This window comes from Lepisma saccharinum, chromosome 24 (genome assembly GCF_977018435.1).
Source record: "Lepisma saccharinum chromosome 24, izLepSacc3.1, whole genome shotgun sequence".
Lineage (NCBI taxonomy): Eukaryota > Metazoa > Arthropoda > Insecta > Zygentoma > Lepismatidae > Lepisma > Lepisma saccharinum.
In genome coordinates, this window is record NC_139252.1 from 33134408 (window position 1) to 33206496 (window position 72089).

At 36.6% G+C, this 72089-nt stretch overlaps 1 protein-coding gene across 1 annotated transcript; it reads left to right on the top strand.

Annotated features, from left to right (window-relative positions):
* Positions 1–20049: 20049 nt before the first annotated feature.
* LOC145978348 (homeobox protein Hox-B4a-like) lies at positions 20050–49933 on the top strand. Its single transcript, XM_083110942.1, has 2 exons — positions 20050–20150; positions 49310–49933. Exons 1-2 carry the CDS (start codon positions 20123–20125, stop codon positions 49894–49896), a joined length of 615 nt encoding a protein of 204 aa, XP_082967068.1. The 5' UTR covers positions 20050–20122; the 3' UTR covers positions 49897–49933.
* The last annotated feature ends 22156 nt before the right edge of the window (positions 49934–72089 follow it).

The following is a 72089-nucleotide window of genomic DNA, read 5'->3' on the forward strand; positions in this document are numbered from 1 at the left end:
TTCTGTCTCTATTTTTTCCTACCATCCTTGTTTCCTCTTGTATTTCTTCTGTCTCTATTTTTTCCTACCATCCTTGTTTACTCTTGTCTTTCTTCTGTCTCTATTTTTTCCTACCATCCTTGTTTCCTCTTGTATTTCTTCTGTCTCTATTTCTTTCCTACCATCCTTGTTTCCTCTTTTCTTTCTTCTGTCTCTATTTCTTTCCTTCCATCCTCGTTTCCTCTTTTATTTCTTCTGTCTCTATTTCTTTCCTACCATCCTTGTTTCCTCTTTTCTTTCTTGTCTCTATTTCTTTCCTTCCATCCTCGTTTCCTCTTTTCTTTCTTCCGTCTCTATTTCTTTCCTACCATCCTTGTTTCCTCTTTTCTTTCTTGTGTCTCTATTTCGTTCCTACCAGTAGTTTGTTTCCTCTTTTCTTTCTTCTGTCTCTATTTCTTTCCTTCCATCCTTGTTTCCTCTTTTCTTTCTTGCGTCTCTATTTCTTTCTCACTCTGCTTCTCTCCTTCTGCATATCTCTTCATCTTCTTAATGTCTATCTATCTCTCCTTCTCTTCATGTCTCTTGTTTTTCATTTTCCATCTCTTTACTTCTCTGTTTTCTATTTCTCTCCTTCCATCCATATTTTCTCAATTCATTTGTTCTTAGTCTCTTTATTTCTACCTCTGTGTATCTAACACTTTCTTATATTCTATATATTTTTCTCTCTTTTTCAATCCCTTTCTTCATTTTTCTCTCTCTTTCAATTTTTATTTTTCTTCTTTTTTTCTTAGATTTCCATTTTCTTGCTATCTCTCTATTTATCTTCATTTCTCCCTCTGTTTCTATCTTCTCTTTATCCATTTACTTCTCTCTCCCCTTATCAAGTTCTGTTTATTTCCATTTTATTCACTTATTCTCCTCTCTCTCTTTTTTATCCCTCTGAATCTTGATCTAGTATAAATTTCCCATGAAAGCTATTTGAGTGGATTTAGGACTATCTCACGCCTATGGACTAAATATGGGAAGATACAAAATATAATGAGGTTCATTGGAAAGGTATGCAAAGTCACTGTTGAAAGGTTAAACAAAGGATTGGAATTAATATATTACCTTGTCAGTCCAACTCCCAAAGATTTTGGTTGAAGGTGTGAGCAGGAGAAGGAGCCAAGGACAATAATGCACCTGTGCACACACTAGCAGCAAACGCCAAGAGTAATTATTCTGTAATTGCGCATTCTTTAATTAGACGGTGTCGTGCTCAGGTGTTTTCTAAGGGACTAGACAACGTACTCTGAAAGCTCAATGCTTTCACCATCTTTCCAGAATAATTCTGTGGAAGGAACATAGATGGCGCCAGTATCTCAACTCACGAAGTGCTGGTGTGGTAAATAACTTACTAAGAGAGGTGCTATGATTTATATTGTTGAAAATACAACATTTGTACGTTTATTCAGGGTTATAAACACTTTCATAACTTTTTCTTATTTCTTACATGCAGTATGTTTGTACCTATGCTTGTGATACTAATTTTGTGTCTCTTACAATAATATGGACCGATTAAACTTCGTTTAAACTGAACGGCCGTGTAAACGGGCACAATTGTGTTCTCTGGGACCCCCAAAAGTCTTCTATGATAATTTCATATCAGTTTTCACTAGCCCAGAGAACACAATTGTGCAGGTTTACATGGCCGTTCAGCTTAAACGAAGCTTCATCGGTCCATAAGATGGTTTGCAGTAAGTTTGGACCTGTTCAAATAACTCCAAACGACTGTCCACATCATGTGAGGTTTCAAAAACAGTGCTCGGATCCACGAAGAGGGCGACAGGGGCTCGCAACTGTTAGATTTTTAGATATACGTATTATTATGCTTAATATTTTTTTCAATATTCAACTGTTCTGTCTTTTATCACCAAGTTTAAAAGGGTCGAGTATTTTTTCTTTTCTTTTTTCAAGTTTGATTTAAGCCCACTTTTTGTTCATGAAAGGCTAATCGGAACTGGACCTACAGTTTAAATGTGGATCCGAGCCACTCTGTAAGCTGCTTCAAAAGGGGATTGAACCCAGGAGCGTATATTCTGGGCTAGCTAGGCTATCTGCGAAGCCTGAAGTCTAGAGAATAAAATACAGGAGAAAAATCGATCATAAATTGTAAATAATATTATTCATATCAGTGAGATGATGCTGATTCTGGAGTTAACAACCTGATTTCTTATGAGTTGGCAACCTGATTTCTTATGAGTTGGCAACATGATTTCCTACGAGTTGGCAACCTAATTTCTTATGAGTTGGTAACCTGATTTCTTACGAGTTGGCAACCTGATTTCTTATGAGTTGGCAACCTGATTTCCTATGAGTTGGCAACCTGATTTCTTATGAGTTGGCAACCTGATTTCCTATGAGTTGGCAACCTGATTTCCTACGAGTTGGCAACTTGATTTCTTATAAGTTGGCAACCTGATTTCTTATGAGTTGGCAACATGATTTCCTATGAGTTGGCAACCTGATTTCTTATGAGTTGGCAACCTGATTTCTTATGAGTTGGCAACCTGATTTCCTACGAGTTGGCAACCTGATTTCCTACGAGTTGGCAACTTGATTTCTTATGAGTTGGCAACCTGATTTCTTATGAGTTGGCAACCTGGTTTCCTACGAGTTGGCAACCTGATTTCTTATGAGTTGGCAACCTGATTTCTTACGAGTTGGCAACCTGATTTCTTATGAGTTGGCAACCTGATTTCTTATGAGTTGGCAACCTGATTTCCTATGAGTTGGCAACCTGATTTCTTTTGAGTTGGCAACCTGATGTCTTACGAGTTGGCAACCTGATTTCCTACGAGTTGGCAACCTGATTTCTTAGGAGTTGGTAAATTTATTTCTATTCATAGCCTAGGACCACGTGACATAATGAGATAGCCCAGATATTGGACTCAATATACGCCACTGATCGAACCCAAAACACCCCTATAGAGAATGGGGATTTCTTTGTTTTTCTTTCGTCGTTCATTTTACTTCTCATATCTAATCGTTGAGTTCACCGTGACAACGGGGGGAATTATGATAAACGACATGCAATAATAACAACTTATTTCCCAGTCATGGTCTCTATTTTTGGTAAAAATAAATAAATAAAATACATTTAAAAAATCTCTAGAATGTAGTTCGTTGGTTCTTACTAAAGCCGCGTTTACACCGGGATTGCTAACACATCTTACCATCAAATGTTGGTAACATTTCGTAGAACGCTTGTGAATTTGGTATCAACATCTCATGTCAGCAACAGATTTCCCATGTTGGCAACATAAATTCTGTTATCCACAAGAAGTCGGCAAAGAACGAATGTTAGCAACATTTGTTTTCAACACATGTTAACAGAGCCTCTTCGATGTTAGCTACATTTCCCCCGCTTCCCCTCCCGCCACCATCACGCCAGTGACAGCCAGCCAGCGAGTGCGAAAGCATCGTTTCGTCTGAGGTGTATTTTGTTTTGTAATTTATTTATCATGGAAAATGTTTAGATGGGGTGGTCAAAGGATCAAGTGCTGAACTAAGGCCGTATCCGAAAGGTGCAAGACCGTACTTGAAGCGAGCATCCTCCGAGTATCGTCTTGGAGTGCGGTCTTCAAGTCGTGGACTGGAAGTGAAAGTCTTTCGAATTGCACTTCGACTGCAGCGCCAAATACGATCAGTAGATAGAACTCAGGACACGTTGTTTTTCTCGCGTTTTAAACACTTGTTTTGAACCATAGAATTCACATAGCATTTTCAAATGTTCATACACATACATTTCCACACATTAGAAGAACTTTACCCAACAACTTGCTGACCCATAACGCATATTTAACCCGTGTTGCTAGCTTTCTATCTCCGCGATTTAAAACAAATGAACAACGAGTGTGGATATCACGTGACCTAGCCACCAAGCATCTGCGCTGAGAGCTGCGTGCTTCTGTTCTTGGCGCTTTCGAACTGCACTAGGTGACGTCACTTCCGTCAAAACCATACTTCAAGTATGTACTTTGCACCTTTTGGACAGAGCCTGAGTCGCATTGTTCCGCGAGAAGCCTGTGTCATTTGGGACCAAACTTATCCACAATTTAAAAGACAAAAACTAACAGGTCACTTCCGTTATAATTAACTCTTGCCCACAGTGAAGGTCTCACCCAGAATGTTCTTGATCTTCCTCTACAGTTGGCAGCCAAAATGTTAACAAAAGTTATTAACAAAAATAAAGTCAAACTAGCATTCTGGTTACCAACATTTGTTGACAACATCTGTTGTTAACCATGTTGGTAACAAAAAGTTGATAACATTTGTTGGTAACATTCGGTGTAAACGCGACTTTAGAGAACCATAAATGTAAAACAGTTCAAGTGTGAGGTATCGTACTGAAATAAGCTCCTCCCAACTATAACTTGTGGATCCGCCACTGGCCATATGATGATTAACTATTTACAACAAACTGTTGGTTTTTCCGGAGCTGATGAGGGGAAATCACATCAAGTGGACTTCAGTAAGCTTGTGCAAAAATGTTCGTGTTTCACAGAATGTAGGTCAAGAGCACAAACGTCCGTCCCTCTTTCCTGAACGTTCTCTTGCCCATAATTCCGCCACCTGGAGCAGCGGCTCCAGACCACGGTCTTATCAGTGCTCGAGAACTAACCAAGGTCAACATGCAGCTTTCCAGCCGGGAGTATCAAACCTTTCGCAGCCAAGCTGACTTCGTGAAGGTTATCATCGAAAAGACGTGGATTTGAATCCGAATATGTTTTTGACAGCTGGCAGTAGAGAACAACAATTATGTAAGTTGGAAACTTATTTTTCTGATGCTATTACTAGAGCCCGGATGTGTATGTAATTACATATTCTATTCCATTCTAGATACATACCTTGAACAGGAAATTTCAACGAATTATGTAACTGGCATGATTTTGCATAAGTTTTATCTGATATACGTATTTTTACTTGCCAGGATATTACATATTTTACATGGTATTTCTTCGTATTTGGCATACTTACTAATTGAAGCCTGCTAATGACGAATCTGAAGTTAAAATTTGTCGGAAACGTCTAGAAATTGCAAAATAATTACGAACCATTAACGCTAGCCCCACGAACCATTGACGTGTGGTTAGGTTAGTTTCGGTTAGGTTAGGCAAACATAGTTAAAATTTGGTGTCGTGATAGTATCAGGAATATATATATATATTTGCTTGTGGATAAAAAAAATCGCGAAAATTCACGGTTTCCATTCCGAAAACTAACGCCTTATTTTCGATTATTTTCCAATTTCTAGACGTTTCCGACAACTTTTAACTTCAGATTCGTCATTAGGAGGCTTCAATTAGTGAGTATGCCAAATATGAAGAAAATCTGAGAGGGGTCCAGTCATCTTCAGTCGTTCCTTTTACATATTTGCTAATTTGCTTTACATGAAACAACATATTCGGTAATCTTGATCCTTTTTCCTAGATTGGCGATCTCTGAAACACGATGAAGAAAGTTTGTAGCTCATGAGATGTCATATTTTCTAATAAATGAGATTCATAGTGCTTACAGTCACCTAAAATTGACTACCAAGCCGAAGGACAGGCTGAAGACCAAAGAAAAAAAAAGAAAAACGGGAACTGTTATTCATCGCAAGATGCTGCAGTCCCCTCTTCCTTCTGGTTACAAATTCTCGTTTCGCTATTAAGTTAAGACAAAGTACCTTGAAACTTGGCATCGGTGGACAAGAAAGCTACTTTCCTGTACGTAGAGAGTTACACAATATATTCCGTTGATGCGTTTTGATGCACCTTCCTGCATCATTTCTGATGATGCACTTAAACGTTTGGTCTGAGCTACATAAAGTCTGCAGCTCAAACCAAACGTTTAAGTGCATCATCGATAAAGATGAATGCATTAAAGTGTATCTCGACTGAAAGAAATCCTAATTTGCATCACATGATGCACTTTGGTGTTTCTTATAAGACATAAAAATGCACCAAAATGCATCAAATGTGAATCTGATTCTTCGCAGAGGCCATAAAACACACTTTAGTGCATCAATGAATGCGTTCTGCTGTATCAATCGATATGATGCATTTAGTTCTCTGTGTGTAGTTCTGCCGAATAGTTTTTGTTGAACTTTGTGTTTTCTCTCGCGGGTTTTGCTACATTATCTCGGGAACCAATGGGGCTGCAATGATTATATTACACAATTTTATAGCTCTCGTTCTGCTCTACAAAATGAGACTATAGGATTTTATGTGGCTGCTCAGGAATAGTGAAAATCATTCATTTTTCTGTCAAATTTTTTAACAACACATGAAAGAAAAGGACGAAAAAAGGTGCTAAAGCATCAAAGAGGCGAAAAAACGGGGATAAATGTGCTGATCTCAGGAAAATGTGCAACAAAAAGTGTTCATTTTACTTGAATTAATGTCCTAAAATACATATCTCAAATGATCGGCGTGAAAACAGCTTTATTTTTGGAAAGGTTCTGCACCTTAAAATCCGTTCTCTAGTGATTACTCTGCGGTAAATAAGAAAATAATACCGGGTGTCCCAGAAGTCTTTCCCTGATTACAAACTTTATTCATATCCGCTATATGCAATGTAGAGATGTGAAAGTGTTGCCAAAATGTTGGAAAACTAACCAAGTTTTTTTGTTCCAGGTTTCAGTAACGTGGCTGTAGTGTGGTAGTGTCAGTGCCGAGAAAAGCGGAAGTGTTGACCAATAACAGTGCAGAGGAACTTTCAAACAACTTATGGAAGGATGCCGCCCCGATGTCGAGAGCATTAAGTCGTGGTATGGCAAGTTCAAGACCACAGAATCTGTTGCTGACTTACCGAGAAGTGGCCGAACCATCAACCTCAGCGATTTCAAACGTAAAACATCAGCCAAAAAGTTATCTTTTTTCGTGCATACAAAGTGCAAATTGTACAGGCTTTGTTGCCTAATGATACCAGGGGACACACTGAGCCTTTTCCTGATTTGTGAACATTTCCGGTTTCCTGGGCACTGACACTGCTACACTACAGCCACGTTACTGAAACCTGGAACAAAAAAACTTGGTTAGTTTTCCAACATTTTGGCAACACTTTCACATCTCTACATTGCATATATCGGATATGAATAAAGTTTGTATTCAGGGAAATACTTCTGGGACACCCGGTACCTATATGATGCACACCCGGTGACCAATATGGAGGAATCTATGGCTCAGTTGAGTCAGAGGTGAGCTTTTTTCTGTTCTTTTGTAACTCCTAATTATCAATCCTGTAGACATGTTGTCATTCCCTTTGGCATTATAGTCCGGCTGTCGTAGCAGCCGGTGTCCATTCACAACGTAGAACGGTTATTTTGACAAAATCCTGTTTCCCTGCTGGCTGCGTTGGGGAGGAGGGATTATAATGTTGACGCTTCTTGCCCAAGCACTAGAGTCCCTCTTATATCCGGCGCGAGAACCGCCTTTATGGCAGTGACCCTCTGTTGCCGCGTTTACCTACGGAGGAACTTTCGGTCAAACAGCCAATTAGACCTACCGCTTGGGCAAGATGCGGCAATATTACAATCTCTTCTCCCCAAAGCAGCCAGCAGGGAAACAGGATTTTGTCAAAATTGCCGTTCTGCGCTGTGACTGGGAAATAGAGCAGCAGGACTTTAGGCCTAATTGGTTGTTCCTTCGTAGGTAAACGCGGCAACAGAGGGTCACTGCCATAACGACGATCACCGCGCGGGATCCTAGCCCGTTCCGGCTATAGTATCGGACCTGGTTACATGTCAGAGTCATGAACCAAGTTATTCATGATTGTAAGGGAAAGTGTTTACATATAATTTGACCACAGTGCTAATGAGAAGGAAAACCTGGAACATTTGCGTTTAGTACTGCAGCGATTGTGAGAATATGGTTTGACAATTTCAACCAATATGATTTGTTTTTTGAAAGAAAGATTTAAATTCCAGGGATTTATGGCAGGGCAAGGAAATTGTGAAATGGATCCAGAAAGGATCGAAGCGATTCAAAATCTTCCTTCCCCAAGAATCTTAAAAGGATTATTAAGATCGTTGGGTACCTTAATTTTTTTTATTCTAAATTTATTCCAGAGTATTCTACCGTAGTAACTCCGCCACAGTTGGCGTTTGCATTGTTTCCATCCCCCAGCCTGAACCAGGCCAATATATATATATTTCAGATATCTTTTACCTCACACAGTTCCTCCTTTCACATTCCAGGTCCTTGTTCACTGTTAATGTTGCATTTTTTCTCCAGAATCTGTAAAAAAATTCTGCCAGAGACTTTTAGATGAATGAGAACTGATAAAGAGTGGCGCAAGAACACAAATTTCCTGGTTCGAGTCCCGGCTTTGGAAAAGGGGTTTGTTTGCAAGTATCCCTTCATCAGTGGCGTACACTGAGTCCAAGATCTGGGCTATCTCACTATGTCACGTAGTCCTAGGCTATGAATAGAAATACATTTACCAACTTCTAAGAAATTAGGTTGCCAACTCATAAGAAATCGGGTTGCCAACTCATACGAAATCAGGTTGCCAACTCATAATAAATCACGTTTCCAACTCATAAGAAATCAGGTTGCCAACCCATAGGAAATCAGGTTGCCAACTCATAGGAAATCAGGTTGCCAACCCATAAGAAATCAGGTTGCCAACTCATAAGAAATCAGGTTGCCAACTCATAAGAAATCAGGTTGCCAACCCATAGGAAATCAGGTTGCCAACTCATAAGAAATCAGGTTGCCAACACATAAGAAATCAGGTTGCCAACCCATAGGAAATCAGGTTGCCAAGTCATAAGAAATCAGGTTGCCAACCCATAGGAAATCAGGTTGCCAACCCATAAGAAATCAGGTTGCCAACTCATAAGAAATCACGTTTCCAACTCATAAGAAATCAGGTTGCCAACCCATAGGAAATCAGGTTGCCAACTCATAAGAAATCAGGTTGCCAACTCATAAGAAATCAGGTTGCCAACCCATAGGAAATCAGGTTGCCAACCCATAAGAAATCAGGTTGCCAACTCATACGAAATCACGTTTCCAACTCATAAGAAATCAGGTTGCCAACTCATAAGAAATCAGGTTGCCAACTCATAGGAAATCAGGTTGCCAACTCATAAGAAATCAGGTTGCCAACCCATAGGAAATCAGGTTGCCAACTCATAAGAAATCAGGTTGCCAACCCATAGGAAATCATGTTGCCAACTCATAAGAAATCAGATTGCCAACTCCAGAATCAGCATCATCATCTCACTGATATGAATAATAATATTTACAATTTCTGGTCAATTTTTCTTCTGAATTTTATTTTCTAGAGTTAAGGTTTCGGAGATAGACTAGCTAACCTAGAATATACGCTCCTGCCCTCCATTGATTCCACGTCTAATTATCAAGGGCTCCCGGGTTCGATACCCGGTGGAGACACATAGTGTGATACTGTAAGGTCCAGTCCCAATTAACCTATCTGTACATAAAAGTACACTTAAAACACCACATCTAATTTTATTTATCATTCATGCTCATCGTCGCGATCAACGAAACGTGGGGGGGGGGGGGGGGGAAGTGACGTAAATCAAGCAAAATTCCAATACAAATAATGACTTCAACTTGAATATTCCCTTCTAATGTTGAAACGTGAAATCCAATCATAGCTATCCATCAACTTAATGTCATTCGTCGCCGATTCTTGCATACTTTCTTTGACTGACGTGCCTAGATCATATATCACTCCGTTACTCATCATTGCATTGCATCCGTCTTCCAAATGCATGAGATGGAGGGAACAGTGTGTCGTTCAGCAACTCAACCGCATGAAAAATTGCTCTTTCGTTCAACACTAGTACATATTTCTACCAGTTGGTATCCACGTACCAGAAATATACGGTAACGATTAACAATATTTCGATACATATACACAATACCGGGTGTTTCATAAGTAATTGAGGGGTTACAAAAATGTATTGCAAGGAAGGTATTGAACTTACTTTAATTAAACCTGTCCAGAACGAACGAGGAACTCAAAAGTTTTTTTTTTTACACCTACAAATGTTCAATGTCTGCACCACGGGTGACACGATAGCCTGTTCTTTCTACACTCGCATCAACATGGCCCTGTCGATAGTGTCTATCTTTTTTTTAGATGTAGATTTATTTTCTTTTTGTGCGAGCCATAGGCCTAGGCTGTACGCACTACATAGTTTTGATTTTCTGCAATATTTTGTTACATTTAGTTTTCTTTTAAGCTGTCTCTTACTTTGTCCCCTATATACACATTCTTCCCCTCCCTCGGCAGTTCTTCTTCCAGTCTTTCTTCCTTCTTCCTCGCCCCACTTCTCTTTTCCCGCACTCTCCCAAGTATTTCCCCACTTGCTGCCCCGCTTCCTTTATCTTTATTCTGTCGTCTACCACTTCTATCACCTCCCTCCCTGTTAAGTTTTTCATCCATTTGTCCCTTAGGTCACGTGTAGAAGAGCAGTTCAGCAGGATATGTCCGTCCGTCTCCTCCCCATCGCACAAAGGACATATCGTTTCCCCTGCTTCGTTTCTCTTTCTTAGTTGTTTCCATCCCCCTAATCTGAACCATGCCAGTGCGCCTCTTTCATTTTTTCCCCACCACCTGGATATATTTCGCTTTTCCCCCATTCTCCTACTCTTAGCTGTTCCCTGATTGAGGTCTTTGTTTGGCAGTCTGTTATTATTTCTTGTCTGTCTATGTCCAGTAACCTGTCTCTGATTTGATTTTCTGTTGAGATCTCTCCCTTAGGGCTGCGATATCACGCGGCATCGGTGAAGCGAATAGGCTTTCCATGTATAGGTTTTAGGTTGACAGTGCTGCTTATTACGCTTTGAAATACGGGAAGTTGTCACACTACGAGTGCGGTACGAACGAGCGTATCACTCTCGAGCGTGGGAGATTCGATTGAGTATTTTCGAGCGAAAGTGGCCCAATGCAGTACTCTAGGTGTTTACGTAATCTAAAAAGGACCGGTTTTCATGCACAATAGGATACGCTGTGAATTTTGGACTTCAATACATCACGTTATTTGCACAAACGCCGTGAACAAACCTGTGTAACTCCCTCGAAAACCTCGAAGCAAGACATGTGATGAGATACGGAAACACACCACCAGATGGGGTAGAAACCACAACGTCATCACTGTAATGATAAATTCAGCAACAAAATAGATATTTTCTCAGGTAAAATAACAAAAATGTGGACTTTAAAAACTAGTAAATTCAATGTAATCATTAATGTTTAAATATAAAATTTGCAATAGCAATTTAGAGTGATTTTAGTTGAAACTCAATGGCAAAATAATAGGGTAAAGACCCCGAATATGAGACCCTTTTGGTAGATTTCGATTTACTTGTTAATTAAAACATAAACGATTTATGTTTTTTTAAAAATATATTTTGTAGGGAGTCTATTTCACGATACAAGGTATTGGAATATATAAAAAAGTAACAATCATAAATTATAAACAAAAAAATGAACACAAGTGCTACTGAGCTATTTTTATAGGGGGTACCGAATAAGAGACCCCGACCTTGTTTGGGTTATATGAATCATTTGAATCTTTGAACTAAATCATTTTTTAAATAAATGAACTAAGTTATTTTCTTACCCAACTATAACTGAAACAATATTATTTTTACACCATGTTTAAAAAGATTAGGCTATTCTAAAAAAGAAACTGATTATTTTTACCATGCTAAGAATACAAAACAAAATGTTCCTTCTATGCTATCCTAGTAGCTGTCCTGTTGTCATCAAAATTGGTTCACTTCAAATGAAACTGTGAAAAGACCTACATTGTGTTACACATGAATTAGGTACCTGATAGAAACGAAGTTCATCGTGCTTTTACTTTTGATTTTTGCACATCGAACACACAAATGTGTCATCTGCACCACAATGAGCATAAGCCCACTTGTATCAACGTGTGCACTTTACCCACTCTTCACCACATCTTTGGAATACGATGAACCACAAAATACACATTCTGTATCATCTTCATCTTCATCTAATTCTAAACTGTCAGACGATTCTGCTAATGAGAAAGATTCTTCCGACTCATCTGTGGATTCTTCACATTTCTTTGATACAACCTTCCTCTTCTTACGTGAAGTAGAACGCGAGTAATCTGATTGCTGCTTTTTGTTTACCTCAGTAGGCTTCCTACTGGAGTACCTGTAACACCCCTACCAAACAGGTTCTTCTTCTCTTCCTTCTTACATTTCTTCGAATTATCTGCAAGTATTTTTTGTATGGTGTTGTTGTTATAACTACTGGTTGATTCACTACACGAGATTTCCCGGAGTTGGTAAGAGATGGCCTGTCTAATGTGGGCAGTGGCTCAGTGTCTTCTGGCATTACAATGGCATCGTCATCAGGGGGTGGTACTGTTGAAGACTGCGTAGCCTGAATAGGACTGCTTTCAGGCTCCTGTTCCTGTTCAAGTTGGCCTAACATGCTGCAGCTTGGTTGGAGATCCACGTAACTTTTGGGTAGTTCAACTGACTGACCTGTCACATTCCTCTTTTCTTTTTAGAGCTGACAGAGTGCATTGCAAAAATCTTCATTACGAAAAATATATCTATTACAAGGGAATAAACCAGTCTTTCGAAATGCATTAACGGATGTTTCCATAGCAGCAGCTCTGTTGTATGCACCTGACAATATTCTGGCAATTTTAGTTATTTTTAGTGGTTTTCCTGGATTCTGATGCAACCTTGTTTCAACTTCTTGCGCGAAAAAATGTTTTGAAGGGAAACATGAAACCTACGTCTAGAGGCTGCATTTTATGCGTCGAGTGTGGCGGTAAACAGATAATAAAAACATTGTGTTCTTTCGCTTTTTCAATCACTGCTATATTTCTTACGTGGGAGTAGTGACCGTCTGAAACCAGAAGCACAGGTTCTTGCTAATATAATTGCAACGTAACTCCCAAATTAGGTAAACCAATGATGAAAATCAACGTAAAATATTAGCTATATTTTGTGACTCCTAATATGAGACCCTTCCTTATTATGGTAGTCCTATTATGAGACCGGTCTCATATATTGAACCTCTTCCAGGTCTCATAATAGGACCTTCGCAAGCTAATCAAATGAAAAACGCTATCTCTCTTACAAGTGGACGAAAACTAGCAACTAATTACATGGTACAACACACACACTCACCACTACGAAACACAGTACAAATGGGATCAGTAAGAAATTACCTTATCCATTTTCAGCAGCTAATTTCCAAACTGCAGCAAAATTTCCACGAGCACGCATTCTTTTTTACATTCGTTGCGAAACCAACTCTACACACAAGGAGCTCACGTGACTTCCAGTGCTATGGCGCGATTCCTCCTTGTGTTTCAGCTTCTTTCCGCTAGGGTGCAGCTCTTTGTTTACGAGATACATGGGGGTCTCATTTTAGGTGCCTATCCTCATATTCGGGGTCTTTACCCTACATAGAATGATCTTGTTACGAACATGAAGCATGTTCTACACTATTCAAATCCATGAATTCAATTCAGATATGAATATCCACCACGTATAAGTGAAATTACGTTCGTTGCAGGATATATTTTACGGTAGTGATTGCTGCTGCAACTGTTTAACGCATTGCCATTGGCTGGTAGCTTTTCGCGGTACTGTGGCGGTGAGGTTAGAAGAAGAAGATGACGAAAAATAGTTGTAGCAAAATATAACCTTTTAAATTGTGGTTTGAGTGTGTAATGAGAAAAGGAACGTTGTAATTGTGATGACAAGTTTTGTGTGTTTGTGATATGCATCGTGTTTGCTGGTACCTGCGCATTGAAGGTAAGTAATGTACGCCAAGCTAATTTCTCTATACTGTATGTAACGTCAGCCGCTCCCCCTTGTCACTGCCGTCAGTCCAATTGACATTAGGTGATTAGGTATAATTTGTTTGCAGTGAAAAGTGAAAATTCAGACAGCAGCTATTACATTCATTCATCTTGTTTATGAGCCGAAGTCTAGGTAGAAGATTCTCTAGTCTTTAGAGAGTTCTTTTTTAAGGGAACTTCTTTATCTGTATCTTTGCTGCCCCTTCCACATCTGCGTCAAAGGGCAACAGCTCCCAATTTTGGGGAACAGAGTGGGATTTTATTGTTTCGGGCAGGGGTGGAATGTACTGTTGGCACTATGATTGAATATTGTGTATTTTTCCTTGTATGATATCAGAGGCGTCTCTTGAACGCATGCGGTGCATACTGCGCATGCGTCAATTGTGGGAAAAAGGACAGCTTGCTCTGCGACGACATTCATGAGCATTTCTACATTCTAATTTCTTCATATAGGAGAAGTACTTATTTTACACGAGAGCGCTGAACTAAGCTTATATTACATTTCTTGGATCTGAAGTGACGCATGCATCAATTGTGGGAAAAGAAGTATTACTTTCTTTCACTTCAGATCCAAGAAATGTAATATAAGCTTAGTTCAGCGCTCTGTGTAAAATTAATACTTCTCCTATATGAAGAAATTAGAATGTAGAAATGCTCATGAATGTCGTCGCAGAGCAAGCTGTCATATTTCCCACAATTGACGCATGCGCAGCATGCGTTCACGAGACTCCTCTGTATGATATAAATACTTGTATCATCAAAAGTAGTATGGAGTGTGTAGTAAGGGATGATGTCAGTAGAAGTCAATTAACACTTCAAGAGATGTTTTAGAAGATATAAAAAAAAACTGTAGTATTTGCATGATATTTCTAAATTTTATGTTTTACATTAACTTGATCGCCACCCCCCCCCCCACACACACACGCACATAATTTAACTTCATTTAATACTGTTAAACTTTCGAAAATTGACTTGGTCTCCTCCCCCTGATAACCCGTGAGCCCCCCCCCTCCCTTTAGTGTTTCATTTGAAGCACTAAAGTTTAGATAGACCTATGCGTCGTACTGTTTATTTATTTATTTATTTGAACACAACAGGAGAATGTTGTATTATACAAAGCTGTTGATTTGTTATTATTATTATTATTATAATACTTTACATGAGCCTCAAATTTCGACGCGGTATTCAAACGTATAGGCCTGGTGGGTGACTCATGTATGGGCTAACAGGCGTTTTGTTTTTAGATCCCTTCAATATTCCTCAATCCGTTTTTATGTGCTCTAAAAGTTCATATATTTTAAATTTAATATATGATAGAGTGTTAGTATATCACGCTCAGTGGCGTGCCCAACGGGGGGATGGAGGGAACATAACACTCCTTTGGTCCAATATTCCTAACAAAAATTAACGGCCAATGTATACGAAAAGTTGGCAAAATGAGGACTAAGAAAATTATAGGTACCCACCCCCCTTTCGAAAATCCTGTGCACGCCACTGTTCCCGCTCAGCGAGTTTCATGTATTGGTAAAGTAGAAATACAGCAAATATGATTGCTAAAAGAATTTGCTTCTGTTGAACAATTATTTGTGTGCACGATTGCTAAAAGAATTCGGTTCTGCTGAACAATATTTTGTGAACACGATTGCTAAAAGAATTCGGTTCTGCTGAACAATAATTTGTGAACACGATTGCTAAAAGAATTCGGTTCTGCTGAACAATAATTTGTGAACACGATTGCTAAAATAATTCGGTTCTGGTGAACAATTATTTGTGAACACGATTGCTAAAATAATTCGGTTCTGGTGAACAATAATTTGTGAACACGCTTGCTAAAAGAATTTGCTTCTGTTGAACAATTATTTGTGTGCACGATTGCTAAAATAATTTGCTTCTGTTGAACAATTATTTGTGTGCACGATTGCTAAAAGAATTTGCTTCTGTTGAACAATTATTTGTGTGCACGATTGCTAAAATATTTGGTTATTCCAGAGGGGGGGGGGAGTGAGAGTGAGAGAAAAGCTGATCGCTTGAAGAAGAATATGAGCACGATTTAGGAACGGTCAACAAAACAAACGCGTCTACAGACTTTTCTCTTCCATTCAATGAGAAATTCTGTTGACGAGATCAATTATAATTTTAAGAAACCATAGTGTAGTGATGGTAGCGAGGCAATTGGTCCTGGTCTCGTGTCGTTCTCGTCTCGAGTTTCTTGACGAGACTGCAACCGAAAAGGCCTTGTAAATATTTACCTCTGTAAAACGGAGACGGTACAGATACGTTAATTTAATGTTTGGAAAATTTACCTAAAAGAATATGTACTTTATTGTGTGGCATCTTCAGACAACACCAGGCAGATATCATCTAGATCATTTATAGACTATTTATTAATTTTAATATTTTACCTTGAAAAAATAAAGTGTAAAGCCGAAAATTAACGAAATAGTTACTTTGGATCTTCCTGAATAAAATACTTCGAAAATAAAGTAAAAATAAATAAAGTCCGCTAGAATTCCATGTTTATGTTAACCAAAAATGGCGCCCAGCAAACTACTTGCACAGACAAAAAAGCAGGTTTGGAATAATCAAAAAATATTTTTTGACAACTAAGTATTTGTTTAAGCAAGCAACAAATATATGATTGCTCAACAGAACCAAATTGTTTTTAGCAATTGTGCGGACAAATGATTGTTAACCAGAATCGAATTCTTTTAGCAATCGTGTTCACAAATTATTGTTCAGCAGAACCGAATTCCTTTAGCAATCGTGTTCACAAATTATTGTTGAGCAGAACTAAATTCCTTTAGCAATCGGGTTCACAAATTATCACAACCGAATTATTTTAGAAATCGTGTTCACAAATTATTGTTCAGCAGAACCGAATTCCTTTAGCAATCGTGTTCACAAAATATTGTTCACCAGAACTGAATTCTTTAGCAATTTTGTTCGCAAAATATTGTTCACCAGAACCGAATTCTTTTAGCAATCTTGTTCGCAAAATATTGTTAACCAGAACTGAATTCTTTTAGCAATCGTGTTCACAAAATACTGCTCACCAGAACTGTTTTTTTTTGGCAATCTGTTCACAAATTATTGTTCATCAGAACTGAATTCTTTTAGCAATCGTGTTCACAAATTATTGTTCACCAGAGCCGAATTCTTTTAGCAATCCTTTCACAAATTATTGTTCAGCAGAACCGAATTCTTTTAGCAATCGGGTTCACAAATTATTGTTCACCAGAACCGAAGTTTTTTTAGCAATCGTGTTCACAAATTTTTGTTCACCAGAACCGAATTATTTTAGCAAACTTGCATAAGAATGTAAAGATAATATTTAATAATATATTGCACCAATTTTTTTATGCACTGTAAAAAGTCGACTGGGGAAATAACGGTCTAGGACCGTCAATCTCCGCTGCCATCCAGCAACCGTAAAAATAATCAAGACCGTTTTTTAAGTATTAACGTCCATTACATAGATACCCGAATTAATATAATTTTGAGATTCAGTATTGAAAATATATTTATGGCGCACTCAACTATAATTTATGCATGATAAAATATTCAAATCTAAACGGTTGTGTCCCGTATTTGTAACGGTATTGACGGTAACTTCTAACAATAGAATAAAGAATAATCTAGCTTTGCAACATCGTGTTGTATATCGATCTTATAAACAATGTTCACAGTCCCCCATAAAATCGTTGAGTCAACGTTCCCGCGTACTACGAGCGAGTTGATTGATTGCACTGGACGTCACAGAAAAAATGGACGACGAAAAAACGAAAGGAAAAGAGAGGCAGTGACGCCTGCTTGTGTAACATGGTGGTTATAGCAAAATACCGCTACACCATCACCCTTTAGTTACTCCGAAAGCTATTACACTCACCCACACTTACTTACTGAACTGCAACCGGGGCTGGTAGTGAAATTACACTGGACAGGCCCCGCCTCTTCGCTCTTTAACGTGGGTTTCCCCTCTCTCTCTCCGATATCCCGCAGGGAAATGACTTTGGGAAATTTCAAGGACGCTGGGTACTTCTCTTTCGAACGAGCAGTACATTATCGTCAAATGTTCGGAGAAACACGTGGTGGTTGCGTAGTGCTGCTTCAACGATCGCGGTGTGATTTTTACGCTGAGAAAAACGATTTTAATCGTGCTTTCGAGATTGTTACTCATATTTGTGGCGAAATATGCTGTATAAAATATAAGTGTCGTACAACAGAAACGTGTTGTATAAAAGACATGGCTCATTATGACTTCACATACAAGAAGTTTCATTGTGAAATCGTGTTAAAAATGTACATTATCTACTTTACTGTGCCAAAATAAGCATAATAGTATATTATACTTACCAATTTTGTTTATCTTAAAATAATGTACACAGTTTTCTGCAAAATATAAAGTGATTCATCGAAACACAGAGTGATATAGATTTTTCTTTCCTCAGAGCTATCTATTATTTGCACATGGTATTAAGTTGCAAGCTGCCTGTGATTATCAAGAAAAGTACCTACAGCAATTCAAGAGTGTGATGTAAAAAGTTGTACCGTTCTTCGTAAATTATGTTCTTTATTTGATGTGTTTGTAAGTACAAATAACTAAATGAAAGTGCTGGAAATTTGTTGTTTGTGCACCAAATATATTGCGTGAGACACTTCAATATATAGATATGGAAGTTTGGCCCGACATCTAGTGTCCTTTCATGCAAATTAATCATGAAAGTAAGAGTTAACTGGTGGTTATTTCTTTCGTTATGACAGCGTTATGTGTAACGGTTTGTTAGATTGAAAGTTAACACAACTTGAAAGAGCAGAGTGTGAGTTTGGTGTAAGTGAAGAAGTTTATTGATTTTTTTTTTATATTTTAGTGTTGTTCTTCGTGTGTGTGGAAGTTTGTTGGGTGCATGGGAGTTTTGTTAACGGGAACATGTGCTTGCGCGGATGACGTGTGGGCAAAAATGGGCGGAGCTTATCGGGAACGTAACCTCCCTCTGTGTTTTTGCTTCCCCGGTGTTACATTTTGGTGGAATGCCGGAAAATGCAACGCACCCTTGTGGAAGACATGTGTGTGATGTGTATTCGGTGCATCGTTACTACATCAGTGCAACTACCATCCCCCTCCCTCCTTGCTGGAGGTTCTCCCTCGCCCCTAATCTTCTTCTCCCCCTTTTTTCTTTCTTTCTTCAACCCCCCCTGTCAATCTAGCATTTTCCGGCCACGCAGGAGGGTCTGATGCCCGCGGAAAGAGCTAGTCAGTTGCCAAGTTAGCAACCGTCGGTTCGGGATCCCAGAGGCCTGTCATTCGCCGCTCGCACTCGCTACAAGAAACTTGGGAAGAAAGTCCGGCAAAGATCTTCAGCACCCCCTCCTCTGGTGCACGTGACGCAGTTGGTTCCCTCCGGGTTGGGGAAAAAAAACAACCTTGGTGCCCGCCTTTTCGGCGTGCGCGCTTTTGCTCTTAGTACCAAGCTTCTCCGAAAGGTAGCAGCATGATCGCCCAGTCCGTCCCTACGCCTCTTCAGCCCCCCTCTCGATGTCGAAGTGATCCATCATAGTGACGTGGGCGCTCCAGGTCAGATTTCCATGTTCTAATTGGTGCGCCGGGACCCACGTGATATGCTAATTGTTGTTGGTGGGCGGTGCCTACCAACAGTTAAACGACAACTTGGAAGAAAAATTATTTCCATCCAATTCACCCAAAAATTAATGATCATGAGCTCGTTTTTGATGAACCCGGCCCAGTACGCTGTCGATCCCAAGTTTCCTCCAACAGAGGAGTATACCCAGAGCAGCTACATACCTTCCCCAGGAGCTGAGTATTATAGTTCCACACAACATTATGGTGGCTACGGAGGTATTAGTGGACAACACAGTGTTACCTACAATCGGGACAGTGCATCGGCGACGACCGCTTATGGAGGATACCCCACGGCACCAACCACCGGCTATTACCACCACCATCAGCCCCCGCCGCAATCGGCATGTGGCATGCCGCATCCGCAACCGCCGATGCCCATGCCAGGCCATGTGGCACCGACGGTCCTCCCCAGTCACGAAGAGGGAAGTCCGGTGACCCAGCACGGTCAGCATCCGCAAGGGTCACCAGATTCCTCGCCGCAACCACCGGTATCCCTCGGCAACGGACATCACCAACAGCAACAGCTAAGTCAACATCAACAGCATCATCATCAACAGCAACAGCAGGACATCCAACAGGAAGACTCTCCAGAGTGTCCTGAAGGATCGGATTCGCAAGGTTCTAGGGTCATATATCCATGGATGAAGAAGATTCATGTTGCTGGAGCAGGTAAGACCTCTAAGTGATTTCAAATACATTTCCAACAATGTAAAGTAACTTTTCAACAATCAAATTATACACCACACTATTATATTTATTTTGGATAAATTGTCGTAAGCTTACAATACCTATGACCGTACATCAAGCTATAAAAACTACACATTCACTTTTTACAACAATGCAAAGCAATTTTTCGACAATCAATTTGAAGTAACTTTATTATATTTCTTTTGGATATGAATTGTACCGTTCCCAAGACCTTAAAAATTACATATTCCCGTTTTTACTACAATATAAAGTAATTTTTCAACAATCAAATTGACGTTACTCTATTAAATTTCTTTTGGATGCGAATTGTCGGAAGCTTATAATGCACGAAACCGTTTTCTTCCAACAATGTAAAGTCATTTTTAAATAATGAATTTGATGTTATGTTGTTAAATATCATCTTATTGTAATTATTTTGGATGAATTGCCGTAAGCTTACAATACCCATGGCCGTACATCAAACCATAAAACTACAAATTCACTTTTGACAACAATGTAAAGTAAATTTTCAACAATCAAAAATAGCCGGCCTCCGTGGCAGAGTGTTTAGCACATCGCGTACAACGCCAGGGGCCCCGGGTTGGAATCTCGGCCTGGGCATGGAAGTTTGTGAGTGTTCATTCATCAATATCATCACTCATCCCCATCTTCGCAATTAGCCAAAAGTGGCAGAAAAGCGAAGAAAAATAAACAAAATATCAAATCAACAATGAAATTGACGTTGCTCTATTAAATTTCTTTTGGGTGTGAATTGTCGGAAGCTTATAATACGCATAAGCGTTCTCAAGACCGTAGAAATTACATATTTCTCTTTTTACAACAATGTGAAATCATTTTTCAACAATCAAATTGACGTTGCTCTTTAAAATTTCTTTTGGGTGTGAATTGTCGGAAGCTTATAATACGCATAACCGTTCTCAATACCATAGAAATTACATATTCCTGTTTTTACAACAATGTGAAGTCATTTTTCAACAATCAAATTGACGTTGCTCTATTAAATTTCTTTTGGGTGTGAATTGTCGGAAGCTTATAATACGCATAACCGTTCTCAAGACCATAGAAATTACATATTCCTGTTTTTACAACAATGTGAAGTCATTTTTCAACAATCAAATTGACGTTGCTCTTTTAAATTTCTTTTGGGTGTGAATTGTCGGAAGCTTATAATACACATAACCGTTCTGAAATCCATAAAAAATACATATTCCTCTTTTTACAACAATGTGAAGTCATTTTGCAACAATCAAATTGATGTTGCTCTTTTAAATTTCTTTTGGGTGTGAATTGTCGGAAGCTTATAATACGCATAACCGTTCTCAAGACTATAAAAATTACATATTCCTCTTTTTACAACAATGTGAAGTCATTTTTAAACAATTAATTTGATGTTGTAGGTATTATTGAATATAATCAAAACGAATTTCCTCTGGCTTTCAATATTCATGATCGTTACTAATTCACATTGTTACTATACTATTTCGTTTCCCAACAATTAAATTAAAGTGCAAGGCGAATTTCCCTTACTTTACAATATTTACAAGCATCCTCAACTCAAAAAAAGAAAAAAAGTTCAAAAATTTCTTCTTAACTTTTAAAAGTTACGAATCTTTGCTGATCCTCATAAATTACCAATTCGCATTTCACAACAATAAGCAAAATGGACGTTGCAGAATTCAATTCATTTTTAGATTAACTTCCACAAGGTTACAATATTTAAGGACGTCCTAAGGTTTATAACGATGCCAATGCAATATTTCAACAATGAGGTTGAGGTTAGATGATGAATTCACTTTTGAAAGAATTTCCTTAAGCTTGCATTGTTTGAAAATTTAAATGCGTATTTCTAAAAGATGGAGAATTTGTACCAATAAGGTATTGATGCATTGAAAAAGTTACTTTTCATTGTTGTAAAAAATATATTGGTAATTGCAAAGCGTAGATAATTTTTATAGTATTGAAAAGTGACTGTAAAATTTGTACTTGACATCTCAACACAATAAACTTAATCTAAAGTTTTGAAATCTCAAGTACAAATTTTACAGTAATAGTTTAGAACAAGTTCAGTGTGTTGAAATGTGTTTGAAGGATTCGTGAGATATTCTGAATTAGTCGGCATCAGATTTTTGTAATAGATTTGACGTAAAAAAAGTGATTTATTGATTGCATTTCGGTGTAGGAGTAACGAAAGCAATAGCTTACTAGATATTGGAATACAAATTGTGCCGTATATACGTAGTTTCGATAGGTCCATTATGGCTGTACTGAATTTATATGATGTAGCTATGTAGAAAATGACATTTCCGCAGATATTCCGAATTCCAAATAATGAAATTTTGTTTTCTATAATATTTCAAGATTATGCACAAGAATTTCTTCATATGGTCTGTTATATAATTGTACAATAACACTTTAGAACAAGTTCAACATTTTTTACAGTAAACATTTCACAATTTCACATAATGCACTTTTTCTCTGAAAGCGGTATTTTTCTTAAAAGTCGTTAAAAAGTCTGCGTTTGTCCTTCTTAGAAGCTAAAGAAGGGTACCAATATTTGTACTTCAAGTCAGCTTTTTATTTAGTATTTGTTGTATGAAATGGTCCTTCAGTTTTAAGTGAAATTCGAACCTCGTAAACGTACTCTAATTGATAAATCAAACCTAGATTGTATACGTCAGTGCAGGGGAATGTACACGGGAAATATGTTTCTATGTTCAAGTAACACAGAGTTTCAAAAGCAATTTTGGAACTTTAAGTTCCTTACGCACATTTGCAGCACATTACCTAAAATTATTCACAACAACTTACCTAATTTATGGCAATTTTTCATTGGAACGCCTTTGAAAACGTCTATACCCTCCGATAAAAATCCTAGGCAAACCACTGCCAATCCCTTACTTCATGCAATAATTTTGAATACGCATAATCTTTTTTTGTTTTTAAAAATAAATTGTTGTTTTCTTACAAATTTGGATATATGTTGTATTATGAGTCCATCACAGTAATAATGTTGTATGAAGTACGCTAAATTAAAAGAAAAACAGTTTAATCTTTCGGAAAATCTTTCCGTTTATATTCCCTGTTGTCCGGAAACTTGTAACAGCTTCATCCCAATGTAGTCCTTCTCCTCTGCTGTTTGCGTCAATTTCTTTGCTCACAATTCATATCTTCTCTCTATCCGCTATTCGCCTAATATTTTCTCCTATCTCAATCCTCTTCTTTCCATTATTGATGTTCTTTCTTCCTTTGTTAATTTCTTTTCATGCATTTCCTCTTTCTTTTTGTTACTTTTTTCCTTAATTTCCTTTCATTCTTCCGCTTATGTTCTTCATTTTCATATTTTTTAATTGTCGGTTTATATTTTCTTCCTTTTCTCACATTGTTTCCTTCTCCTTCCTTTGCAATATTCTCTTCTTATTCCTCCTATTCCTTTACTTTCTTTCCTCTTTGTTTTTGTCGCTTCCTTATCAATTTGACATTCTTTCTGTGTCACTTTCGATACCTCACTTCCTGTTTCGTAACTTTCTTCCCTTCATTTCTATGTTCTTACATCTTTGTTCGTACAAAAAATCCTTTTTCATAGATATTTTTCATATTTTCTCAATTATTTATTCATCTAGTCGTGTTCCTGTCCCATTAAAACATATATCTAATCAACATCAAACAAAGATTCTTGTAGGAGGGGAAATTCTAAGCACACCGACCTGCTTTTAGAAATTAGAATATCATAATTTTCTTCTGAGAGTTACATTTTTGAAAATGTCTCTTTTATAAGTTAAGGGTCCAACCTATTTTTTTATATATAAGAACCGCATTAGATTCTATTTCATGATTATCAATGAATTTTGAACGTGTATGATAAGTTTTAACTCAATTTTAGCGTTTCGTGTACTTGTAAGACACCTCTTAAGTTTTCAAAAGCATATAATGGCACCCTTCTATAGATGTTCGCGTTATTTTCAAAATTTGTAAGTTTATTTTGTGCAGATATTCCGAATTCTAAATAATGAAATCTTGTCTTCTATAATATTTCAGGATTATGCACGATAATTCAGGTAGACTAATTGTGAAGAACATTGCTTTCAAGTGATAAAATGAACCTTTAGACAAAAAATATATATGTAAGAATTAAACTTGAAAATATTAATTTACAAAAGAAACCAACATTGTTACAAGCGCCATCTGAATGTCATAATTTCATAATTTATCCTCTCGCTCAGAATTCACACAAAACTCGAAATACATCAGGTGTGTATGTGTTATTTAGTTTCTTGTAAATTTTCGTAGCTGATCTACACGTGTGCATTTTGATGCATCAAACGGAATACCAGGCACGTATCTAGAAATATGTTTCGGGGGGGGGGGTTCGAACCAAGTGTCTCAGGAATAATATTATTATTAATAATAATAACAATAATAATGTATATATTAAATTAATTATAAATCAAATACTAATTACAATACGTAAATTAATATTATATTATTATTACACGATTAGGTAAAAATGCCGTATAAGAATAAAGATATAACAGCGTATATTCATTACGTAGCTTACCTTTCGTTAAGATCGGAATAATTTACATAAAAGCAAGTGCCCTGGCAATTAAATTAATGTCAAATAGATGAATAATTGAATATTTATCGAATAACAAAAATGATGTTACATGTAGTTGTAGAAAAGTAAGTTTCTGATTAATATTTTATGCATATTATTTTGAGTGTAGTGTACATAAATCATCTTTGTAATGTCATTCAAAGCCGCATGATCCCAATATAATCCTTGTCTTCCAATAAGTTCAAAGGAAATTATACAACAACGGCTAAACGAATATATTTTTCATTATTTAATTTTAGTACTTGATAAATCTTTCGGGGGGAAGGTCCGGTCCCCCTGGATCCCCTAAATAAGTCCTTGGGAATAACAGATAAAAATGCATCTTTGGCTGCATTTCTTGTGGCGCGGTCTTCTTTTCATGCATCATACCGTCCCACCTGCACTTAATGCATTTCTGAAAGAAGGATATATATTTTTTTGGGTACAGGCGAGATATCCAATAAACAATCTAACGTTAACTGTTAGAATATACCGTAAATTTTACCATATTCTACCGTTAACATTTAACAGTCTGCCTGTTCATTTGACAAAAAACGTGACACAACCGTTTTCCTATTTTTAATATTTCCTTAAGTAATAGATAATGCTTATAAATACTTTTTCTTTTACACTGTCATTATATTTGTAAAAACCAAGACATTAAAAATTGCATGCCGAGCTTCGTGGCAGAGGGGTTATCACAGCGTGCTACGACGCCAGGGGTCGCGGGTTCGAATCTCGGCCTGTTCTTTCATAATACCGTCACTGATCATCTTTGCGATTAGTCAAAAGTGGCAGAAATAAACCAAATTAATAATAGAAATTAAATTAATTAAGTTAACCAGGAAACAGCCGTTAATACTTTTGAAAAGGCCATAGTATTTTTTTTTTTCATGGTTTGCATGGCAGCAGAAATTGACGGCCTTTTCTGCCGTCTAATTTTGACAGTGTTATTGTTGACGTAATACAGTTGATAACACATTACTTCTTTTGTATGTGTCTTAGTCTACCACTTTTAGCTAGTCGCAACGATCGATGATGATGAATTTGATGAAGGGACGCTCAGAAGAGAAGTAACCGCCCAGGACTTGAACCGGTAACCTTCGCTCCTTTAGCCGAAGAAAATATTGACTAAGGTATCTGTAAAATACACAGAAGCTGTGTGCGAATTAATCTTTTTACTCTGCCACACAGAGAACTAAATGCATCATATCGATTGATGCACTAAAGTGTGTTTTGTAGCTTCTTCAAAGAATCAGATTCGCATTTGATGAATTTGGGTGCATGTTCCATCAAAACGCATCAAGGTTCATCAAAACGCATCAACTGATGCATTGAAGTGCATCTCGACTGAAAGGAAGCCTCACTTGAATCAAATGATGCACTTTGGTGTTTCTTTCACGACATACAAAAATGCATCAAATGTGATTCCTTGAACAAGCCATAAAACACACTTTAGTGCATCAATCGATGCATTCTGGTGCATCAATCGATATGATGCATTTAGTTCTCTGAGTGTGTGTGTGGTGGGGGCCAATCAGGTAATTTAGAAGCAGTATATTTACATTTTAAGAACACACAAACCTTTGAACTTGTAACACCAAGAGGACTTGACCAAATACCCATTGTGCTTTCAACTCAATGAATAGAATAGAATAGAATATAGGTCTATTTCAGTATGAGCCTTTGCGGCTGTACACACATTTCCATACATCAATGAAGATTTCCCCCCCCCCTTCTTCTTCTCCCCCCCCTTAACCGCTCTCTTTACGCCCTCACATGTTCAACTTTACCTTTCCTACTAATTGTGGGTACTTCTCTCACTACAATCTATCAACCTGTTTCTTTTTTCTCATAATTTGACACTTATAGCACTAGTTATTATATTGTCAAAAATAAGCTTTCTGCACACCGCTCTCAGGCACTTCCACTCCCGTCCCTCAACTTATTCGCTCTCTTTGACCAGACGTAATGTAGAAGGTTCCCAGGTCCCTTATTTGAGTCCCTTCCAGCCATTCCCCTCCCCGTAATGGCCTTCATTAGCCCCTCCATTTTTGATTCGTTCATATCCTTTATGTGTTTCCGTCTAGCCTCTGCTGTTTCTTTGCACTGGAGGAGAATGTGGAATTTCGTCTCGTCTTCCCCACACGTTGAGCATTCTGCACTCCCGTCCTCTCTCACGCGCTTGAGTTGTGTCCACCCCCTAGCCTGAACCATGCCAAACCCGTCCTGTCACTCGCTCCGCACACGTCTACGTACTTTCGCCTTCCCCATTGCCTATCCCAATCCACGAATTGTGCCGTAATCAAATATACTTTCCTCGCACATTCTGCCAGAATGTTTTGTTTGCTGATGTCCTCCAATCTGTCCCGTATGATCCCCATTTCCTGCATGCCCGCCCTCCCCTCGAATCCTTCTTCCCAAATCTATCCCAGCCCTATGCCGTACAGTTCCTTCTTTATCATTGTTACCCAGTGGCGTTCCTTTAGGTCAATGTTCTGTGCTTGTACCGCGAGTTTTTTTTAGATTTCCATCCCCCATATTTAGCAGTCTTGCCCAATATTTGAAGCCTCTCATTTTTGCATCTACTTCCTCCCTATACTTTCATATTTTTCTAACAACCCCGCACGTTGCCGTACCCCTTCCCACCCCCAGAACTTGTTTTATAAAGTTTGCTTGTACGCAGTTTACCATTTCTGTTGCCCCCCCCCCCCCCCCACAGTTCGACCCCATAGAATGATGTGGCTTTGACTTTAGCTTCGTATACTCCCTCGAGTGTTCTGGTTGGTATATTAGGAACTTTGTACTTTAATTTCTTAGTTTTACCCAGCGCGTACATAGCATTTGCTTTGCTTCTTTGTGCATGTATCGTCCACTTACCCGACATTGTCATGACCATACCCAAGTAATCGTACTGTTTTACCCTCTCTAGTTGTGTCCCCCAATATTCGCATTGTTGGTCCCTACCGAATACGTACCCATTCTTAAACACCATGACTTTCGTTTTCGTGATATTAACTCGGAGAGCCCATTTCTCGCAGTACATATGCAGCCCATCTAACCCTTCCTGTAGCCCTTTTATTGTGCTAAGGTCGTCCGCGTACAGTAATAGCAGTATTTTTGTGTCCGCGATCGACGGAGGTTGCGTGTCCTTCTGTGATAGTTCTTCTACCATATCATTAATAAACAGAATGAATAAGAGTGGGGAGAGTACGCAGCCTTGTTTCACCCCAGTACCGATTCATTTGATCCCATCACCTCCCCATTCCCACATTTAACGCAAAACTCTACCTTTTCATAGGCGGCGTGGAGAGCCTTTAGCATTTTGTCAGACACCCCCACCCCCCATAACTTGGTCCACAATATTTTCCTGTTAACTGTGTCAAACGCCTTTTCAAAATCTACAAAACATCAATATAATTTCCCCCTCTTTTCCCCCAGATTTTGCTGTATTAATGTTTGCAACAAAAGTATATTAACAATGGTTTGAAAATATTTTCTGAATCCTGCTTGCATGGGTGAGAGAACATCAAAACTTTCACAACAATTTTGACGCCGGTACAGAATTTGGCAGTATACTTTACTCATTACCGACAACAATGATACCCTCCTGTAGCTGTTTGAATTCCCTTTATCCCATTTCCCTTTGTAAATTGGGCAGATTATTGTCTTCGCCCATTTTTTCGGGAAGAGTCCCTTCTGGAATAGCCCGTTCATTATTTCCTTGCCTATTTTTGCCATTTGTGGATTTTTGTTCATGGCCTTTATGATCTCCGGACTTAAACCGTCCCCTCCCGCAGCTTTTCCGTTTCTTAGTGCGCTTACTGCCGATGCGTATTCACATTCCGTTACTTCCCCGTCTAAAACTGGGACACATGTGCACAGATAATTGTACGCCGCCCTCGAGTAAGTTCCTCGGTCTAGTTCACGCTCTAGGTGAAATTTTTGAATCGTTATAGTCTCTACCCTGGAGCTTACGAATTATTTTCCATAGTAGTCCTGTATTTTTCTGCTGTACGGCCTCCTTTATCATATTTACCCTTTCTTCCCGCATTTTTCACTCTCGCTTTGTAGTGTTGCAGCATATAGCTTGCGTTCTGCCACGTAAGTTAATCTATTTGCTAAGTTGCTGCTTGCTTTGAATTTTTTCAGTGCTTCGTTGTACCATCCTTTGTTATTTGTTTTCCCCCCTCCCTTCCCGTCAACTATCATGTGTCTAGCCACCCTCTCCGCGTCGTGATAGTATAATTTTACGGCCCCGTGTATGTCCCTCTGTGATAATAATTCAAACATTTGACTTGTCATCAAATCCGATATCCCGTCTGATAGAATCTCGGAAAATTGTTGCGAGCATTCATCCTTCCATCTGTACCTTCGGAATGATTGCGAGGGCAATTGTTCCCCCGCTCCCTCCCAGTTCATATGTTGTCCCCCCCCCTCCCTCCGTTACCCCACTAAGATTCATCAGCCACCAGAGGAAGATGTTTACTCTCTGCCTAATATCTACCTGAAAATCCATTATATTTTGGGTAATATCCCTGGACACTAGAAAGTAATCTATAATACTTGTGCCATTTGCAGCAACGTAAGTGAAATTTCCCTCTCTCTCCCCCGTACATTTCCCATTTAGGAGATCCAGGTTAATTGCCTCCCCAAGATCCAGCAATTTCCTCCCGACGGCGTTTACAAAAGTCTCTTTACTTTTCCTGGTGTTATGCAACCACTCACTGCTCGGCGTATGGCGAGAAATGTGACGTAGAGGGAGATTATTTCCATAACATCTTTGGCTGTTATTCATTTGAAGCTTTGGAACGAGTCACGACTCTCAAAGCAGCCAATCAACTAAGCGAGCCGCTGACGTCATCTCAACCCAGAGCCTATTGCTAAGCTCCTTGCTCAGGCTCTACACGCCCACTAGGCTCGCTAGACAGACTCGCTCAGTCCCCTAGAGATGTTCCGAACGTTATTCGACTCTACCTCCAACGAATAAGGCTGACAAAATCACCTCTTCTTGCCATGGCGGTAGACCTTTTTACTGTATATGGCAATGGACAGAAAACTTTAGACGCGAAGCAGGATACAATTGTCTTAAAGGTAAATTAACTGTTTTCCCTGAATTATTTTTCAGTTATGTTTATCCCATGGTCAAGAGACGGTATACACTATGTATGTGCTTTCAATTGCATTGTCTTTGGCGGGGATAAAAACTTCCCTGGCAGGGATGAAAGAATTGTAGGGGGGATCCCCTGTATCCACCCCCCGTTAATTCGCACACTGCACCGAAATCTCCCAAGGCAGAAATAATATACGTTGACGAAGCAATTTGAATCGAAAACAGATCTTTGCTTGTTTTGTTTCCGCTTCATTGATTTGCTTTATTTTTTTGGCACTCACAACCAGCCATGCCCAGGCCGGGTTTCGAACCCGGGATCCCTGGCGTCGTAGATCGATGTGCTAACCACTCTGCCACGGGGGTCGGCTTTTGTTTACGCAATTGTACAATTCTGTACATGGAGGCCTCCCAGATGGCGCAGTGGTAGCGTCGTCGCCTTGTCCCGGGTTCGATACCCGGTGGAGGCACATAGTGCTTCGGATCCCACTTTAAACTGTAGGTCCAATCCCAATTAGCCTTACTGTGCATAAAGTGGACTTGAAACACCAACTCAATCAATCAATCAATCAAAATTCTGTACATGGGAACACGAAGCAATTGATCACGTGTCCGTGGACTTCTAAACCGTATTCGAGAAGAGTGTGGAGGGCCTCTAGGCCCAACTTTTCTAATATTTATCACATCAGAAAAGAGCTGGACCCAAGAGTTCTACGGTATTTATGCAACATCTGTGTGGTCTTCTATACCGGTAATTTTTGTTCATTTTACTTTGTTATTCTTCAACTTTTTGGCTAATCGCAAAGATGAGGATGAGTGATGGATGATATGATGAAATTAATGAATGGACACTCATAAAAAAAACACCAAGTTCGGGATTCGACCCCGGGTCCATTGGCGTCGTAGCTCGCGGTACTAAACACTCCGCTACAAAGTTCGGCTATATTTATTAGATAAATGCTCAAAATGTGGACCAGCACTCATCAGTAGTAAATTTTCGTGCACACAGAACACGAAATGCAACAAACGAAGGTTGACGCACTTTTCGTGCATCAATGAACGTGTAGTTTTTTTTTCTGTTTCTTTGAAATTAACATGGCCGATGTGTGCATTCCTGTGTGCATTTTGATGTACCAAAAGTGCACTTTTAATATGTTACTGGAGTCAACAAACTTCTGTCCATCGACACATTTGGCTTCTGTGTACACGGAAAACAAAAGAGCATCGCTGCTGTACCCAGTGATGTGCGTCTACGCGTAAACAACGATAGTCTACATTCTACACGTAGACTATTTTATACACATAGATTATGTAATCTATGTAAACAACATGGCAAGAGGTAATAACTTAACAAAGGGTGCCGTGGAATTAAAAGAAAATTATATTCCGTATCAGTTGCTGCTGTATGAAGAGAACTTTTCATACTCTTCCTTCCAAATTCGAACAATTTCTCACCTAGGAAGAAACCTAATATAGGAAATATTCTAGTGTTTTATGGGAAAAAGACCACTCTGGCCTCACGACTGCCATCTGTTGTTTTTTTTTGCATACTATTTATATTCTTCCATAGTTGATGATTGAAGAGAAGAGAAATTTTGTTGTAAATAGGATTATTTTCATTTTGTTAGGAAACAATATAGTTGAAAATGTCAGTTTCCTTTCATGAAAGCCTTGAAAATTAATTGTAATGCACTTTAGATTGTCTACGTAGTCTATGTAAACTACAACCCAATGTAATCTACGCGTAGATTACGTGTAGACAACGCATGTAGACGTAAACTTATAGTCTACGGCACATCACTGTCTGCGACGATATTCACGAGCGTTTCTACATTCTAATGTCTTCATATAGGAGAAGTATTTATTTTCCACGAGAGCGCTGAACTAAGCTTATATTACATTTCTTGGATCTGAAGTGACGCATGCGTCAATTGTGGGAAAATAATTATTACTTTCTTTCACTTCAGATCCAAGAAATGTAATATAAGCTTAGTTGAGCGCTCTCGTGTACGTAACAAAAGAGCATCGCTGCTATACCTCCCTAAACAGCACATGTCGCACTGTATAAAAACTTTCATCAGATGTACCGGTAAACGGTTTGTACTTATTGTTACAACGTTTGCTTACCGTTTCAGTACGTGAGAAATTAATGAAATACTCTCATTTATTTTTGTCGAAAGTCTTCCTTACTTAAACGTCATAAGCAAAACACTTTTTTCTTATTTTTTTTAAATCGTAAACTGCACACTTCTTGAAAACTTTCGAATATTTTAACAGAAACTCCAGTGGCCTAGTTTCAAGTACATTGTTAGGGACAAAATTTCAGCAAAGGAAATTTTGTAACGGACTTACGTAAGACATACATTTGACCTTTCTTTTTTTCAAAAGGCGTGCAAATTGTGTTCCAAAGTATTATACTGGTGCCGAAGCGATTTAAACACTGTTATTCATTTATTGAACCAACAATCCAAAGAAGTAAAATTAAAAAATACTGGAGTACTTTCTTTTCAATTTATTTTTAAACATTGCAACAAACATTTATCTCTACCATCAATTAACAAATTATATCCAAATCCTCATGAGCAAAGCTCAGATTAAAAAATTAACAGTCCGTTACATGTTGAATTAATCATAATTTTAGTAGCTGAAATAGTTCGCACTTGTTCTAAAAATATAGGTTATACAAATACATATATTCCATATTATTTCAGTACGGCATCTAAAGTAAAGAAAAGTAAATAAAATACATTTTAGGAATTCTTAACTGTAAGTAAACTGTGGAACATGAAAATATTGGAATAGAATGTTCGTCAAATACCTTTGAAAAAAATCGTTTATCTATACAATAGGATAGTCTGTTTAGATGTTGATCAAAGCGTACTCAAGGGGAAAGCTGATGGGACTACAGCCCCTCCAGAAATTTGGATAGAATCAAAATTTTCAAATGAGAGCATTAAAGAACTCTGAAACGAAAATAAATCCAAACCCACTTTAATATATAACAACCGCACACAGAACTCTTAAACGTGCCAATTTACCCACATATGTTGACTCCAATAACACATTAACGAGTATAAACTGCGAACGATGCACTGTTTGGTGTCGAAATACACACAGAAATGCATAAAAGGGCACAGATTCTGTTCTATGTGATGCACTAAAATGACACTATCTTCCCAAAGATAACAAGAGATAAGGTAAAGGTAAAAGAAATTACACATTTAAGTGTGCCAATTCATGCATTAAAAGTACATCAACTTTGATGTGATGCATTTCGAGTTCTGTGTGCGATTAGCATTTTTGTCTCTGAATAACTTCTAAAACAAAGGTTAAAAAAATTACGAAATATTTCATAGTATATCTCATCCTAGAATCCTTACAATTCCTGCCCCCTCCGAAGCAAAATGTTGTGCATGCCAGTGGATCCATCTACCGTACTCTGTTACCGTAAACTTTACGAAATTTAACAGTATGCCCGTTATTTTTGAAAAGCAGGACTCAAACTTTCTTTTTATAAATTGATTATTTTTTCAAGTATAAAAAAACATTTTACAGTGCATGACCTACCATGCTTTCTTTATGAGTTCGGCTTCTTGTTAGTACTGAAATTAGTGCATTAAAATACTAATATCGAGTAATGTATAGGGACTTGTCAATCAGTTGTGAAAAATATCTGTTGCAGTAGAGTCCTGTCTGTAATCTAGTTGATGCACCGGAAACAGAGTATTTTTGTATAAATATCGTTTGTAAAGGTACCGCCAAAATGCATCATGTGATGCAAGTGAGTATATCTATCTCGAAATGTACTTTAATGCATCGAAAGATGTGTTTTTGATGCACCTTCCAGCATCTTTCTACATGCACTTAAAATTTTGGTCTGAGCTACAGAATTTATGCATTTTTGTCTCAACTGATGCATTTACTTTTGTGTGTAAAATTATGCATGCGCTTCTTCATCAAAGTGTACAAATAATTTAATCTAGTGAGATGCATCGACAGCGGATTTTCCTGCGGAATATTTACTGCCGAAAAGATCAGTGTCTAATTTTAGTTCTAGTTATTATTTTAATTGTTAGATGGCGCGCGAGTATACACTCAAATATTTACTGTCCTTACTCATAAGAAAGGGTTTTGGCACCCATAGTTCACATAAACAAGTTGTGGAAACAAATTCAAGGAATACTACTGATACGTACAGGACTGGAATCTATAAATTTTGGAACGTAAATCCTAAGCGGAATATTCAATTCTCTCTACCACTTTGTCTGGTATTACAAATATGACATATAACTGCAAATGAAAAGTTGATGGATTTTATGCAATTGTGTTATGCACGTTTGTAGTATTAAAAATCATTAATAAAAAAATGATCCACTGAAAATATATTAAACCTAATAGGCCTAATGACATATTACTTGCTTCATGGCAATGCGTTATTTTGTAGGTCCAGTCCCGATTAACCGATCTATGCATAAGAAATTGTAAGTGCGTTCAACTTACCAAAAGTTCGAAATAGGTGCGTGAGGCCTGTATGGTGGGTCCTGTTCACATGTGTTTGTGGTAATCCTTTCATCAATGTCATGTTATCACCTTTCATCCTCAGCGATTTGCCAAAAGTGGCATAAAGCGAAGTAAAACAAAGTAAATCAATCTAATTATGTATGAGGAGGAGAGGGGCACCTCTTTAAATCCTACACACAGAAAACTAAATGCATCATATCGATTGATGCAACAGAATGCATCGATTGATACACTAAAGTGTTTTATGGCTTCTTTAAAGAATCAGATTCACATTTGATGCATTTGGGTGCATTTTTGGATGTCGTGAAAGAAACACCAAATTGCATCGTTTGATTCAAGTGAGGATTCATTTCACTTTAGATGCACTTTAATGCATCAGATATGCACCTTGACGCATCTTTTTGGATGATGCAGTTAAACGTTTGGTTTATGTAGCTCAGACGAAATGTTTAAGTGCATCATCAAAAGAGATGCATTCTGGTGCATCAAAATACATCATAAACATTCATTAAAATGTATGTTTTTTTTCGAAATTATTAGGTGTACTGGCAACATTGGTCGTGTCAGGGGGGCAGTAGCACTTGTGCCGACATCTGCCTATGTTGAAATGAAAAAGTTAACAATTGTAGTGCAAAACCCTGTTCTACCTCTTGTTTTTTTTATTTTGTGTAGACCCATACTCGGTCTCGAACTCGAACGTAACCGAGAGTCTCGGATATTTAAATCTCGTGTCTTGAAGACTTTAAAGAGATTTGACTTGTCTTGAACAGTGTGGTCTCATTCCCGTCTTGATTCTTTGAATGATAGTTTCTGCACTCAGAGAACTTAATGCATCATATCGATTGATGCACCAGAATGCATCGATCGATGCACTAAAGTTTGTTTTGTAGCTTCTTCAAAGAATCAGATTCACATTTGATGCAGTTTGGTGCATTTTTGTATGTCGTGCAAGAAACACCAAAGTGCATCATTTGATTCTAGTGAGGATTCCTTTCAGTCGAGATGCACTTTAATGCATCAGCTGATGCGTTTTGATGCACCTTGATGCATCTTGATGCACCAGACTGCATCAACTGATGCATTAAAGTGCATCTCAACTGAAAAAATCCTCACTTGAATGATGCACTTTGGTGTTTGTTTCACGACATACAAAAATCCACCCAAATGTATCAAATGTGAATCTGATTCTTTGAAGAAGCCATAAAACACACTTTAGTGCATCAATCGATATGATGCATTTAGTTCTCTGATTGTAATATACCCAGGTAACTACTTTTTTGCAGGCCAACTAGGCTTTGGCGCCTAGATCCACGGCAAGGATAATCCTCTGTGTTTGTCCTTGTGCTCCTTTTTTAGTGCTGAATGCCTATAATGTAAAAATTAATCAACAGTTTCGTGTCTAAAAGCATATTAATGCATCAATAGATATGTTTTTGATGCATTTTTCTGGACGATAGACAATCATTTGATCTGAACTACAAACTTAATGCATTTATTTTATTTGAGCTGATGTATGTACTTTTCTGCGTATAGATGGCACCAGTTTCACGCTTAACGTCTTCGCATTTGTTTATTGTTGTTTTACTTTGCTCTCGAACATAATCCACTTTATCAGAAACCTTATTGTGTCTTAAAGTGTATCCTAGCTTTCATCTTCTATCGCATAACCGTTGCCTTGATATTCTTCAATTCTCCTAGACACTCCTTGAAGAATCTAAGACAAAGATTTTGATATTATGCTGCAAGAAATTTTCCTTTAATAATATCAATTATGTCTTTCACAAGGATTTTATGAGATATTTTCGTAACTTTATTTGGACATCTCTTGAACTATAATTTGCAAATAACAGCTTTGAAGTAGGGTTCCCAGACGTCCCGTTATATACGAGAAGGTTCCGTTTTTCGTTAAGGCCTGTAAACAATTAGCAAAACAGAATTTATATGCATTTCAGTATATTCATTGTATGAAGTGTAAAAATGTAATTGAAACCAGTGCTGAATATTAACTAATTTGGTGGATCCAGTAGTAAAGTTTCTTCGCTATATAATAATAAAAAAGTGTTTGTTTCTGAAAACTAATCCTTCTTACGCATGACGACTGCAGACTTTCCATTCAATGCAGTCAATATGTTAGTCAAATACAGGACAAATTTTGACTCATGTCTTTTAAAAGTTCTGTGAAATTTAACTCAGCAGTAGATATTTTCTTCTGAGTATGATACATATTGGCTGAAGATTTTCAGGAACTTAAATTTCGTCTATCGCAGTAAGTCACCAATTTTTATCAACTACAGTTGCGTCGGGCTGTGAACCGGCGCGGTGATCGCTGTTATGGCAGTGTTGCCCTGTGTTGCCCTGTGTTGCCGCGTTTAACTGCGAAGGAACTCGCTGTCAAACAGCCAATTAGGCGCACCGCTTTTGCAAGAGCCGACAACATCAAAGCAGCCAGTAGGGAAACAGGATTTTATCAAAATAACCGTTCTGCGCTGTGATTGGACACCGGTTATTAAGGCGGCGGAACTATAGCAATACAATTAGAACGATTGAACTGAGCTTTTCTTTAGCAGTGAACTGGTCTGGTGCTGTATTTGGCATTGGTCAACGCCTTTCAAGTGTGTTTCTTTTTTATATCATTCACAACTGTATTGTAAAGGGAAAAATAAGAAGAAGGGCATTTCATCATCACTCTTACGGTTTTAAAATGTTATAGAGGGTGTCTCAGAAATATTTTCGTTTTTAAAACTATTAAAATAAATACTTAAATCTTTTGTAGATAAATTTATTACCAAAAGAAAGCTTAAACATTAATTGTTTTTTGTGGAGAAGGGTATTGGACAAAAGGTGACTGTTCATTTATTCTTGAAGGCCTCAGAAGTTACAGTTTGAACATTACCATGATCGTTTTCTGATGAATCAAATTTTCACATAAACTGGCATGTTAATAAACAGAACTGCCGATACTGGGCAGATGAAAACCCCAAAAACCTTCATGAGACGCCATTACATTCACTTAAAGTTGTCGTCTGGGACCTATCAAGCCAAGGAATCATTGGCCCTTATTTTTTTGAAGATGATCATGGTAATGCTCAAACTGTAACTTCTGAGCGCTTCAAGAATAATTAAATGTGAAAACATGAACGGTCACCATTTGACCAATACTCTTTTCCACAAAAAAATAATGTTTAAGCTTTCTTTTGGTAATAAATTTATCATTATACAAAAGATTTTAAGTATTTTAATAGTTTTAAAAACGAAAATATTTCTGAGACACCCTTTATTATTTTGGGATATAGTGGACTACATAAAACATCGTAAGTTGATCTCTGTATCTTAATTACATTTTATAGATTTTGTGCTTGATGCTAATTTAAAAACCTAACAGCAACACAAGATAACAGACTTTAAAGCTACAGAAGCACTTTTTGCACAAGAGAGATTTGACCTGTCTCTGTATTGTGGGTTGCGGAGTTTCAGGGTTCTTGAGAAGAAATCTTGCAGTTCCCCAAGCATCCAGCAACCTGTTTGCATCTTCCCACACCAGGAAGACTATTTCCTCTCTTCTCCCCTTCACGCCTCGTAAAATTTTCCATAATGGCAGAATGATCACTGTCTTGGTTCGGGAACCACGTGCTGTACCCTCCAGCCCCCTCCCCTCAGGCTCGGCACCTTGCGAACAAACAAAAACACACATTCACATCCTGCTTTCAAAAGCGCAGCCATAAACTGACGCACGGTAGCTATAAATTATTACTCTGGTACTCTAGGGACATTGTGTTGAATGTCCGTCTTCCCCCAGCATACGCCTGTGTCCACTTGTTGCATTGGAAAACGCATTACAGATGGCGCGAGCCTACACTAAGTGTTGTAGAGTTCTCAACGCCGTTTTAGTTGCAGAATTGAAGATAGTAGAGAAGAGAATTATAGAATTGTATCCTTTGCACATATCTATCTTAGAAGAGAGTCTATTTCTAGCGTTGGTAGCAGTGTCTATTTTTATATCCCACCTTTCTCTCTACGCTTTTACATTATTTAAACTTCCTTTCCCCTCCTGGTTGCGTTTACTAGCAATTCATGTTAACCAGTGTGTAGCGTAGTTAGAGATCGGTTTGTTCATTGAGCTCTCCAGCCAGTGATGTGCGTTTACGCGTAAACAACAATAGTCTAAATTCTACACGTAGACTATTTTATACATGTATTTTACGTAATCTATGTAAACAGCATGGCAAAAGGTGATAACTTAGCAAAGGACGCCGTGGAATTAAAAGAAAATTATACTGCGTATCAGTTGCTGATGTGTGAAGAGAACTTTTCATACTCTTCCTTCCAAATTCGAACAATTTCTCACCTAGGAAGAAACCTAATATAGGAAATATTCTAGTGTTTTATGGGAAAAAGACCACTTTTGCCTCACGACTGCCATCTGTTGTTGTTTTTTGCATACTATTTATCTTCTTCCATAGTTGATAATAGAAGAGAAGATAAATTTTGTTGTAAATAGGGTTCTTTTCATTTCGTTAGAAACCAATATAGTTGAAAATGTCACTTTCCCTTCATGAAACCCTTGAAAATTAATTTTAATGCACTTTAGATTGTCTACGTAGTCTATGTAAACTACAACCCAATGTAATCTACGCGTAGATTACGTGTAGACAACGCATGTAGACGTAAACTTATAGTCTACTGCACATCACTGTCTCCAGCCTAACTATTGCCTATTTTTATGGGAGCAGGAAAAGGTTTGCCTTGACTCATCTCACCCAACAGCCGGATTAAGGTGGGTGCTATTGATGCTGCAGTATTAGGCCTATTCCTGAAATAGGCCCAGATGAAAACAGACGAGAATTTTCCGAAAGCTGAACAGTTTTCTTTTGCTATATTAACCTGAAAATAAATCTTCGAATGAACTTTGGAGCCCCAATTTCGGACGCCTAGACACACCGTTACTTATTATACAGTTACTATTATTCTTTGCGCTGTGACGTAACTATAACGTCGTTGTGTTTATTGTTCACCAAAGATTTCAAGCATCAGGCCCAATTTCGTCTTAATCCGGCTCTGAGTGCCGGGGTTTGCCCCAAGTTGATACTTTCCTGGAGATGAGGCCTTCCTTGAAAAGGTTTATTATCTATTTACTAGCAATTCATTTCTCTTCGGTGAATTTTTAAGTTCACTTTATGCACAGATAGGCTAATCGGGACTGGACTTGCAGTTCAACGTAGGATCTGAACCACTATGTGCCTCGAACCGGGTACCCCTTGATTCAAGACGACAACGCGATAGGCGAGAGTCCAGTCCCTACAGTTCTCCTATCCCTAGTTTATTAATTGCTGAACGTGAACTATGGGTTTTAATTTTTTTCTCGAAATCTCTTTTATTCTGTACTGCAATAATTTGGTGTTATATTGCGCGGCTTAGCATAAACAATGGTATTCTTAACTTACAATTGGCCTTATTTTTTATATTACGTTAATAATATTTATCGGTCTATATCGCGCGAGAAAGTTACTTCTGTTAGGGACTTATTGAATAAATCCTGGAATCCGTTACATCCCATCCTGCAAAATATCTTTTCATTGTATTATCCCTTCAATTATACTATTATTATCTGACTTGTCCGCCAAGAAGAATATGAATTATAGGAACTGTATAGTTCATTCTGGAATAATTTGGAAGGTTCCAGAATGTTTTTGAAGGTTCTCTTATATTCTGGAATAATCTGGATGGTTCCAGAATGTTCTAGAAAGTTCTATTACATTCTGGAATAATCTGGATGGTTCCAGATTGTTCTAGAAGGCTCTATTACATTCTGGAATTATCTGGAAGCTTCCACATTGTTCCGGAAGACCTTTAATGATTTGGAAGGTTCTATGTAAAGAAAATCCAGAAGAATAGAAACATTTCACCAGTTTCAACTTTGTTTAATTTATCGTTTTTATTCCATCACATTGAGCATATTGGTCCGAGAGTGATTTTTTTAGAAAAACATTATGTAAAAATCCAGAACCAAAATGACGTGTTCTCCTTTCCAGGATATGTAGTACCCTTAGATATACAACTCCTGAAAAATCTCAGAATTTTTGAGATTGGTGTTTTGGAGACAAAAAAGTTTAAGAGAACTGCAATAAAGAAATTAGCCACGGAAGTTAAAACATGAACATTGTTTATAAAACCTGTTAAACTCAAAAGTGGAAGTTCTCCTTTTCAGGAAATGTAGTACTGTATGGTACTGATCAACAGTAAAAAAACAAGATTTTTGGAAGAATTTTTTTTTGATATTTCAAAAAAAAAATCAGAAGGTTCCAGCAAGAAAACTTGGACACATATTTCCAAACAGAGGTTATCATTTTAATCAGCAAATTATTCTCTTTCAAATAAAAGAAAAACAGCAACAAAATATCTTGAACCGCTCCAGAGATAGAGCATTTTAATATTTTGCCGAAAATCGGACGTGAGAAATGACGCCCGAGGCGCCATTTTTGGCGGTCTGTATCTCGGGCCAGGAATTTTTTTTGGACACAACAAAAAAATACGTGTTTCTTACTTTGTCCTGAATTTTAACATGTTTAATTCAATAACATCTGAGACCATGAAGGTAAGCCCTCCCCCTGAATTGATATGGACTATGCCTTTACTGATACCAACGGTAATTTATACCCGTGAATAAATTTTCACAGAAAATAAAGGTTGTAAAATTTGAAACAAATCATAATTTTTGTAATAGAATAATTCGTAGCCTATCTCTGTGAAAAATAAACGCTTATGATTTAAATATGTACTTCACAGGGCACCAAATATGAAATATCAAGTTCATAATACCACAAAAATCTTTCACAGAATAATATTTGCGCTTCTTTTCTTCAATTTTCTCGAATTCAGGTTCCGTAAAGATATGGCTTACACATATTACCGTTCAATGATCATTATATTTACCCGTAAGAGCTTTCTGATACATTGCAAATTGCAGTTTCTTGTCTTTTGTTAATTACTTCTCAATTGTCAGTATTACCACAGGTCTGTGGTATTACTTACTAGTGCCTAAATGTATTCGGAAAGATTTTCTTGTCTCATTGTGCCTGCCTGCATTATTGTACTCTGTGAAAAATCTTATTTTCAATTTTATCTCCAGATTACATTACATTTTCGCAACATTTTTGGTGTTAATTCTAACAAATTTGCAGATTTCTCAGTAATGAAACATCGAAAATTTGCCTCCTCAAATTTTCAACATATTTAACCACTATGTTCGCCTTTTCTCAATTTCTCGATGTTATTGTTAAACAAAAAGTTATCGGGAAACGTCGCAAACATTCACTTTCCACACTCTACCATATACAAGTTTCAGAAATACATAAATTCCAAATAACTATTAGAAATCTACTTGACGAAACATGAATAAAACTAAATTTAACAAAACCTTAATTCGTATAAAAGTGTTACATTTACCATCCACAGGTGTCACACCCTCTTAAAGTAGCTTACATTATGCTAAGTTCAACCTTGTTTAAAGCATTTTATTTCTCTTAACGGTATTTACTAATCTTAATTTCAATAAACAGATCACATTTTATCGTCAAATTCTAACACGCTTTCTTCCTGAAGAGAACTGACTATTGGACAGACATCTATTGTTTCGTTTTGCATTTTTGGTACATACACTGCACATGGAATTCAAGGTGTGCTAATTGACAACAAAACTGCATAATTTTTCACTGAAATATCCTGCATAGAATGGTACAGACGAGCACATTTTCATCTGCTATTTCGTTTGATGCAGCACAAATAAAGTATCGAGATCTCAGGCATGAATGCATAATTTTGTTCCTTGGAAATGCATCAAAAAGCTGTGTACATTTTCTCAGATTGATTTTTCTGTCTGTGTCGAAAATCTTAACTTTGTTATAAGCAAAGAGCTAAACTTGTCCAATCGGATAATTTCCATCCTCTAGTTTACCTATTCGAAACGTCAAAGGGGAGCACCTTTTCTCTAGTTCTCAGGTCAAAATCGTGATAGTTTTGCCAATGGTACGAATCTAACTTCAGATAGAGCACGGTAGTGTAATGGTTAAAGCATTCAAGTAGCAGTAATTCGCATTCCGTCGTGAGATGGCTTGTTGACTGGTAGCATCAGATGTTTCTCCCATGCTATAGCTTCATGTTCATGAAGTTAAGTCAAATTAGATGCATTTCCCCTGAAAACTGATGTAGAGTTACTTTTGATCTCCTTGAAAACATATTAAAAATCCCCCCTCCCCAACTCTATATTCATGTCAACCAAATACGGGTCAAAATGGAGGCTAGCAAATTACATGTTCCGTCCTTCCACAGTTGCTGTTAAACTTAGAAATCTGGAACCTACGGCAATTGAAAGGTTAATCTTCATAGAACGTAACGATATCAAACCAATTGTCCTTTTCGTTACAATTTGAATTTTGGAAGTAGAAATATTAGCTCGGAAAATGAATTTTTTATTTTAGTCTATTATATTTTGCGAAATAATGTTCTAACTATGCATCCCATCACCGTCAAGGCAAGTATATTAAAAAGTAAATACGTTAGCGAGTATTTTGCAAGTTATTTGACGAATTTATCTTTTATAGTTCAGAAGTTATGTACTAAAATATACACGTAACGCAAAATCATAATTTAGCCAATTCCAAATTAGATATGGTTGTAGACAGTTTTGACAGATTACGCAGTGAAAAAAAGGCTATGAAAATGCTAAATTTGGTATTCAAAATGCGAAATTTTAAAAATTCCAAATGCTAATATCAAGCTAGAAGTGATGAAAGTCCAGAAACTAGCTTCGTCGCTAAGTCGACGGTGAAATCGCGTGATAAGAGGGGGATTTGACTCCACGTTCAGAACAGGGGGGGAAACGGCAACTAACACGAAAGCACCCTGGCTCGGGAAGCAGAAAGTATTCACGCCAGCGTTGTTTGCCAGTCGCTCTGGCGCAGCGGAAGGGGGGATTGGAGGGCGGGGGGAGGTGGAGACGGGAAAAATGCATGTCTCGTTGTCAGTGAAATGGACGGACAACGGAATGCAAGCTCCAGGCAGCACAGATTCGATCCAATAACGCAAGGGGTTCATTTGTCACTTGTTAAGTACTGGCTCCTTTGTACAAAATCGCCGGTCGTAATCAACATGCAGTCCCAAGAGATATCTACTCTTCCCATCATTTGCATTTAGCTTATCTGGTTTTTACTTCCTTGTTCGGTTTTTCTAGCGCGTGGAAAGGTTACTTTGGGGTATTTTCTTAGTAAAAACTCCACGCATGCGCACAGTGACGTGTCTCATTCATGTGGGATTAACTTTTGTCTTTAGAAGATAGTACTATATTTGCTCACCTTTTGCTGCATTCGATACTATTTTTCTAAAAGCTTTTTCAAAGAGGGAAGCTTCTGACCATATCTGCCCCTTAGTGACAACTTCTTTAAAAAGTATTCAAATTTCAAATCAGTCATTTCTAGTAATTGTTTTTTCAGGGTAATAACTGTCATGGTGTGTAAAATATAGGAATCAGATTGATTTTTTTTTTTTTTACCATTTCATTCAAAGAATAAATGGTTCCACACTTTTCAAAATTCCAAACGACAAAGACATGAATTTCATGGCTAAAAATTTCCCCTAACTTTTAAACCTTTTCTTGAACGGGCTGTGTAAAAGTTAATAACAAAATAGAATAACTATGAATTTCACTATGTTAACTGTATTAAATTAAAAATAAAAACAGTTGTGTGGCCTTCTCGATGGCATTGTGGTAACGTCGTCGCCATGTAATCAAGGGTTCGATACCTAGTGGAGGCACATAGTAGTTCGGATCCCACGTTAAACTGTAGGTCCAGTCCCGATTAGCCTTTCTGTGCATAAAGTGGACTTAAAACAAAAACTCAGTTGTGTTAGATATTCACACATCTGGTGGATAGAGTAGAAAGTATCTCCAGGGGTAATAACAATAGTAATAATAATAAATTTGGAATATTTCTTTAAAAAATTGTTTATGATAGTTATTATTGTTTAATAATAATAATAATAAAAATAATAATAATAATAATAATAAAAATAATAATAATAATAATAATAATTTATTTAAAGTACTGAGAAAAGTTACAAAAACCTCATACAGCACTATGTAACAAAGTGTAATATAAAAAGTTTTTAAATCAAATCACATGCTATACCTAAATATAATATTTTAAGGGAAGTCATAATCGAAATCATCGATTAATATTTTGATAAATTCACCACAATTTTTCAATTTTACTGATAATAATGCATTTTTTCTTGTTTCATATTTTGGAACGTTATAAACTATTGTATTTCTAAAGGATTCACTATCAGTCCTATTTGACAAGATGTTTTGTATAAATACTTTGATTTTATCTTTCATGCTTAAGCTCAATGTTGTTAAACTAAAAAATTCCAACCACGCCATATATTTTAGTGACAAGTAACTTTTCTTCATTTTCGTACAAAGTAAACTAATAAATAATTTCTGAATTGCTTAAATTTTCTCGGTGTGACTATTTGCTGCTACGTTCCATAATTCACTTCCATATGCTAATAATGGATGAACCAAAACTATAAATAGAAATCTAGAAGTTTCCATTAAATTAAGAGAAGTCCAATTAAAAAATATAAAACCTAAAACCTTTTTAGCTTTTTTACAAACTTCAATTATATGTTCCTCAAATGACAGTTTAGAATCTATAATTATACCAAGACCATTATGACTAGAGCAAATAGAAATCTTATTAGATTTAATAACATAATATTTAGAGACAATACTGTTTGTTTTTCTTGAACATCTCAATAGTTTGGATTTAGCTAAATTAATTTGCATACCATTTATGTCACACCATTGTACTACTCTATAAGATCATCCTGTAATTTTAAGACATCCCATCCAGTTCTTATTTCCCTGAATATTTTTAGATCATCGGCATATAAAAGACATGATGATTCTCTAACACTAAATATAAGATCATTAATAAAAATTGCAAATAAAATAGGACCAAGTGGAGATCCTTGTGGTACCCCACACGATATTTTTGCCTTATTGGATGTTGTTTGACATATTTTTACTCTAAACGTTCTATTCATTAAATAACTCTGAAACCATTTCAAAAATCTTGGGGAAATGTCCAACATATCAAGTTTATGAAGTAACAATTTATGATAACAGATTCAAATGCTTTAGCCAGATCTATAAATACAATATCGGTTTGAGTTTTTTTACAAGAGTTGTTTTTATAGAGTCAATTAATACTAAAATGTTTGTAACCGTAGATCTACCTTTTATGAACCCATGCTGATTTATATGTTTATATCGTTTGAGCGAAAATCCAATATAGTCGGCCATTATATGTTAAAAAATTTAAGCTATTGCATTTAGAATGGTTATTGGTCTATAATTTTCAATATCACTTACATCTCAATTTTTGTTTTTAATGACTGCAACTACATAAACATCTTTCCAAATTTCAGGGAAACAACCACTTTGAAGAGATTTATTATAAAAGATTGACAGTAATGGTACCAAAACTTCTTGATTACCCTTCAAAATAAAATTACGAATTCTATCAGGACCAATTGCAGATCTACTTTTAAGTTTACAGATTACCTTTGAAATATCTTCATTAGAGACGAATGGTATATCAATATAATTAACATAATTATTGATCATAACACTACTCACATCTGTTTGAGTTACTTTTGTAAAAGCTTTATGAAGAACTTCTTTAAAAGCATTTGCTATGTCATATTCTTTATGAAGTAACTTATCCAGAGTATATTTGTGATTTTATTCTTACTCTTTTTGCTTATTAAACTGTGACCAAAAAAATATCTTTATTTGTTTGGATACTCCCTTCTAAGGATAGAAAGTATTGTTTCTTTTGATTCATAAACTGATTTTTTACCTTTCTTCTTAAAGTATTATAAATAACATAACATTTAAATTCACCAGTTTGTTTATATTTATCATGAAATCTTTTTTTGCTCATCAAAACTTTGAGTTTTTAATTTACCCAAGGTGATCTAACACTAACAGGTACATCTTTTAGATGTATATTCTTTTCTAATATAAATTGAACAGCTTTATTAAAATTAATTATAGATTCATTTATATCATCTTCAATTAAAAACATATTAGAAACAATAAGAAAATCATTATAAAGTTTTTCATAATCCCCCTTTGCAAAATTCAAGTCATTGCTGTTTACTAAAAACATACTCTTTTTAAATCCTTGACTAAAATGAAAGGTGAAGGAAAATGGAGGGTGGTAGTTATCAATTCTGCATAGAGGGAAGACGTTAGTATCCAATTTAATATTTTGTATATTTGATAAGCATAGGTCAAGAACATGATGTGTAGACTGTTGATCATAAGATGCATCAAATTGTTTGAAATTTGCAAGAGTAGCAACTTCAAATGTTATAACAATATAATAATAATAATATGTTGTTGTTCTTTTTTTCCAAACTATTTAATTATATATATAACAAAATTAATAAATGTGGAATATCTCGAAAATGGGCACCCTTAGTGTAAGGCACTTTAGGATTAAATTTGTTGCAAATTCGCTGTACTATCATGCCTTCAAAGGAATACGTCGAGTTTGAGGTAACCGTGGTATTCCTTTCAAGGCATGATAGATAGTACAGCGAATTTGCAAGAAATTCTTATACCAAGGGGGTCAATTCAACCTGTTTTAATTTGTATGTCATGCCAAAACGTTGGCAATGTTTTATGAACAGTAAAACAATCAAAAGCGCCGAACATTTTCAAAGAGCAGGTCAAAACTTACTCGATGTTTAAATTTTCAATGAAGTTGCTTACCAAAAAACAGCAAATGTCTCAAAATATCAATAAGAAACTAAGCGTACAAACTACTAGAAAAACTTCCTTGTTTTATCAGCTGTCCGACCACGTATTATAATGTTCACAAAAAATTTTAAAAATCTTGGAAAAAGTTCAATAACAACGGGGCAGGTAGAGCGCAACTATGAAGTGGAAATTGAAAGAATAATGAAATGAAAGAAAGTTTGTATGTAAGAATGGATTTGGTTCACAAGTCTTTCTCAAAATGTTCTCCTCTATGTCGAATCCACGCCCGAACCCGCTTCCTTACTTCTGTTTTAGTTACTCTTGAAGTGAAAGAGATCGCATTTCTTCAGTCGCATGGACGATTCTATGTTTGAGATTTTCCACGGAAAGCACTGGTGTTGCATAAACTAAGGCCTTCATGTACCCCCACACATCAAAATCGATAGGAAAGTAGTCGGGACACCTAGCAGGCCACGGGATTGGCCCTACTCTGCCGATCCAACTCGTTGGAAAAGTTGCATCCAGACACTGTCGTAGGGTGACTCCATAGTGCGCTGGATAGCCGTAGTTCTGGAATAGCATTTGACGTCTTGTTGCGAGAGGGATGTCATCAGCTCATTCCTTTAAAAAATCTTCGTAATTCTCCCCATTTAAAGTTCTGGGCAGAAAGTAGGGCTCAATCAAATAGTTGTCAATTACTCCCATCCATAAATTCAGAGAAGAAAGTCCTTCTGAACCTGATGGTTTCACTTTGTGCTTCTGGTGCACAAAAATGGAGGTTGGTGTAGTTAGTTGGTATTACAATGGAGTCACCCTACGACAGTGTCTGGATGCAACTTTTCCAACGAGTTGGATCGGCAGAGTAGGGCCAATCCCGTGGCCTGCAAGGTGTCCCGACTAATTTCCTGTCGATTTTGATGTGTGGGGGTACATGAAGGCCTTAGTTTATGCAACACCAGTGCTTTCCGTGGAAAATCTCAAACATAGAATCGTCCATGCGACTGAAGAAATGCGATCTCTTTCACTTCAAGAGTAACTAAAACAGAAGTAAGGAAGCGGGTTCGGGCGTGAATTCGACATAGAGGAGAACATTTTGAGAAAGACTTGTGAACTGAATCCATTCTTACAAACAAACTTTCTTTCATTTCATTATTCTTTCAATTTCCACTTCGTAGTTGCGCTCTACCTGCCCCGTTGTTATTGAACTTTTTCCAAGATTTTTAAAATTTTTTGTGAACATTATAATACGTGGTCGGACAGCTGATAAAACAAGGAAGTTTTTCTAGTAGTTTGTACGCTTAGTTTCTTATTGATATTTTGAGATATTTGCTGTTTTTTGGTGAGCAACTTAATTGAAAATTTAAACATCGAATAAGTTTTGACCTGCTCTTGAAAATGTTCGGCGCTTTTGATTGTTTTACTGTTCATAAAACATTGCCAACGTGTTGGCATGACATACAAATTAAAACAGGTTGAATTCGATCACCACTTTTTTCTTATTTTAATTTTGAACCTGGAAATCGGGAGTTCTTCAACAAAATCAATAAATGTGGAATATCTCAAAAATGGGCCTCCTTAGTATTTGGTTAAATTTATTGCAAATTCGCTGTAGCCTACTATCATGCCTTCAAAGGAATACGTCGAGTTTGAGGTAACCGTGGTATATATAATTGTATCATTTCTGGCAACCGTAAGGGGAGGATTCATTTATTTATTGCAATAAAAAGTGAACATAGTATAGTACGTGTTGGCCACCCCTAATGTATAGAGGCAGTAGCGGCGATTGGGTGCCAGGACTAGGGGGTGGGGTCAGTTTGCTTTCTCTTGATAGGCAAGATGCTATTGTTCAGGGACAAAAAGTGGGTGGCGACTGCCCCCCCTCGCATCCCTAGTCGCCGCCACTGTATAGAGGGAACGAAGTGTATTTACTTAATTGACTATAGTAAAATTTCTTAATATTTTCTTGTATCCTCTTGTACAAGACTCACCTACATGTAGTGTAGAACGCTATTTTTGTCTACTTTCAGATGGTTTTGGTAAAACAAGTGGTTCTTCTATCTTTCCAGCCAATGGGACTTTCCAGCCGGGCATGGAGCCGAAGAGACAGAGGACAGCGTACACACGGCATCAGATTCTAGAGTTGGAAAAGGAGTTTCACTTCAACAGATACTTAACCAGGAGGAGAAGAATCGAGATTGCTCATTCCTTATGTCTTTCGGAGAGGCAAATCAAAATATGGTTCCAAAACAGGAGGATGAAGTGGAAGAAGGACAATAAACTTCCGAACACGAAAAACGTTAGACGAAAAACCAACCCTGCCGGTGTAACCACGACAAACAAGAACAACAATCAACACTCCAACAATCAACCTGCCAACAATAACCCTAGCGTCAATGCCAACAGTTCAACGAGCAGCAACGGCTGCAATCCCTCAACAATGAACAATCCCGTCTCCATGAGCAACCATCATGGACACAGTCAGGTTGTTGTGAGCGTCAACAATGTGCCGAACAGTTTAGGTGGTATGGAGGCTCAACATTTGAATCCATCAAGTCTGTCCATGAGTCAGCTGACCCCATTGACTCCTCAAACGTGCGGACCTAACATCCCGCCTCCACCAATGAAATCGGACTATGGACTAACAGCTCTTTAAAATTACTGACTATAGTATAGTCATCAAGGTTATGTGTTCCTGCATCGAAGCTCTCAGATTCTGACTAAGGCTGAACCGCACACCAGACTGACAAACGTCAGGATAGTCAGTTTCGTTTTCTTGTACTTGTACTGTTCCTAGCTTCTATCCATGAGCCTTCGTTCAAATCACGCATAAGCTATTTGATGAAGCACAGATTCTAATGCAATAGGTTTGTTTAAGTTTAGAAAGTGCAGACACACTAGCGCCACCAAGCGGATGGCATGAATAAGCAAATTCTTAATCTTGACGTGTACATTTTAATTAAATATTAAACAGTACTACTTCTTATTGCTGACATATTGATCCTCTAGTTGTCAAGAGCCTCAGTACTGAGTTTCACAATACAGAATGCTTGCTTCTGTTCCTTATACGTTTTAAATTTCCACATGACGCCATATCGTCAACCAATAAGCGTTCACAGTATTTGATTGACTTACCTGTATATGTCCGACGTGGTGCTAGTGTTGCCAGATCTTGCAAGAGTTTTAAAATGCTGCTGACGTCATTTTGGTGTGAGGTTTGCCTTAGTCATAGTTGTGTTGTTTGGCCAAACACTTGGTGTTCAGTGAACTGTCCAGGTGATTGTGAACCAGAAGAACCTCAAGACAAGCCGCTAGCTTATCTGCGTGAACATTTTTGTATAAGTGTAGTGTGGTAAAGTGTGTTCGTTGGAGAAAACCAGTGTAACAGAAAGAATCAAGTATAATACTTCACTACCAAGGACTTGAAGATGTTCGAGAATCATCAAGCTTAATAGTGTGGATCTCAGACAATCAATACAACGTCTCCTGTGCCATCATGTCGTCAAGAAGTGTTTTTCGTTCGCAGCGGATCTCTTCCCTAAGTCATCCATTTTGTGAGTAAGCGTTTTATTTTCTTTCCATAAGTTTAACTGCTCCAAAACCATTTCATCCATAAAAATCACGATAATCAAAGTTTGTACATACGTAGAAGTCATCAAGACTTGTTATTTTGTAGTTTAATTTAGCATTGTTTTGTTAAGCATTGTTGATAACGACTGATGAATCAACAATGGAGCACGTGCCACATTGTACAGCTTGAGAGCAAAGAGACCAAATAATAACAATGGAAATTTGAGACTAATACGAACAATAATGGCACTCATTAATTTAATTTCCAACAATGCCATTCTGTGTAGGTCTCAAATTCAAAACAAAACTCAGGGTGTATATTATAATTATTAATATTAGATCACAAGCGTATATATGGAGGAAAAGGTATACGTAAAATAATTTGTAGTCAAGAAGATCTATGGTGATAATAGTACTGATGGTAGTGCAGTGAAGATGTCCTTATCTTGTGTGATTGTTTCCTGTCATTGTTGTCGCTTGATTATATACTACAGGGAAGTTCATTCTTTAAAAAAAAACACATTAAATATGCCGTTGCACAGCATATATTACTCTGATAATTCATAGTCCATAGTTCCAGCCCATGTAAAATTACATAATGGTGAATGTTTCTCCGTGCAAGAAACACAGAGTATCTAAGTTTTAATTAGCGGTGTAAAGCTAGTTCCAGATTTATTGCTGCGGTATATTTTATTACAGTATAAACAATTAATAACATTATGCATATGTATGTGGTGAAGATCTGCATGTATCACTGAACATATTATTCTCTCATATCTCGAACAAAAAAAAATCGTAATTTTGAAAAAGAGGTATGACATCATCAAAAATATTTTTTTTTTACAAATCATCCAGAGTAAAGTCCTAGTAATTCACAAAAGCTTTTAATGTGTTATGAGATTTTCAACATTGCTAGGGTACAAACCAAATTTTTTTTTCACTTTGCACGAGAGTTGGTATACTTTCCTATTTTGGATCTTATTAATTTAATAATTTCAGAGTTTGCAAAAGGTTTCATTTCAATGTTTAAATGTAGTCAAATGTTTAAGTAAGAACACTGCTCCATCTGTAGGTAAGAAATTGAGATTAATTCCTACATAACAGAAACGAATAATGAAAGTTAAATTTTCCATGCTTTTTTACTTTAGTTTTGGTAATATTATTTTGAAAACACTTCCGCACTCCGTCCCATCACGTGCATGAACATTAGATTATATACAACGGTGTTCTCCCAACAGAAGTCCCCTGTTCGATTCCCGGCCTGGGCATGAGTGTTCTTTATGAGTGTCCGTTAATTGATTTTTCAAAATACTTATTATTCTCTTGCACTCAGAACTCAAGAAGAGTCAATTGACACAAATATGTTGACTCTAATAACACAAAGTGCATAAAGCGCTAATGATACACGCTTGGTGCATCAAAATGCACACAGAAATGCATCACAGGGTTCTTTTATCGGCTGATGTTACGTGTGATGGACTAAGAATGCATCAAATAAGATCAGACTCGATAAAGAAACCAAAATTACACGTTTAGCTGTGTCAAATGATGCACCGAAAATGCATCAAACTTTATTTGATGCAATTCCAGTTCTGTGTGTAGGTAGCTGAATGCATCGTTTGATAAAATGCATGAGTCTGTAGTTCAGACTAAATGTTTAAGTTAAGTGCATCATCGAGAAAGCTGCATCAAAGAAACGTATAAATTAATGCATTCAAGTAAGGCTAGAAATATTCATTTGCTCTTTGGCGTTACCTTTAGAAACGTTATACAAAAATTCATCCAACTGTAAACCTGAGTTTTGGCAAAGGCAAAAAAAAAGAACCACACTTTAATGCATCTATGTGAGTTTATGCTGTATTTGATGCATTTGATTTTCTGTGTGGTGTTGTAAGGTACAGTAACGGTGTAGAAAACAAAAGAACAACGACAATGGGACTCGTGCTGCCCACTCATCACCCGAAGAAAATCCGCTAGTACAGGCTTGGCCCTTAAAAGGACTGTTCAGGAGTTTATGTAAATATTTTTGCCATTTTTATTAAAATTATAAGTATGCTAGTTTTTGTTATCATCGAGCCGTGCTGATAACAATGGAACTTTACAAGAATTAACAACCTCTGGGCTTACATTTTAACGGGAGCTTCTGTTAAAGACTTTCTTTCAAGTTCTCGTCCTCCTTTGAACCCCAAATTGGTCCTTACAAGGACCGGATGCAGCCAAAAGTGACGTAATAGATTCGTTTAACAAATGCATTGTTTTTACGAGCATGCTGGGGGGATGGGCGTTAATAGAGCTGTTGCAGGAATCTGGATTTCGCGTGCGTTCCTCATCCAACGTTGTCGGAATTCATGAGAGCATTTTTCCGGGACTCGGGGCGGCAAAAAAAAGTGAAGGGAGTAGGGAGGGTGTAATTACTATCATTACGGCGAGTGATATACGATGCTGTCACTAAAATATGATTGACAGGTTCGCGTTTAGAGCGAGAAAGAAATTAAAGTTTAAAATAAGGGAAAAGGAATACTTGCATTGTTCAAATTAATTTGTGAAGGAACGCAGCAAATGTTTGACAATAAAATGGAACTTTTTTTGTCTTATCTGATCACCAGCGAACACGCAAGAAAAATTATCTGCGAAGCATCTTTCTGGAAATGAAAACGAAAGTACGCACATAACTCAAAATGTGTCAATTGGCACAAATATGTATATTTCTTACTGCACGTTTGGTGCATTAAAATACACAAAGAAATGCATCAAGAGGTACCTTTTATCGGTTCCTGTCCCGTGTGATGAACTAACAATGCATCAAATGGGAAGATCAGGCCCGATCATTTCAAATAAACAAAAATTACACACTTAACTGTCAATAGATGCACCAAAAATGCATGAAACATGATTTGATGCATTTCAGGCCGATTGTATTGACATTTGATCCTCGAGTAGCTAGTACAATGAACCTGCAATCACGCTAAACTCTGTTTTTGTTTTACATCAAAGTTGAACGAAGGTTAAGTACCTGCCATCTGAGGTTAAAAATTAACCTACGAATTTTCTCCGATCAGCGAACTAGAACGTAGTTTGCCTGTTTTATCGATTATTTGCTATACATGAGCATTTGAGGCAAGATTCAAAGTTGGGAGGAAATCAGTTCATAAATTCGACATAATAATAATAATAATAGAGAAGAACCAAGAATGCATAACGACGTGAACAATAAATATTGCTTTTTTTTACTATCGAGTAGTATTACCGTGACTTGATGTTTTATTTTGAATAGTTATTTTTTTATCATACAAAGATACACTATCTTGTGCACAATTTACATCCGAGAGGACGAACGGCTTTGTTGTTTCAATATTTCTTCTCTTCGGGCAAACACAAACTCATTTTACATGTCGTAACGTAAATTTTTCAATAAAATGCAAGAAAAATTCGGTATCCTGGACATTATGCAGTTACGAATGATCCATCTGCAACATATTACCATGTAAATGAACTTTTGCTCTTGTACTATGCTAGACCTTATCTACCAAGGCAAAGTAAACTGTCCTTGCCCCCCTCCCCCCCCGTTTTGGAACCCAATCGCCACCACTGTCACAAAGTAAATGCAAGAACTCCTCCTCATATAATTAATAACTTCGAGTCCGCTTATGAGGATGTTGTCTCTTGTAATAAACAGAAACATAAAAAATACGATACATGTTAGCATACTTTTTTCTTTGCAACAAGTTGTTGATTTTACTTTCGATATGAATGCTTGCTAGAATCCATTAGCCTATGCGCAGTGATGTGCCGTAGACTATAAGTTTACGTCTACATGCGTTGTCTACACGTAATCTACGCGTAGATTACATTGGGTTGTAGTTTACAAATACTACGTAGACAATCTAAAGTGCATTAAAATTAATTTTCAAAGGTTTCATGAAAAGAAAGTGACATTTTCAAGTATTTTGGTTCCTAACGAAATGAAAAGAATCTTATTTACAACAAAATTTCTCTTCTCTTCTATCATCAACTATGGAAGAAGATCAATAGTATACAAAAAACAACAACAGATGGCAGTCGTGAGGAAAGAGTGGTCTTTTCCCCATAAAACACTAGAATATTTATTATATTAGGTTTCTTCCGAGGTGAAGAATTGTTCGAATTTGGAAGAAAGAGTTTGAAAAGTTCTCCTCACACATCAGCAACTGATACGCAATATAATTTTATTTTAATTCCACGGCGCCCTTTGATAAGTTATCACCTTTCGCCATGTTGTTTACATAGATTACCTAATCTACGCGTATAAAATAGTCTACGTGTAGAATGTAGACTATCGTTGTTTACGTGTAGACGCACCCCACTCCCTATGCGTGATTTTATTGAATTTACATTAAGTACAAATTCTTTCTACATCTTTCTCGAGTTTAAAACATTTGCTGAGTAGTACTGAACAATACGTAACATCGCAGGTTCACTTGCCATAGCCTACGAGTATGTCGACATTTATCGATATTTACAATCATTCTGCTACATTACCAAACGTATTATTCTTTCTAATATATAAAAATGTATGTATATATGTTTGTTCCGGCATAACTCTCCAACGCCTGGAGTAATTTCAACCAAACTTGGTACACATATGACTTACAATCTGGAAAGAAATGCTGTGAGGGTAAGACACCTCTGGCACCCCTAGGAGTGGGGGTGGGAAGGGGTGACATGTAAAAATAATCGATAATGACCGATATTAGTGTGGAATCTATAGTTTTCGGGGTCGCTAAGATGAATAATGACACTTCCAATGCCGTTCAACTCCACGTTCATCACCTATCGGCATGGGGGTGAGAGGGGGTTGAATTAAAAATGTCAAAAATGACCTACATTAGTGTCGAATCCATAGTTTTCGGAGTCGCTAAGCTAATTTATTATTATCAAGTAAATGACATTAGTAAAATTAGTAAAAATTAATAAATTAGCGCCGGGAAATCAGCTAGTTTCTTCTAAACCTAAGATCAGAGTTTGATCTAAAATCGACGATACATTGCGGCACATTACACAGCAGTTCGGATCCCACTTTAAACTGTAGGTCCAGTCCCGATTAGCCTATTTGTGCATGCAAGTGGACTTAAAAAAAAACAAATCAAATCAAATCAAAATCGACAAAACGGCGGTTAGCTTTGTACAGTCAACGACAAAGATAATAGTAGGCAAATTGTCCACCGCTATTTTCACTACCTCTTTATTCTACACCCTGTGTTGTTTTAAGGAATGAAACTATGTTGGTTTGGAGCAGACATTGTTCTCTACTTATTGACATTTTTATTTCAATTCATTGTCATCACATTGTGTAATACAGACCGAATGAAAATGGTGGTGGACAATTCGCCTACCGTTTCTTTCGCCGTTGGGTGTACAACATGATAAAAGTGTGAACTTTATTTATTCCCAGATCAAAGCTCAAATCGTATCTTCAGCCAGATATGCTTATTCTACCGGCCTCAAGAACTTTTTTTATTTCTTTTTTAAATTTCCGATATTTTTAGCAGTAAAGTTTAAGTTTCAGCTTGGAAATTAATAAAAAAGGAGGTTTTTTTATTGGATTTGATGAATGAACCGATTGGTATGGACAAGAAAGTTTCAATGTATTCATGGACGTTGCTAGAAATTATTTTCAGCAGGGGCCCAACTTTTGATAACGGCTGCTGGGAAATTGTTAGGGGAAACTTGCAATATATTTCTCATTATTTATATCATTTGCGACTACTGCATTCACAAAATACTACTTTTGCCAAAATTTTATGCTAAATTTACGATTTTCACGGTGTTCACAGAATAAGTGAAAAATGTGAAAAAATTGGCGAGAAACACTAAAAGACGCGTGAAATTCTAAATTTGTGTGATTTCCCCTCTTGACATGAGTGAATTATATGTTTAGCGTGTAATTTTATGCACCTGTAAACAATTGCGAGCAACAATTAGCGTTTTCAGTGTTTCCCGATCGCGAAAATTAATGTCAGTACAAATAGAGCACGCGAAATAAATTAACTGGTGATGGCGCTTCAGTTGCATACCCTTGAATGACATGAAAACAAGCATAAACTAATCAAACGTATTGAATGTTACTTTCCGAATTCAGCGCCTCGATTTCAGATACAAAACAGTAACAGGAGGAAAACAATAGAACAAAACAATGGAAAGTGGCACAGAAAATAAAATAAGAGTCACACATATATATTTTTAACGATTGTCGGAAACTGTGTTCTTGCAAAAATATGTTAACATTTGGAGGCCTATAGAAAAGGGGCCACTGTAGAAGATAGAGTGTTGTAGAGGGATTGTGAAAGAGCATTACGTTGCATGTTGGCCGTGTGGGTACTCACACATGAAATTCGATTAGAAATTCGGTCTTATGTACTCGTAGATGAAATTGATTGATTAGAAATTCGGTCTTGGGTACTCATACATGAAACTGATTGATTAGAAATTCGGTCTTAGGTACTCATACATGAAATTGATTGATTAGAATTTCGGTCTTGGGTACTCATACATGAAATTGATTGATTAGAAATTCGGTCTTGGGTACTCATACATGAAACTGATTAGAAATTCGGTCTTGGGTACTCATACATGAAACTGATTGATTAGAAATTCGGTCTTAGGTACTCATACATGAAACTGATTGATTAGAAAATCGGTCTTGGGTACCCATACATGAAATTGATTGATTAGAAATTCGGCCTTGGGTACTCATACATGAAACTGATTGATTAGAATTTTGGTCTTGGGTACTCATACATGAAATTGATTGATTAGAAATTCGGTGTTGGGTACTCATACATGAAATTGATTGATTAGAAATTCGATGTTGGGTACTCATACATGAAATTGATTGATTAGAAATTCGGTCTTGATTATACCATTTATGATTTTATTGAAAAATTTCACATCTGCTAAAATATAGCTAGTTTTGATTCTGTAAAATTGTAATAAAGGGATCCTAGGTTCGATCTCGGGTGAAGGTGCGTAGCACAATGGTTCTTGGTTTGATTCCGGATGGAGGAACGTAGTACAGCGATTGGAATCCCCCTCCCTCAGAATTTCATTTTGTTTGTCCTTGTCTTTTTGATGTGTTGTGTATGTACTGTAAGGGTCCCTTTCTGATTTGCACTTTTACACCCCTTTTCTAAACTCTCGGTAAGGATTTTGGATAAGGAGATATTTCCCCGTATACATAGAGGGGTGCAAAACGGCCATACATGCCAATACACCCAAAAAGGTTTAATCAATCGAATTTCACTTTAAAGCAGCGTTGTTAAAAGGTACAGGAGCCCATACATTCTAATGGGGTCTATTTGGTTCCACAACAGGACCGGAATCTTTTTTCTATCACAAATTAAACTCGGTCCAACAAGTGGTCCCGGGTTCGATACCCGGTGGAGGCACTCAGTGGTTCGGATCCCACTTTAACCTGTAGGGCCAGTCCCGATTAGCCTTACTGTGCATAAAGTGGACCTAAAACACCAAATCAACCAACCAATAAAGTCGGTCCAAGTTACGTATTGTTTCATTGAAAAAAAGGTTCCTGGACCGTATTTAAATTCATCCGGAATAAGGGTTCCTGGACCGAATTTAAATACTCTACAGATAAAAAGGTTCATTACGGTCCAGAGCCCATTTACGCTTCCTGATTTTCTCTCCTGGACCGGAATTGAATTTATTAAAAATTCCTGGACCCTTAACAACCCTGCCGGCCCCCGTGGAGGAGTGCTTAGCATATCGCGCTACGACGCCAGGAGTCCCGGGTTCGAATCCCGGCCTGGGCATGGATATTTGTGAGTGTCCATTCAACAATTTCATCATATCATCACTCATCCCAAAAAGCGAAGTAAAATAAAGCAAATCAATCAAACAACCGTAACAACTCTGCTTTGAAGTGTAGGTCCAGTCCCGATATCCTGATCATAAAACGGACTAATTGTGTTTTCTGCACAAATTGCTATGTAGAGCAAAGTTTACCCCCACAAGCCCATGCCTGGCTACGCCAATGAGCAAATTCTCTCTCGCTGAAGCCTGTTCGCAAATGTCGTGTTTTTCGCAAAGAAACCGAGCTCGTTAAACAACAAAGTCCGCGATTTTTCAGGATAAAACCTGGGAAGTAAGGAAGACAGTTCGACATGTTTATGGTACACGTGGAGAATCGGGTGATTGATTCCATCCTTTGAGTCCCCTTTGTCCGAAAAGGGGGTAATTCCCTCCCCCCATTTTTACGGTCCCCTTTTAGAGCATTCGCACTGCTAACCCCTTTCCCAAGACCGGACAATCCTTCCCTTTTGACTCACAAATGGACATTCCCCACAGGACATACTGTTCCAGTAATGGCCTTCCAGCACCACACCTACGGAGCCTCCAGAAGTTTCTCAGGCTTGTCCAAAGGCACCGATAGTCTTGTTTACCAAGCAGGGCGAAAGGAGTTTCGCTAATGAGGAGCTATTTGTGATTCCGTCATACCGCCCACGGTTTTTGAAGTCGGCTGAATTGCCTTGCTTTGGAAGAAATAGCATGTTTACTTCACTTGACTTTTGCCAATGTCTTCCGTCGATGGTATGCAAGTGAACTAGACTTTACAAAGGGACAGAGTTTGAAGGTTTGTCAAACCAGTACTGAAGCAACTGCGGAAAAAGTAAGCGTGAAACCAAATTCTCGTACCAGAATAAGCGCGGAGCCAAATTGACGTACCATATTAAACACGGAGCCAAATTTACGTACCTCATATTAAACACGGAGCCAAATTTACGTACCGTATTTAACACGGAGACAAATTTAAGTACCGTATTTAACACTGAGACAAATTTACGTACCGTATTAAACACAGAGCCAAATTTACGTACCGTATTAAACATGGAGCCAAATTTACGTACCTCATATTAAACACGGAGCCAAATTTACGTACCCCGTATTAAACACGGAGCCAAATTCACTTAACGTATTAAACACGGAGCCAAATTTACGTTCCGTATTAAACACGGAGCCAAATTCACGTACCGTATTTAACACGGAGACAAATTTAAGTACCGTATTTAACACTGAGACAAATTTACGTACCGTATTTAACACTGAGCCAAATTGACGTACCATATTAAACACGGAGCCAAATTTACGTACCGTATTTAACACGGAGCCAAATTTAAGTACCGTATTTAACACTGAGACAAATTTACGTACCGTATTAAACACAGAGCCAAATTTACGTACCGTATTAAACATGGAGCCAAATTTACGTACCCCATATTAAAGACGAAGCCAAATTTACGTACCCCGTATTAAACACGGAGCCAAAGTTACGTTCCGTATTTAACACGGAGCCAAATTTACGTACCGTATTAAACACGGAGCCAAATTTACGTTCAGTATTAAACACGGAGCCAAATTTAAGTACCGTATTTAACACGGAGCCAAATTTACGTACCGTATTGAACACGGAGCCAAATTTACGTACCGTATTAAACACGGAGCCAAATTTACGTACCGTATTAAACACGGAGCCAAATTTACGCACCGTATTAAACACGGAGCCCAATTTACGTACCGTATTAAACACGGAGACAAATTTACGTACAGTATTAAACACGGTGCCAAATTTACGTACCCGATTAAGCATGTAGTCAAATTCACGTACCGTACCCGATTAAGCATGTAGCCAAATTCACGTACCCCATTAAGCATGTAGCCAAATTCACGTACCAGATTAAACACTAAGCTAATTCACGTTCCGGATTAAGCACGTTGTCAAATTTACGTGCCGTATTAAGCGTGAAACTAAATTTAAGCACTGAATTTATTGCGCAAGGAACAACAATAGACTTGTAAAAGCAACTCAGTAATTTCACTTGCGTTGTTTTACCGGCGATCCCTCCCTCCGTAATGCACTAACAACTCAACAACGAGGGCTCATATTATTCCTATATAAAATATGAAACGAATAACACTTAGTTTTAATTTTGTAACTTATAAAGTTAATTCTATATGTATAAAGTTATGTATTTAGCCTATATTAACATTTTCATGCTATACCCTTTTATATTTCTGTCACAATATTTTAAATTTTTATTTCTAAAATCCAATTCTAGTACATTCGTTCTACACACATAATATAGAAGTTAATTCTAATCTCTAAATGATTTTGATATGCAAGATCAGTTGTACATTGATCATGGGCGTATTTAAGGGGTTCAACGGGCCCGATCTACCCTTTTTGGTTCAGTAAAATTACCAGATTAGCCTACCTGTTCTAACCACTTGTTCATAAAAATTTTCCTAAATTCGAGACGTATAGGACAGGATATGGATGGAAATTACGAAATTCCACACACCAGATGGCACTGCAGACTCAAATGTCTGCAATTTCCTGAAAGTTTCGGAATTTCTGCGATAAGAAACTACATTGGGACTGCAATATCAGTTATCATTTTTTTCTCTCGAGTCTTCATAAAGAAATTTTGTTTTTAAAAATGCAGTGCAAGAAAACCAGATAAACATCGTAACATTCTCAAGTTGTTTGACGCAAGATGAACAGAAACATATCACAACTTTGTCGGGTCCAGTCCCCCCTCCCCCCGCTCGCCAATAAGCTTCCCGTCAGCAGTGCCCTGGATTTTCACTTATGAAATACAGCAACCCTAATCATACCAAAAGTTGAACCCCTCCCTTACACACAGAGAACTAAATGCATCATACCGATTGATGCACCAGAACGCGTCGATTGATGCACTAAAGTGTGTTCTATGGCATCTGCGAAGAATCAGATTCACATTTGATGCATTTTAGTGCATTTTTGTATGTCGTAAAAGAAACACGAAAGTGCATCACCTGATGCAACCGAGGATTTCTTTCAGTCGAGATGCATTATAATGTATCATTTGATGAGTTTTGATGCACCTTCCTGCATCTTTTTCAATGATGCACTTAAACGTTTCGTCTGAGCTACAGATTTTATTTAGCTCAGATGAAACGTCTAAGTGGATCATTGAGAAAGATGCAGGAAGGTGCACCAAAACGCATGAAGGTGCATCAAAACGCATCAACTGATGCATTGAAGTGCATATCGACTGAAAGAAATCCTCACTTCCATCACATGATGCACTTTGGTGTTTCTTTTACGACAAAAATGAACTAAAATGCATCAAATGTGAATCTGATTCTTCGCAGATGCCATAAAACACACTTTAGTGCATCAATCGACGCGTTTTGGTGCATCAATCGGTATGATGCATTTAGTTTTCTGTGTGTACGTGAACTATATATACGCCCATTACATCTTTCATAACTTGGGCGGGGGGGGGGGGGGGTATAAGCCTATAGGTTGCGCATAGGGGAGCGTTACAGTAACCTATAACTCTGATAGTAACGTACAGCTCTCATTTGATGAACCCACTGTGAATTGCGATGTATCTGTTCCATATAATTGGATGCAAATTACGGTTTTCATACGTTGACAGGTTTCTCAGTGACACTGGACAACGGGGGACTTGACTGTCAATAAAGACCCCCTTTCTCTCAGCTTTATTTTCAAAAGAAGCCAAATAACATAGTTGAAAGTGAGGTAACTCAAGTAACATGATATTTCTTGAGTAGGATGGAACATGCTATGTTGTGTAGATTTAAACTTGTGTATGTGAAGTTACACACGGAAGACATCCATTACAATGAACAGGTAATGATCCTTATTGTATGACGTAGTAATAGTAACGCATTAGCTACTATTAAAAGCAAAGTGTTACTTTTTTCAGTAACTTCCACCCCTTTAGGACTTAGCGTCACCTTCTTCTTAATGAAAGTATTGCGCCCACAGCTGGCCGCAGGTACTGTAAATCATCGAAATATTTGAACGAGTTCAGGAGACAATATTTCCAAGTCTGAACTCATTTGTGATCGATAGTGAGCCAAGACAAGAAAAAATATATTAAAATTATTCACTTTAAAACACAGAGAATTATTAATTTTAAAATTGTTCATTAATTTCAATTTGAAACCAAGATTGTCTCTTCATTCATCAACATACAGTTAAAGAATCCATTACAGTACATAAGTATTGCCATCTAGTGTCGAACTGAGAATTGTATTTCAATTAATGATGTACCAATTATTATCATGATGCATTTGACTTTTTAATATACAATATAATATGGTGATATTAAGAAACTTAAAAATATATGTACAATCACCGGCAAAAAAGGGGACACTTAGATACTCAAATACTCTTTCCCCTGCAAGGCGTTAGGTGTGTTGCCTAACTATACGGCGATAAGGTAATTTTAATAACAAATTTTTAATGTTAAGTTGTACCACCGCCATATAGTTTCCATAAATTAATTGTTACGCTAATATTTACTTCAAAATATAACAACTATTGTATTACTTCCAGGGAATCTGTAATAATAATAATAATCTTAGTCAATCCCGTGAAAAAATCTAAATGTAACACGCTAAATAGTTTTTAGAAAAACATGCTAGTGTTGGATAACCTACTCATAAATGTAGCGCGTTACTTCGTCATACAACAAGAACATTTAACTGTTTACATAAGTATCACATCTGTTCTCTGTAATGTAATTTCACATGCCCAGCTTTTTTAAATTCTAAATACCACTGGATAGGTTGAAAAGGCTTAAAAATGTAATGTTGACTAGAGGGCGTTGCCCTCCCTGCTTCAACGAAATTCCTAGTCACGCAACTGGCCAGAGCTTAATATTCTTGGAGAAGGCCAAAAATTTCATTGCGGAAACAAGTTGTATGCAATATTTCCAAACGGTATTTAGGTTATTTTCGCCGATTTTCTTTCTCTAATTTACTTGTTATGTTGATGAATGATGAAATGGATAATATTAACTACAAACAATCAAACTTAACCGGGGAATAATAGTGACGTCAGAGAAAGTTTATAAAAGCTAAGCTGGTACAGTCAACGGCAAAGATAATGGTAGGCAAATTGTCCATCATTTTTCATTACTTTTTATTCTACATCCTGTGATGTTTTAAGTAATGAAATTATGTTGGTGCCTATGCCTATTGACGTCTTTATTTCAATTCATTATCATCATATTGAGCAATACTGTTTCTTTTGCTGTTGAGTGTACTATAGTATATTACTATAGTACACACAGCCTGCCTATTATACACTTTCCTACCATTAATGAAGTTTGAGGTGTTGTTTTTTAAGTCCACTTTATGCACAGAAAGGCTAATCGGGACTGGACCTACAGTTTAAAGTGGGATCCGAACCACTGTGCCATGTGCCTCCACCGGGTATCGAACCCGGGACCCCTTGATTACAAGGCGACGACGTTACCACTATGACATATATCAAAATACCGCAATATTAGAATAAATAAACATGTAATCCCAAAAAGAAAATTAAAATTTGAATAATGTATTTATTGCGAAAATGCTCTCGAACACAACAATTTGCAGCTTTTTTCAGAAGGGCTAATCGCGAAGATGAGGATGAGTGATAATATGATAAAACTGATGAAGGGACACTTACAAGAACACCGCCCCAACCGGGACTCGAACCCTGGAATCCTGGCATCGTAGTGCACCACTCCGCCAAGGAGATCAGCATTAATGGTCGAAATATTAAAACATAATAGGGTTCCAAACGACAGGAGCACTGTGATTTCATCTCAGAGTTACTAACTTAGTTACTAAGTTACTAAAACAATACAGTAACGTGTTACATGTACCGTTATTTTGCTTTGATTACGCAAAGAAATAAAATACCATTACAGTTACTTGTGGAAATTTGGTAACGTGTTACCAATTCTGCCTTTTACGCCGTTCCTTCAATGTTGCCACTGCCTGCTTTCATTTTTAGACATTCGTTTAACAACCGTAATGAGCTAAGCGCGTGAATTGAAAGTACGTGCCTACTTTGAGTAAGCTAAATAGCTTACGCACACACTGATTAAAAATTAAAAACTGGGTATATTTTTTCCAGGATTCGAGAAGGTATTTTTGACAAAATATTAAGAAGCAAAAGAATAAAAATGCCAAATCTTTGAATTTGCACTTCACAGATTGAAAGATTAATTCTTTGTCGGTAGGTGGCAGCACCATAAACTATATCTTGTAATACATTAAGGTGTCGATTTGGTTGTGGATTCTGTTCACATATTAAATTTAAAATTTTGATCTAAAAATATGCAATCAGTTGTAGGTAACAATTAATACAGTAGTATGAATTTAGTTGCACTTGGAAATAATATTGATGCATACCTTGTACTTTCAACTTCAGTTTGTTATATAAATTTAGTTAGGTCTGGTTAACGTCAGAGATAAATGTTTATTCCTAAGGTATTTACTTCGGTATGACATCCAAGCTTTGAAATGAATGCTACGAAAGTAGCGGCGTCTGAAAGTAAAATGTTAGCGAGAAAACATTATTACAAGGTTACTATTTACACCTCGTTTTAGAAATTACATCAAATACGATTAGAATTAAAATTTAATATTATAACAAGGAAACGTCAATGTAAAAATATAATTGAATCTGCAATATTGTTTTGTGTCTTTGGGGAAATATTGAATTCAATAAATAAAATTAAAATTGCAGGGAATAAGTAATTTTAAGATAAAGCGTTTTCATCGAAGATTGCTACTAGTAGATTAATTATCTAATCTGTGCTGGAATTGTTTTATTATTTCAATTTCATCTAATGAACATTATCATAATCGCGATTAACATGAAAGTAGAAATGCGATGTTAAATAATATTATACGAAAAATCTTTTAATTATTATTACATAATTGTTAGGCTCTAACAGGATACAAGATTCAAGAAAACTATTATTATTACTATTAAATTTACAATTACAGTCATTTTTTTAGTTATGACATTAACATTTGACGGAAACTGACGATACAGTACACATTAGATTTAACATGATATGATATATATTAAGAAGACCAGCCGGTAAATATTATTCTTGAAGAGTGATAGGCTCATCAACATCCAATAAGCGTACAGAAAATATTTATAAAGTACTTGCTATAAGCTTCACGTTCTTGCGAAACGATGTGTTTTGACGGGCAGCTAACGGAGAAGCAATATTGGGCACAGGATCCTTCATAGCCCGCCAGACGACTTGTCGCTTCTACGGCAATATATGCGCGTGGGTCGTTGCTTATATATTAGTATACAATGAGGGATGGCTTCATTTTCAGTACGTCACGATCATAAAATTTTAATTATTTTAACAATATAATGTTATTAAAAATTGCAATTCAAATTTTAGTACAATGGATAATAGTGTGAAAGTAACATTGAAATTCAAAGCGTTTAGAGAAAAAAACATTTTTATTGTTCAACTTTAACCGGCACCTCAACAACAAAATGTTTAATGTTTAACTTTTTCAGCATTACACAAGTCAAGTATTATCTATCTATTAGGTTTTAATCTTTAAGATAAGAAATTAAAGTATCATTATAAATGTTTTTCCGAAATTATCATATTTGTTTCGATATTTCACAAGTACGTATACAGTTTCATAGTTTATGTTCTTCGTAAAGAGATAAATTTACTTTATATTTTTACGACAATAAACGCAAACAGAACATAAATCTAGCAATGTAATAAATAATCTCAGTTTGAGGAAACTTTATTGTTATTGAAAAAATATATTTTCGAATGAGTCATCCGTGCTAAAGCAATTAAATTTTTCGATTTCCATTTCTCCCTTTCAAGTATTGTCTACCATATAGGTACTAGTAATAATGGATTTAGTTTATTTTACTTCGCTTTTGTGCCACTGTTGGCTAATTGCGAAAATGGGGATGAGTGATGATATGATGAAATTGATGAATGGACACTCGCAAATATCCATGCCCAGGCCGCGATTCGAACCCGGGACTCCTGGTGTCGTAGTGCGATGTGCTAACCACTCCGCCACGGCGGCCGGCACACTCATAATTGAAACATAATATTTACTGAATCAAGGAGTCTATTCACACCTGTTCTAAAATATCTCCATGACGTGAATTCTTCAACGCATACATTTTCACAAACATAAAATGAATTCCTATAGATATATATAACTGAATGTGAATATATAAAATCGAATTTATACATTGAATATATCAATAATTCTTTTATTTTGCTACTTGGTATCTTTATTAGGGTACTGTAAAGCACAAAAAACGCTAATCATTATGTAAGTTTTCAATTGTGAAATATTTAACGAAATATCTGTAGAGGCTTAGAAAACATTGCAATTTTGCTACACCCACATACATTTTTAACTTTTAAAGCATGCGTGTTTAAATAAAAATGTTCAATTTACAAATGTATTGTAGATACGTATAAATGATGAAAACAGTTACAATAGCTTTGATATATGAATTCATATTTTGCATATTTCCTGCAATTTTTTTTTCGATTTGCTTAACTTTCACTGTTCGCTATTATTTCCTTTTGATGCAGTGGAATCAATCCGAAACGCAAAGAATAAATGGCAATTATAATTAAGAAACAAAAATTATTGCTTGAAGATTGGATATTTAACTACAGCATATCTTGATAATACAGTTGTATCGAGATAAGTTCGAAAGTCTTACAGCTATATCATTTGTACTGTAATATGAACATGTTTTGCCGTAAGCTTCTTTGGAAAAGTTCTCCATACCTACTACTTCAGTAAATAATTCTACATTATAAGTAACAAATCGTCATTCTGAACTTGTTCATATTTTACGTCACTTTGTGCACATAGACTAATGGCTGCGATAAGGATGAATGATGATTAGATTAAATTGATGAAGATGAACTCGGAAAGGGGGGACCGGAACTCGAATATTGTGTGGGTCGCCCACACAAAGCATTCAGTGACTAAGTATCGGTGATTTTACCAAAGCATACTTCTCCTCATCATTATGCTCACATTTAGTTAATATTACTAGCATCAGAATTATTGTCTTTTTTAAAATTCTTGACCCAGAACTTAACCTGTATGCCATAGGTCATCAATTTTATGAAAATGACGAATAATTTATTAGCAATTGTGTATTGATGATTTTATTTCGGGGATGTGGCAAGGTCTTTTTTAGCGGTAAAAATTAGTATGTATTAATTTATTTATATCCACACATACTTCATGTGTGGCAGTTTTTTTATCATTGTTATGGGTTTTATGAAAAAATAAAAACGTGAATTCAGGCAAAATTTATGAACATTTCAGTGTACTTAAGCTGTGACAAAATCAATTCAATTCGTGCATAGGTCTATATCCATTATGCGGATAATGAAAACATGGGCTGGAACTCCCTAAAAGTAATTATTAACTTATTTATGTACTGGAGACAATAACTTATTTTCAACGGCAACAAATATGCATAGGTACTACATGTAGTTGAGTGTGAATGGTGAATATGTGAACAGCGACTGAATGAAAACTGCGCTCGTGAACGAATGGGTTTTTGTATGGTTATTTATAAAGAGTCATTGTGTCTGTTTTCAAGTGTGTGCGTTAGGTAGTCTAATAAAATACTGATGTGAAGTAAGTTGTGAGAATCTCACCTTCTATTGTGTTTTCCCGAAAAGATTGAGCTCATTGTAAGTTTTTTTTTATCAAATCTCGAAATAACTAAAATAATTTCAATTCAAAATTATTTCAATACATCACAATCTGACAATGGTACCAGTTTTATAATTAAAAAAATTGAAAAAAGTGACCATGTGTGTTTGCGGTGCGATATATAAAGATATTCACGCAATTTAGAATATGTGGAATGGCCGATATCAGCAATCTTATTCCTAATATAAATTTCTACAAACATTAGATCTTGTTAGATTTCTTCTGGAAATATAAAAAAAAACTTTTGTATGGATTGCATTTGTTGTTGCAATGAAAGGCAGACAACTTACACTCTTTCAGAACGTGCGGCATAAGTATTGCCATCTCGCGGGTGAAATACAAAGTATCATACATGATGTCCTGCTGTTAATGTTCTAGGAGGAATCTTAAATAGACATAACTTTAAAAAATGTCGAAAAGGGATTTAATATATACACATTATATATAAATTATATATAAAATAATAATCTGGTACCATGTGTGCATTTTAAATCTTTAAAACAATTCAATAATTCCGAAAATTTAAATCACAAAATAAAAATACTATAAGTTTTGAATGGTTCATAGGGGTATGAAATCTGTTAATATGTGGCTCGATCTTTTTCAACACTCGCTCAATATACGTACTATATACATAGATATATAAGATTATATGAAGATATATATATTATATAGTGTATATTTTTTCTTTGCCATGACCAAATCAAATGGAACCAAAATGACGTCACTGCACTAGGATCTGTGATGTTTTTAGATAAGTCATTATTAGTTTATAAGGGTGGAATAGAATCTCGATATAAATTACAGCAAATTTTACTGTACATAACTGAAAAATATACAATGAACAGTGCAAATTTAAAGGTTGCACTAGAATGTTAAAACGAAAGCAAATGTCATACAGCCAAATCCGAAGTTCAAATATAAAGCCTAAATTTTAATTGCTACATGTTAATCATCTTGGAAGTTGGAACAAATATTGTAGTGAAAGTTTTGTAATTAACTTATGGTCAGGCTAATTTATTAAGCCAGTGCAGGCTTATATCAGTTATCAGTTCATTTCAGACAATTGTTGCGTTATTTCAATATTCTCACACAACATAAATGGAGTTGTATAAGTTACCAATTCTTAATTTAATAGAATAGTATAAGAAAGAACATGAAAGCTAGTAATGTTTGTCACGTTTACACTAGATTATAACATTGCAATATCGCTTGTTACGAAAATGAACCTCACAAATTTATCATAATTGGTATAAATATCACCTTTGTTCTCCTTATATGCTTCTCAGTTTGTTGTGTGACGATATGAACATTTTTTTACAATCTCATAATATTTGTTCACTTTTTATATTACAAATTACAGAAACACACAAAAGTTTCCTAGTTTAAAGATTATTTTTGACTTCGGAATTTGGCTTCAATTACTTGCACCAAACATTTAAAAAAAATCATATCTCTCGTCACACACAACAATTATTGAAACGTTCATGCAAGGGAATGTTAATATCTTTATAGACGTGCTAGTTTACTTTGGTTAAAAGTTCAGCTTATGTTTTAGAAATTTACCAAATAAAAGAACTGACTTACTTGAAAATGAGATTAATTTAATAAAATTAATATTTATAAATAATCGAAGATAGTTGTTTTCTTAATTGTTTGCTGAAATACATTTTTCTATATTAGAAAATTCATTTTCAGAAATATCAATATCTGCATATAAAGCACTTATTTACAAGAATTATATTTCCTTTGTAACAGTAATAAAAGTGAACTAGCATTGGTAAAGGTACACATAGTTCCCAAAACTGATGTCACACAATAATAGCATTCATTTTTATATTGTGTAAAATTAAAACATTACCTATTTGTCAATTTTCAAAACGAAATGAACAAGATAACTTGCCTGGTGATATAATTATTTATGTAAAAAATTACATATATGTATGGCATGGACTTCCAACTGCACTATCAAAGAACAGATTATTGTAGCAAACATAAACTTGTTTATGTTGGTTCAATTTTGTGTATGTAAACTGATAAGATGAAGTGAAATAAATGTTTCCTTTTGTAAAAAAAATATATATATTGTGTTATGTTTTTTTTGTGCTGTGCCTTGAAATCATTATTTATCACGTCGGATAAACATGCTTGGGGGTGGGGATTCCATGTTAAAGTAAGTGCCCCTGAATCTCAAGTTTTGAAATGAAATGAAATGCTATAACATTGTTCTATCTCTTGAGTAAACAATCTAGATTTGTCATTTGGATAAAAATTCAAGTATTATACATAATTAAGATAAAATGTATTTTGCATATTGTTTGTTTTGTATTGCGAAAAACACAATTTCTCCTTGAACTGTTACATTTCTCCTTCAACTCTACTAGAATATTAAAAGATCAATTGACTTCTCTCTTTGTTTTGAATAATTTATTTTTCATAATTTAAGAATTCACAGAAATTCAAATAATTTATTTTTCATAATTTAAGAATTCGCAGAAATTCAAATAATTTATTTTTCATAATTTAAGAATTCGCAGAAATTCAAATAATTTATTTTTCATAATTTAAGAATTCGCAGAAATTCAAATAATTTATTTTTCATAATTTAAGAATTCGCAGAAATTCAAATAATTTATTTTTCATAATTTAAGAATTCACAGAAATTCAAATAATTGATTTCTCATAATTTAAGAATTCACAGAAATTAAAATAAACTTATTATTAAGTAAAGACGCAAAATTGTTCACTTGTAGCTATTAATCATGGAAATTATTTTAGGAGTATGTTTAACACAACACACTGTTAGAAGTTAGCGTGAATTTACAATGTTTTACCGTAAAAAATTTACAGACTGCTTGTTTAATTTACAAGACGGAAGTCAACCGTTTATGTGTGTCTGTTGGTATACAATGAGATTTGAACGTGCACTCAGAGAACTAAATGCATCATATCGATTGATGCACCAGAATGCATTGATTGATGCACTAAAGTGTGTTTTATGGCTTCTTCAAAGAATCAGATTCACATTTGATGCATTTGGGTGCATTCTTGTATGTCGTGAAAGAGACACCAAAGTGAATCATTTGATTTAAGTAAGGATTTCTTTCAGTCGAGATGCACTTCAATGCATCAGTTGATGTTCCTTGATGCACCTTCCTGCATCTTTTTGGATGATGCACATATACGTTTGTTTTGAGCTACAGAGTTTATGTAGCTCAGACGAAACGTTTAAGTGCATCATAAAAAATGCATTCTGGTGCATCAAAACACATCAAGGTGCATAAAAAAGGATCAACTGATGCATTTAAGTGCATCTCGACTGAAAGGAATCCTCACTTGAATCAAATGATGCACTTTGCTGTTTCTTTCACGACATACAAAAACGCACCCAAATGCATCAAATGTGAATCTGATTCTTTGAAGAAGCCATAAAACACACATTGGTGCATCAATCGATGCATTATGGTGCACCAATCGATATGATGCATTTAGTTCTCTGAGTGTAGCTAGAAATATGTTTCGGGGGAGTCCGAACCAAGTGTATCAAAATGGCAATAATGTTTAAACAAAAATAATTATTATATTAAATTAATGAAAATAGTATTAATTAAAATATTCAAATTAATTAATACATTTTTATTACATGAATAGGTAAATGGATGGCATAAGAAT

Excerpts from the sequence above, each read along its gene's own strand:
- LOC145978348 (XM_083110942.1), top strand. The coding sequence starts at position 20,123 with ATGAAGAAGATTCATGTTGCTGGAGCAG. Across the intron at positions 20,151-49,309 it reads GATTCATGTTGCTGGAGCAG|CCAATGGGACTTTCCAGCCG; the intron begins GTAAGACCTCTA and ends CTATCTTTCCAG.